Source organism: Xenopus laevis, chromosome 4L (assembly GCF_017654675.1).
Source record: "Xenopus laevis strain J_2021 chromosome 4L, Xenopus_laevis_v10.1, whole genome shotgun sequence".
NCBI lineage: Eukaryota > Metazoa > Chordata > Amphibia > Anura > Pipidae > Xenopus > Xenopus laevis.
Genome location: NC_054377.1, coordinates 16,732,340 through 16,786,918, shown reverse-complemented (window position 1 = coordinate 16,786,918; position 54,579 = coordinate 16,732,340). Strand labels below are relative to the sequence as shown.

The window sequence follows — 54,579 nt, the reverse complement described above, 5'->3', positions numbered from 1 at the left end:
TAATTGCACTGGTTTCTGTGCTGCCATGTAGTAATTATCTGTATTAATTACTAATCAGCCTTATATTGTGATATTTCTATTCTATGTGTACTGTATATTGTGAGTGGCTCCCTAAGCTCAGAAAGTGACAGCAGCACAGAGCATGTGCAGTGGATCAGCAGAAAAGAAGATGGGGAGCTACTGGGGCATCTTTGGAGACACAGATCTTTACTGCTAAAGGGCTGTGGTTGCCTTGGGCTGGTACAGAAGCACAAAACATAATGTACAACATTTATAGCCAATTTCTTTGGTTAAGCTTTAGTTCTCCTTGAAGGGTGGTGACACACACTAAGATTCGAGGAGACAACGGGATGGCACTCGGAGTGCTTCGTTTTCCGATGTCGTCTGAAGTTTCCTTGTGAGGCAACTTCTGGTGACTTCAGAAAACGAAGCACTCCGAGTGCCATCCCACCAGCGATTTAGATTCTAGCCGATAGGAAGGTTTTTTTGGGGAGATTTGTCACCTGAAGAAGAATCGATTTGTCGCTGGGAGACTAAATCTCCCTGATTACACACATGATGAAAGGAAAACTATACGTTCTGCAGGAAACATTTATATGCTAATTAGCGACCAATCAAATAGGCATAAACTGACTCATTATAGTTCCCCGCCCATAAGGAAAATATACTTTGTAACATTGGCCCTTGGGCAGGTGCTCCTCTTTGCTGAAAACACACCAACCTGGGGTACCTTCTATTTGAGCTCTCTTATCAACATCTTTACATTTCCCAGGGGTTCATTGTGAAGATCCCGGGGGGTGGGAATCATTCACATTCTAACCTTGACATTCACTTACCTCACATTTACATGCTTCAGTAATTATTTGGCTTCCTACCCAAGGTCCTAGTCCTGTTCTCAGGCAAAAAAGAACAACCTACCCTCAGTACCCCACTACATGAACTATCTCAGGCTATAGCATTGTATCTATCCCTGGCTCTTAAGCCAACGCTTCTCCCCTCGTATATGACCCTGTGTATTAGTTTAAACTTCCAGTAGGGATGTCCATGTCACACCACTATTCCAGCATTCTCTCCACTGGATGATAGATATTAATTTGTATTCACTGTGCCCATTCCTGAAAGGGGTTGTTTAAATTAGCTGTTAGTATGATGTAGAGAGTGATATTGAGAGATAATTTGCATTTGGTTTTCTTTTTATTCAGCCGCGTGCAATTTTAGCAATATGGTTGCTAGTGACCAAATTACCCTAGCAACCATGCCTTGATTTGAATAAGAGACTGGAATATGAATAGGAGAGGCCTGAATAAAAAGATGAGTAATAAAAGTAGCAATAAAAATACATTTGTAGCCTTACAGAGCATTTGATTTTTAGATTGGGTCAGTGACCCACTTTTGAAAGCTGGAAAGAGTCAGAAGAAGAAGGCAAACTATTTAAAAAACTATAAAAGAGGAAAAATGAAGGCCAATTGAAAAGTTGCTTAGAATTGGCCACTAACTTAAAGGTGAACCACACCAATTAAACTGTTCTATCGGGAAAGTATGGCACCAGTTCACAGACACTATTCTTTCCCCAATAACCCCTGGCTAAAACTAAAACATCACCATTAAAACTGGGCAGCCATTCAAGCACAGGATACACAGTAGATAACAGATACGTTCTGAAAAATCCCATTGTATAATACAGAGCTTATCTGTTATCTGCTGTGTATCCTGTGCTTGAATAGCTACCCCCATGGCTTCACAGCAGCTTGTTTATATAAACTATAGTAGTACTTATCTGTTATCTACTGTGTATCCTTTGCTTGAATAGCTGCCCCCATGGCTACACAGCAGCTTGTTTATATAAACTATAGTAGAGTTTCTGAAGCAAATACACCAGCTTTACCAGTGCAGGGCAACAGTACATGATATGGTCATTTATTTAAAGCACCCCCATATGTAATATAAGGCACTCAGTTTGCAAAGGAGCAGTAACCAATGACAACAAATAGAATGCTTGCATTTAAAGGAGAAGGAAACCCCCTGGGCGCAAAACCCCTCCCCCCTCCCCTGTGTTGCCCCCCTCCCTCCTCCCCCCTGGCCTACCTGTCCCCCTGGGCAAATGCCCCTAACTTGTTACTCACCCCTCTGCGCAGGTCCTGTCCACGGAGTTCACAGGCGCGATCTTCTCCCACGTGCGTCTTCTTCTTGCTTTGACCGGCGTCTTCTGGCGCATGCGCAGTAGGAACATTTACCGGTGCGGATCTACTGCGCATGCGCCGAATGTCACAAAGTTTTCCGATTTCACTTCGTGACATTCGGCGAATGCGCAGTAGATCCGTACCGGTAAATGTTCCTACTGCGCATGCGCCAGAAGACGCCGGTAGTTACACAGGCTTTAGCTCCAGGGTTCCCCAAAACTCCATGTATTAATCGCCAAAGCAGAGTAATGTCTGAAGAATAGGACACAAGCATCACTTTGACAGAAATGCCTCCATCCGGACATAGAACATGTTTTTTTGGTGCACTTGCATCTGATTCTGCATTGTGGGTAAAAAAAGATAACGACGGCACTTGAAATTGCACTTCACCCACTGCACTTGTGACCATAAATGACCCAAACAGAAAAATGGTGAGGATACCCACGCTATATACCTGTGCTTGTCTGACACGTTCATTTTAAGCCCCCTCGGAGGTCCTTTAGACTGGCCTTTCAGTGGGGCCGAACTTCACTGATTATCAGAGTCAGTGGTTTGCGTTGTATCCTAAAGATAACTTGGGTTGTTTACTATGTGCAATGCAAGGTGCAAAGCACAAAAAATGGGTGCAAACCAAAATAAACTGTGCACCTTCATCCTTCTCCAAAACAACACAAAGACCTGTGTTTGCACTCATGAATAAAGCACTGCCTGCATTCAGCTGCACTGTATCCATGAATAGCTTTCAGGGGGAAGCATATAGAAGCAAGTTAGGGAGCACTCGTGGGAACAGTCTGCAACCAAGCCCTGTACTAACCACCTCCCCTATGGCAGTTGTACACTAAATGAACCCCATTAGATTAAAACTCCTATTAGTGCTGCATGGGTTGACCCAGGTTGGTGTCTGCACAATTCTTTCCTAGAGAGTCGCAGGCCTATGACCCACCCTGGCCATGACTCCACACTGCAACATTTTAGCAACATACACTTGCATGTTCACCATGCCCCCTTTTGTCAACCAACTAATCTTTAGCTCCTGTATTTGGGTCCCATAATAAAACCCTTATAAGGCCTTTTTGGGGGACATTTTTCATACTTTTTTCAAACTCTCCAGCAGAGGCAAAGATTGCCGACCGTGAGCTCTTATTTCTGTAGACGGTTTCCTATTTTCCTTTTTTTTTTTTTCAATAGTTGAAAGAATTTTAAATGGTCCTTGGGTACCCCTTAGACAAAGAAAAATATATTTTTAAGCTTTTCAGTAGGAGCACATCACACGTGTTCTTATATTACCAAAAGGCCTGCTTTGCGCTTTTCAGCAACTAAAAATACGAATTCCAAATAAAACAGGAGAAGTACATAACCACTAAAGACTTCACAAGCAAAATAAACCCGGCATAACATATGTAAGATATATGTTAGACATTTAGATAACCCTGAAAGTGAAGTTCAAGTCATCAAATGTAAAGCAAATCTAAGTAAAAGGTTTACAAGTGAGAAATATGAGTGAATATGAAAGGGATGGGCTACTAGGATGCCAGAGAAACTCCAGTTGGGCACAAGCATCATTGGCCCATTAGTTCACTCAACCTTTTTTGCTTGTATAGGCAAGAATAGGTGAATGAATAAGATACATATTAATAGAAATGATTATACAGATAAAGGAAAGGTGGACAAGAGGCGAAAATACAGAAAGGGAGAACATATAGGAACCAAAATGGAAAGAGAGATGAAAATAACACAAAGTACATGATAATGTATTCACTGATAACGGAACAGTGAAAGAAAGACAACGGTGTTATTTATAAACACTGAGCAAATTTGCACCTGGGCAGTAACCCATGGCAACCAATTAGATGATTGCTTTCAGTGTTCAGCCTGTAGCTGGCTGAAAAAAAAGCTAATCACTGATTGGTTGCTGCCCAGATGCAAATTTGCCTACTGTTTAGAAATAGACCTCAGTAAGTTGAAAGAGGAGGGCCCCTTTTTGTATAGGAATGTCACAGTCGGCACCCAACACCAGAACAAACACCAGGCACCCTGGTCTCGGCTCGTGCTTCACCAGTAGTGTGACCGCCTTTGGGCCTCGGGAGGAGCCCTCGGCTTACTTGGATGCCACCTGGACTTAAACGAGAGGTGCAAGATGAGGGTTCTGGATAGGCAGAGGGGCACGACTGCAAAGTAAAGTCTTTGGACAGAAGATCGTAGAACAAGGCGTTAAGCAAAAGAGTAGTCAAATCAGGCCGGGTCGAGGCAGGCAGACAATAAACGTTATCAGGCAGGCAAGGGTCAAACCAGGAAGTCAATCAGAAGGGATTCAGCAGAAGGGGTAGTTGGTATACAGGCGAGGGTCAGGATCCAGAGGTCAGAATAGTCAAAAGCCAGGCAAGGGTCACAACAGGAATCAAACAAGTTCAGGATACAAGACAGCAAAAGCTCCAAAGCACCAGGTATAAACCTATCACGGGCAAGGTCCCACAGCCCTAATGGGCTTTAAATATCGTTTGAATTACGCGCCATTGCGCGCTGACGTCACTACACCAGCGCGCCTGCGCCTTTAATTTACACAAGAGCGCGCCGCGAGCGCCTTAAGACGCCGGCGCCTGCGGCCTAAAAGAAGCTGATCGTTGCGGCGGGCGTCCCCGCCGAGGGGGTGGCAGGCGTCTCTGCCGTCCCCCATCTAGACCACCAGGTACGTTCCTTACAAGGGGACCCTTTGTCTCTGGGGGCCTCAGATAAACCCTTGTGAGGCTAAACTGTAAACTCCACCTCCACTTTGCTGGGTGCCATTAGTGTTTGGCCCATAGGCATGTCTCCTTTGACTTTGCTTTCTCAATAACCCTTACTCTACAAAGTCTCAATTGGCAAAGAATATACCAGCCATACTATTGTTGCATTCATTCTTCCCTGATAATAGCACTGACAATTATCATTTTTTTCTGGCCAGATGGCAAACCTTCGCACACATACATGATATTGGTGTTTAGACCACTACATTTCCCACTTTTAAGGAAGTATCAAAATATCAGCAGGGATGATTTTCCTTTAATTTTCACGTGAAAATGCACATATATGTGTGATTTCATGGTGGTATAAATGTGCATTTATTGTGTTAGGAGGGAAGGCCACTAAGCTTTGAACCCATGGATGTTTTTGAAACTGAAGCATTTGCTGTGGTTTCATTCTGCTCCATGTCTGGAATTAAGACTATTTTTCTTTGGGTTCAACACTGGTGCCTGCTTCTGTGACTCCTTGTTGAAGAGTCTGCTACACGTGCCATCAGCCTTTAAACCAGAATTAGGACAGCCAGTCTCAGAATAGATATTCTGTGTTACGCAAATGGCAATGGGCCCTTTCGGAGGACTTTCCCTGTGGGCCTAACACGTGTCCAGCCAGTATCTGACATATTTTCAGCCGGAATGTTCAGATTTGGCTACATCCCAAACATTCCACTGATGTTGTCCCAAATATAAGCCCCTTTTGGCAGGCAGAATGGGGAGCGAGAAGAGGCTTTGCAGAATTTGCAAGAAAAGGGAATGTCCAAAAGGAAAAAGTAGAATCAAACCAAAAATGCTGCTTCTTGTTAGTGAGAGTGTGTCTTTGTGGTATGGACACCTTTAATAATCATAAACACAGCATTAAAGATCACCTTAAACTTAAAATGCTATCTGGTTGTCAGGGTCACTGAACCCTATAACCAAAACACACATTGGCTGCGTGTATTGGTTATCATTCTCTCTTATTCGTATTCTATTCTATTGCTTCCTTTTTGGGTAATTAAGCCATACCAACCAGAGAGCACTTACTATTTCAAGTCTGAGAACTCCAGAACAAAAATATCAAATAATTAGTTCAGTGTAAAAATAATAACTGGGTAAATAGACAGGCTGTGCAAAATAAAAAATGGTTTTAATATAGTTAGTTAGCCAAAAATGTAATGTATAAAGGCTGGAGTGACTGGATGTGTAATATAACAGAACACTACTTCCTGATTTTCAGCTCTCTAAGGGTCAAATTTACAAAAGGGTGAAGTGACCAATCCGCCAACGTGACGTCATTTCGGAACTTTGCAGATTTACTAACGGGGGCTGGTGTAAATTCGCTAGCGAAGGAGATAGACTCTAGCACTACTTCGCATCTAACACCAGCCGAATTTACCTTGCCTTCGCCACCTCAGACCAGGCGAAGTGCAATAGAGTAGATAGGAGTTCCTCAAGAAAAAGTTGAAAATGAAAATGGCATCCTTTCCTTTTAAAAAGTGATAGGCTGCAAAAGATCGTACATTTTTTTTTGGTTCGCTCCTTCCCCCCTACATTTCTAAACTATACAGTGGGCACATGTGTAGGGCAATATAACAACTCTACTTTATTTTATTAAGGTTCCCTGGGCTTGTGTAGTGGAATGTAGTTACTGCAACATACGTCCATTGTATTTTAACTTTACGCTATATGCAAATTAGGCATTGCTAACGTAACTTTATACCGCTTATCGTATTATCACTAGCGCAACTTCGCAAGTGTTTGAAAACCCTGGACGCAACTTCAGATTTTCGTGAATTAGTGTTGTCCTGGCGAATCTACGCCTGGCGAAGTGTTGTCAGCGAAGCCATCGCTGGCGCAATTTCGGAGGTAAGAAAATTTGCCCCTAACTCTGAGTTAGTCAGAGACTTTAAGGGTGGCCACATGGGACATAACTGCTCATTGGGTTTGTTTTTGATCCCTTGCATACAGGTCAGACCTCAGTGACTGATTGGTTAGTGCCTGGTAACCAATCCGGTAAAACCAAGAGAGCTGCAAAGTAGGAAGAAGTGTTCTAGCCCTTATGTTAGACATCCAGTCACTTCAGCCTTAATACATTACATTTTTGGCAAACTAGCTATATTGAAGTTTTGTTTTTTTTTTGCACAATTCTATTTATTTACCCAGTTTTTATTTTTATACTGAACAATTCCTTTAAAGACCAGTTGCATATTGCCTTTTATACTTACCATCTGAAGGTGTGCTTGTCAAACTTTTTCAGCCCCACTTGAAGGTTCAATCTTTGGCCATGGCCTTCCTTGCAGGTCCAGCCTTTGGTCTTGGCTATCCTTGCAGGTCCTGCCTTTGTCCATGGCTGTCCTGGCAGGTCCAAGATTTGGCCAAGACCACCTGTGATGGTTTAAGTACAGATATAAGAAAATGTTGTTGTAGTGTAATTCATTCATAGTTTCAAGAATATCTATGAAAACAACTGTCGTTATGGCATGCACATGCAAGAGACTTACCTAAGCTCAACTACTATGAATGTATAAAGAACTGAGAGTGAGAGAAGAGATAGCGGGTGTATAGTATGATAAGTTGGTAACAGCTGAGAACAGGGCAAGATGGACAGGGGTGCTTATGAATTTGGTGTCACCAGAGGCTATAGACCTGATGCTGTTCCACTCTACCACCTCACACTTAGCTTGAGTACTCAAGCTTGACTTAGAGGCTATAGAAGGGCTAGAATTGTAGTAAATTTAATATTTTTGCCCCTTGCTAAAGAAAATCTTCAGTGCAGAAATGGCACTGAAGATAGAGACAGTACACATCAGTAAGCCCAACCTGCAGCCTTTAAGTTGTTTTTTTAGTGGAACTTCAAGCTGATAGTCGAAGGTTGTCGGGCTGATGGAAGTTATAGTTAAAAGATAGGAAGGATAGGAAGATAGGAACTTCTAACTATATAGTGTTTATAAAACTGTCCAGTTACTGACCACACTGCTGTAGCCATATGGATTATTTTATAATCCACCAATTTTATAAGCTCTCTGACAAATGTCATAGTTTGAGGGATAATCTATCCTGCTTTGATGACGTCCTTTGGTAAAGACCAGTTGATACTAACCAGTAACATAAATACTGCTCTTTATCCTAGCACAAAACTGGAATTACACTCTACAATTCCATCTCAGAGTTAGTCATTAGGAATCACTTGTGTTTATTTGTACTGCCTGCACATGCTTCCTTGTTAACTCTTTCCCTATGGGTATAAAGGCTGAATATACAGGCTTCAATAATACCCAAAAGGTCAGCAAAGTAATGATGTAATAGTAGGCAATGGGGGGGTCTATATCCTAGACCTAGAGGGTTAGATGAGTGAAATCACAAGAGACAGAGTGCTTCTTGGTAGGTTTTGTAACTGCTTGAAAGGAAACTTTTCCATAACTGCCTCTTGGCTTCTCTAGTGACAAAGCTCTACTGTAATTTGAGAACAGATACCTCGTCTAAGACATATAATCAGCCAAAAAATAAAAAGGCTCTGCATTAGCAGTCCAGATGTTGAAAAGAATGTAGTAGCATGCAGCCCTGAAAGGAGACCAAGCTTTCCCAACACAGACTTTCTGCATCCCTCCTCCTGCTTTCTAAACTAGGAACAAGAAGCTGCTATATTTACATAAAATCATTTCTCTGTCTTCCCTGTGTCTCTCACACTGGCTGGGGGCAAGAGACTATTCTGTGTGCAGAACGGATAAAGACTACTTTCACTTCTACCAGTGCACAAGAATCTGGATACCCAAGATGGATTTCTTTTTTAAATTTATGATGAAAGTATCATCACTAGACAGAGGAACCAGAAAGGAATTTTGTGCTTGTTCTTGTTCAATATCTAGGAATTATCCTAGCAGACACCACTCACCCAACACTCTTGGTGGTGACACATCATTGCTCTCTACAATGAAAGGACTTCATTTCCTGTGGATTGGTGTTTTGGACAACCTGTACCATGGATATTACACTGGACCTCTCTATCCAGAAATGTCCAATGGAACCCTGCACCATTATTTTGTTCCGGATGAAGATTATGAAGAAAATGATGATCCTGAGGAATAAAAATTCTGTTCAAAGTAAGAGACAATCACCCATGCATTTATTAAGATTCCCTCTCCTTGAAGGATGAATTCAGATCGAGGATGCTGAAAGGGTCCTTCAAAGAATTAGGAAGAGTATATCCTATGACCTTGATGGAGAAGAAGCTATGGCAAGTACCTGTGGAAGGAATCTTCCCAGATTAGTGAATCTTTCTCCAGTTCGGACAAGTTCCTGACAGAACTGGAAGCTAAATTCAAGCAGTCAGGAGAATGAGAAGAACGAAACCAAGAGCATCAATGATGATTTTGTGGACATAATGATCCACACAAGGGGTGTTCTCAAGAAAACCTTGGATATTTCCATGGGACCAAGAGACAAGCATGAACTGCTTTCTTTAACCATTAGAAGTCATGGTGCTAGACTTAGCAGGCTAAAAAACATGCACCTAAAGTTTTGAAACATATCTGTTGTTCGTGATGCCAGTCTATTTATGCGTTTTTTCCTTACAGATGTCCAGGTACACCTGCAACTCCTATTTAACATGACTGTACATTTAAACCATGTATAAAAATGCAATTCATAAGGTAATTTCTCCTAAATAACTTAAAATGGGATGCTGCTCCTTGCTAACCTTATCCTTAAAATGAACTTTAAGGGGCAGATTTATCAAGGGTTGAAGTGAATTAGAGGGAATTTTCGAAGTAAAAAAAAAAATCGAAATTTGAAGTAATTTTTTGGGTACTTCGACCATCGAATAGGCTACTTCGACTTCGATTCGAAGTAAAATCGTTCGACTTTGACCATCAAGTACTGTCTCTTTAAAAAACTTCGACTTCAATACTTCGCCAACTTAAACCTGCCGAATTGCTATGTTAGCCTATGGGAACCTTCTTCAACCTATTGCCAACATTTTTCTAAGTCTTTAGAATTCGAAGTAAAATCATACGATCGTACGATAAAATCGTTCGAATCGTACGATTCGAAAGTACGATCGTACGATCTTACTACGATTAGAGTACGATCGTAGAATGTTAAAAATCCTATGAATTCGGCTACGAATATCTGCATATTCTATTCGACGGTTGAATTTCGAAGTTTTAAGGCCTTCGAAATTCGACTGCCCCTTAATGTTGTACATATTCTAAGAATTTGGGCAATTAATCTTTATTTTTATTCATCATTTGTATATTATGTTCTTCAGCTCTTTTGCATTAAAATTGCTCGTTGGTTGCTATGCTCACTAATGTTGGCAAGATGAACAGAAGAGGGCTTGAATGGAAAGATAAGATATAAAATTCTATCAACAATAAAACTCTCCCCTCATGACCAGTCATGGTCAGATTAGGGATTAGGGATTATTTTTAAATTTAGGGGTAGGAAGGGACAGTTGCAAGGCTGCTTAGAGTTGGTCAGTCAAGATAATACCAAAACATATTAAAGTAAATATTTTTTAGAAAACAATTAAAATAGTGCCATATTTTCAGCAGCACTGTTAACAGCAATATAAATTCTAAAACATATAAATTATAAAAACATTATGCAAATACTTTGGCACTCATTTATAAAGAGTTATCAGTTAACTTCTCATGTGCAGGACCATGCATGACGAGCTAATATTTTTGGGACTTTTATAGCCCCCCCCCCATCCAAAGAATTTGTTTCTTTGCATAAATCTATAAAAAGGGAGTAAATCATATTGTAAATAAGGCATTTTTTTAAAATATAATTTAAATAATTTCTATGTCAACAATTTGTTTGACACCTACAGTAGTGTAATTGCTTCCAGAGTCTGGTAATGAGAGACAGGCTCTGTAGGTACTTGGTCAATCAGAACCCCTTTTTAATGTTACAATCTATAGAGGTTCTGTGCTAATATGTTTGATTCTCTTTATTATTTATTGTATATTGTGTCTGTGTCAGTCTAAATGCATTGTCACATTGCTATCATTGTGCTATATCTACGCGGGTTCATTGGTGTAGAGTGCAGTATTAATTGCCAAAGTGTTCCTGCTGTCGCTCATAGGTGTCCCAACCTCTGTTTTTATAAAGTAAAACACAATTTGCAAGAATATTTATTCTCTAAATGTCAGCCTACTGCACTTTTTAAAAGCAAAACATAAAATAACCCACCCCCACACTCCATATCCATATAAAAATATTTAAATAGTGTTCAAAATTTGAAGTGTAAGTGCAATCTAATCCTAACAGTATTACAGGTGGCACACAGCTATATTCAGCATGGCTGATATACTAAGGTGCTAAAAGCAATATGTTGCCACTATTGTAATGTGCTCTATGCTATAGGGATGACATTGACATTCAAAGGAACTTCTTAAACTTGACTTTGGAAACTTGGTAGATAAACTATCCTGTGCTCCACTTCACACCTTATGTACACCAAAGTCTACCCAGGTAAATACACAGAACATTTACAAGGATCCCCACATTCTTAATGGGAGTATTTGTTGCTATGGGTTCCTTTAAAGGAGAAGGAAAGTCAAAACAGAAATAGCCTTCTAAACGAAGTCCTGTGGACATAGAAATCACTGACCGTTTTTAAAGATTCCTCTGTGGTCTCATGTAGAAGCAGCTAAGCTGTCTGAACACTGCAGCATGTGAGTTGGGTGACGTCACTTTTTTTTCAGGCTCTTGCTCCCTGCTGCCCGAGGCAGCCTTGAAGCGCATTGGGCATAATTCAGTTGTTATGCGCATGTACTGGGGAGCTGTCATTTGCATATGCATTTGTATGGGGTCTATTACTGGGATTTACGTCTTGGTTTCCTGGATTTTACTTTGCTAAATCAGCCCTCTCCCTTGCCAAGCGCCAAATTTTATTTGCAAAATTCCTTTTATTTTGAGCGTCCCTGCAAAGTTTCTAGTGTGCTGCCGCATATGTGTACTGGCACGCTCATGGGAGGGGCTGTGCTGGAGGAGCAGAAGGGACCGGGACAAAAGAATACTCTTAGGAACGGGAAGCAGCTGCTCGATTGAAGAAGGTGGGGGCCAGAGAGTTTCAAAAAGCTGCAAGAAGCCGTTCTGTGTGAGTAGACACAGAAACGGCTAGTATTCTGGAGAAGGAGGGGTTGGGGGGAAAGAGTTAAAAGCCGTCTGGAGAGCAGGCTGAAGGGGCCGGGAACAACTGGCTGCTGTGTAACAGAAGCAGTACGGGAAGGGAGTGAAATGTGTGCATGCGCAGTAAGGTGAAGAAGACTAGGAAGCCTACGCTACCTTACTAATATGGCGCCTGTGTGTCTGATTATGCAAGCAGAAGAAGCAGATGGATTATACACGATAGGATTAATATATGTGAGTTACAAACATAGCGATTTGGTAGGTCTTGGGGAGTAGATTACAGGGAAATAGGTATTCATTTTTGCCTTTCCTTCTCCTTTAAAGTATGATTAATTCTTTGCTATGGGTTACTTCCCAGGTGTGCAGTTGTTTGTTTTGTACTTCTACCATGTCCCCTCATGTAGAACCATACATACAGTGCCAAACTGACAAAGTAAGCATTAACAGATGATAGAAACCTCAGAAAAATTGGCATTTCGGATGATTGGAAAGTACAACTTAGAAGATAAAAAAAGAGAGGGCCTGGTCCTGAGAACTAGATGAGCCCATCATCCAGCACTATCAAACGTTGTTGTCATTATCAGTGAAAATTAGACTAAACTGGCCCCATATGACCTTGTGAATTATCATTTTATAAGTAGTCATGCGTCGGTAGTTTGCAGGTAATTAGAAGCATTCACAAGGCTATGCAAAGGAACATTCTATCATACCCTCCCACACACTGCTAACAATTTGCAAAATAAATAATTTGTAAAACAATAATGGTTTTAAATAATGGTTTTACAAGGAAGACCTGGAATTAGAGTTCTATGCCAACCATTGCTAAATCAGTCCTCCAGTCTTCCAGTGGTTCCTAGGTAAGTGCCACTAGGCCTGATCTTGGAGGGCTGGGGCATAAGAGAACCCTATTGACATGCAAGGTGCTCCAGTTAGAGCCCCACAATGTGCCAGGACCAGACATAAAAAGAGAAAAAGTGTTAAAGCCTCCATGTGTAAAATTTACCAGGTCCCCTACAGCAGTTTTGTTTGCCTTCCCCACGCAGTGGTTTGCCAAGCATCTGGACACTATGGACATCTGTACACCAAGCAAATGGTGAGAACCTTGCCTCAGGTGACAGCGAGCAGCAGTTACAAGGAGCGGCAAAAAGCCGCCTTTTATAACTTTAAGAGTCTCGTTTATATTAAGGACAAAAAGATCACTGTATGACTGTACAGTCACTACTTTATACATATTTAATGTTTACTAAATGATTTATATTGATAGACATACTGGGATAGTTCAGAGTAAAAACAGAGGGGCTCAGCCTGGGTTTTTCCCGAGTTCTCTTGGTACAACTCTGACAGGTATCCATGTCTCCTACCAGCTTACTGCACAATAATATTTACTCACACAAACACAAGTAGATTTCACCCTCCCCCCAAACTGAAGCAGAACCATTTTATAACAAAGTTTCTCTCACACACACACAGCACCATGTGACCAGGCTGAGGCTCAGAAAAGATACAATGTAAGTCGTGTGAGGCTGTTGCCGAGCATAAAAAGCTGCACTATTATCAGGAGAGGAGGAGAATCAGCATTTAATAATCTCTTAAACACCATTATGGGCACTTGGGGTAGAGTCAGGCCCGGATTTGAGGCAAGGCCGCATAGGCCCGGGCCTAGGGCGGCAAAAAAATAGGGGCGGCATGCCGCCCAGCCGCACTATGGGGACGCGTGCGTCCCCATTCAATTACAGCAGCTGCGTCGGCGAAAAAACGCCGGCGCGCTGGGAAGGGGAGGTGAGGTGGGCGCCAGGACCGCGCGGTCCGACCAGGCGCCGCACATTGAAATCCGGCGCTGGGTAGAGTCCTGCGAGAACCAATTTCTAAGACCCGAATCCGCAACCCACTTTGATCCGCTACCCGACCCACCCGAACTGCCTTATTCGCAGCCTTATAAACAAGTTTTGTAAAATGTTAAAAGGAGTAAAATATAGACAATATAACATAAGAAATTTAAATGAGACCCACAACTTGACCTGCAACCAGCAGACCCGCATCTATACCTGAACCTGAAAATCCCACCCTAATTCCGCAGGGTACCCACTTTTTTTGCAGGTAACTCGCGGGTACCTGTGAGTATCCGACCCGCTACAGGACTCTAACTTGGGGCACTTGTTCTTCCCACTGGCCACCAGCAGAGCCATTTTGTGACACAGTCTCTCACACACACAGCACCATGTGACCAGATTGAGGCTCAGAAAATATACAATGTAGGGGCAGAGACACACACTGCAATTCAGGGATATTAGTTGCCCAGCGACAAATCTCCTCTTCTTTGGGGCGACTAATGTGAATCGCTGGCGGTATGGCACTCAGAACGCTTCATTTTCCGTCGACCAAAGTTGCCTCATGAGGAAACTTTAAGCTACTTCGGAAAACGAAGCGCTCCGAGTGCCATCCCGCTGCCAATTTACATTCTAGCCGGCGGGGAGGCAGTTCAGGGAGATTAGTCACCTCGAAGAAGAGAAGATTTGTCGCCGGACGACTTATCTGCCTGAGTCGCAGCGTTTGTCTCTGCCCTAAGGACTACTAGGCAGGCCTGGCAGAGAGAGCTTCATCAGGAGAGGTGGAGAATCAGCACATACGGAGGTCTAAAGGTGGCCTAAATGAGATCCTCTTGTTTGTCGTGATATCTGGCTGATCTGATCATCTGCCATAGGCACTGAGATTAGCATATGAACACAGGCAAGGCTGGATAAATAACTTGAAAACACTGGAGCTGGAAACAATTTTTTTTACTTATACTTATAATGTATAGCTTGTTAAAGGGACAGAGTCATGACAAAAACATCTGCAGGGAAGCAAAATGGACCTATATTTATATACTAGTAGCTTTGGGGCTCAAGACTGGGACAGTCCCATTCTCACCAATGAGATTCAATGCAAAATGATCCTCAGCCTTATGACCTTATGGTCTATAGGCCTTATGACCTCATAGCTTATTTACCTTGTTTGTGCTTTACTAGTTCTACACATGCAATATAACAAGCTTCTCACATGAGCAGGAAAACTCAGCCCAAACTGCACATCACTAGGACAGGCCCATACAGCTGGGACCTGTTGTTCATGTTATGTGCTCAGGGGTGTTTCTGCCATGTAGTGGGGTGAGAACGTTACCTTAGATTGCTCTCCTGTAGATAAGACAAAAAGTACCCTGTGCTCCCGTGTGTTTTTTTTAAAGTGGGAAATCAAAGTAGTGCTCTCTACACTGCAATCCCCCTGGCACAGGTCTGCAGCAATAGGACATATAATGGGGGTAAGCAGGGGTAGCCCAGCTCCATCTTGTTTATGGTTCAATCTTCTGCAGTCCAGCAAAAAATAAAAATTCACTGCTGCACACCACTTACTTGCATGTAGGGTGTTTATTAATCTGAGTTGAGAAGAACTGAGCATGCTCATGAGCCAACAGCCAAAGGAAATTCCAGAGGGAGGGGGCTGAGTGGGTTAGAAGAGTAGAAGGAATCCTAGGTGATTAAGGAGATGCTGCAGCCTTATTGTTAACCTTAGAACAACCAGAGTGGCATGTATTAATAGATTTCAAAGAGGCTCTTCATTGATTACATTTTTGTGTGGGGGGTTTACATGTCCTTTATCAGGCGATATTAATAGGTGATATTATTTGGGAATAAAGTTTTCATCCTTATGCTACAGTCCTGTTATTCATGGGTGCCCAGATTCAATACCTGTATCGGGTACAGTATTTGGGAATTCTTCTAATTGTTCCTGTGTTCTCTGTGCCGCTGCCTACACATAATAATACAGAAGGGATGCTTGCTATTGGTGTTTTCAGGCAGCAGGGAAACAAATAATACAGAATTTAGAAGTAAGTATGTGGCTATCCAAGCCTGACTTTATATTAAGGCCATAAAAAACACCATATGGCTGTTCAGTCACTATCTTAAACATATTTGATATCTATTAAATTATATATATTCATAGATTCTTAAACAACATTAGGGGAACTTGTTCTTGTCCTTGGCTGGTCAATGAAATACAGGCCAGGCAGCAGCCTAGTGTGAAGTCAGAGTGGAAAAACCTTTCTACCTAGAGCAAGGGCCCACCTGATAGGAAGAGTCCTGTGTGTGTGTAATGCACCAGCTACTGGGAGTTTTGGGGGAGTTACTGCCAGGCCAGTTTGAGAAGGGGTCTCGTTTATATTAAGGACAAAAAGACCACTGTATGACTGTAGAGTCACTACTTTATACATATTTAATGTTTACTAAATGATTTATATTGATAGACATACTGGGATAGTTTAGAGTAAAAACAGAGGGGCTCAGCCTGGGTTTTTCCCGAGTTCTCTTGGTACAACACTGACAGGTATCCATGTCTCCTACCAGCTTACTGCACAATAATATTTACTCACACAAACACTAGGAGATTTCACCCTCCCCCCAAACTGAAGCAGAACCATTTTATAACAAAGTTTCTCTCTCACACACACAGCACCATGTGACCAGGCCGAGCTCAGAAAAGATACAATGTAAGGAGTGTGAGGCTGTTGCCGGGCATAGAAATCTGCACTATTATCAGGAGAGGAGGAAAATCAGCATTTAATAATCTCCTAAACACCATTAGGGGCACTTGGGGTAGAGTCCTGCGCAGAACCAATTTCTAAGACCCGAATCTGCAACCCACTTTGATCCACTATCCGACCCGGACCCAAACTGCCTTATTCGCAGCCTTGTTCTGTCCCCGCCCATCAAAAGTGGGCGGGGACAGAAACAAGTTTTGTAAAATTTTAAAAGGACTAAAATATAGACAATATAACATAAGAAATTTAGATGAGACCCGCAACCTGACCTGCAACCAGCAGACCCGCATCTATACCTGCACCTGAAAATCCCACCCTAATTCCGCAGGGTACCCACTTTTTTTGCAGGTAACTCGCGTGTACCTGTGCGTATCCGACCCGCTGCAGGACTCTAACTTGGGGCACTTTGGTCTACCCATTGGCCACCAGCAGAGCCATTTTGTGACACAGTCTCTCACACAAACAGCACCATGTGACCAGACTGAGGCTCAGAAAATATACGATGTAGGGGCAGAGACACACACTGCAATTCAGGGATATTAGTTGCCCAGAGACAAATCTCCTCTTCTTTGGGGCGACTAATCTCCCTGAACTGCCTTCCCGCAGGCTAAAATGTGAATGGCTGGCGGTATGGCACTCAGAACGCTTCGTTTTCGGAAGTCAACCAAAGTTGACTCATGAGGAAACTTCCAGGTACTTCGAAAAATTAAGCGCTCCGAGTGCCATCCCGCTGGCGATTTACATTCTAGCCGGTGGGGAGGCAGTTCAGGGAGATTAGTCGCCCCGAAGAAGAGAAGATTTGTCGCCGGACGACTTATCTGCCCGAGTCGCAGCGTTTTTTTCAGCTTTCCTGAAGAAAAAAGGGGGATTTACCAGTGGACATTGAGCTGTGATGGCGTGTCAGAAGTTTTTATTCAGATGTTATGTTAAGGTTACATAAGAAAGCCTATGATTAAGGGATCTTATCCCGAAACGCGTTAGGTGTACAGCTACCTGCAAAAATAAAACAAGCCCAGAAGTGCCGTTTATTTCTAGTTGTTTGAGTACATAAGAAATAGTTATTTGTTAACCCTTTAATTAATTAATATATTGTACTTATTGCACCAGCCTAAAGTTTCAGCTTGTCAATAGCAGCAATGATCCAGGACTTCAAACTTGTCACAGGGGGTCACCATCTTGGAAAGTGTCTGTGACACTCACATGCTCAGTGGGCTCTGAGCAGCTGTTGAGAAGTTAAGATTAGGGATCATTGCAAATTATCAAGCATAAGATGCGGTTGGACTGTAAAATACCCAGATGCTACAAGGGTGATTATTACATTTTGATGCTAGTTGCACTGGTTTCTGTGCTGCCATGTACTAGGTATTTGTATTAAACTCTAACATCTATAAAATTGTTCACCAATAAAAGCATCCATATATTTTTTTCATTCCCAACAACTGTTGGAAGGGGGAAGAATACACAGATTTGCTGTCTCTTACATTACACAAAATTACCAGTAGACTAAGCACTCTCTCACTTTAGGGGGAAACCTTTAGTTTACCTAGGAAAACTACCGTATATACTCGCGTATAAGCCGAGTTTTTCAGCACCCAAAATGTGCTGAAAAACTCTACCTCGGCTTATACGCGGGTCTTATACGCGGGTCATATACGCGGGTCATACCGGGTCATATAGCGCAGGACTGTCTGTGTGATCGCCGCCCGGAGCAGGTCCAGGAGCTCCGGGCGGCGCGTCCTTCCCTGCCGGCGTTCGCTCTCAAAATGGCGGCGCCCATGGCCGCCACGTGGGTAGCGGCCGGCGCCGCTACCCACGTGGCGGCCATGGGCGCCGCCATTTTGAGAGCGAACGCCGGCAGGGAAGGACGCGCCGCCCGGAGCTCCTGGACCTGCTCCGGGCGGCGATCACACAGACAGTCCTGCGCTATGGGAGAGGGAGGTGTGTTGGGGCCGCGGAAGGAGCGTATCTGCTCCGGGACCTGCACAGACAGTCCTGCGCTATGGGAGAGGCACAGACAGTCCTGCGCTATGGGAGAGGCACAGACAGTCCTGCGCTATGGGAGAGGGAGGTGTGTTGGGGCCGCGGAAGGAGCGTACGGTACCTTTTTTCTGCTTTCCTAGGTGCAGCACCTCATTGATCTTCTGAGCAGCCATGACAGGTAGGAGGTCACAGGGAAAACAAGTGGCAATTGTCCAGCTAATAGTTCTGACTCTTTTAAATCGTTTTAGATAGATTTCTATGCCATAAAACATGATTACACATTTACACTTTCACATTTTGAAATCTGACATGGGGCCCCTAGGCTTATACACGAGTCAATACATTTTTCCAGTTTTCTTAGGTAAATTAGGTACCTCGGCTTATACACGGGTCGGCTTATACACGAGTATATACGGGTATTTTTTTGGGAGAAATTGAGCTTTCTAAATCTGTATTATTCATGTATTTACACCTCTGCAAAAAGATTTAGCGCTAAATACAAATTGAAAAAAAAAAATCCTATTTTTCATAATATATGAATTTATACCAGAAACATATTTAATTTTACACATGAAAATCCAACTGATTTGGAAAGCCTCATGACTCTTGAACTTGCCAATACCAGATATGTATCATTTTTAGGGAGATTTAGGACTTCTGTATGTAGAATGCATGTAGCATCAAAACCCAAAAACATGTGCCTATAGAATCAGATGCAGACATCAACTGGACTGATTTTGTGCACATATTGGCTAATACAAACCAGGGTTGCAATGTGCCCACGTTTGGCCAATAGAGATGATAATTTTCACCAGCATAAGCATATTGTGTTCAGTTTGTGGCATCTGCTATTAAGTGGAGATTTCAGGAATAGAAATTCCGCATTGTGGGCATAAAACATGATAATTTGCACCTTGTTTTTGCTGCTGGCGTGTTTTGTGTTTGCAGAGCCTTAGTAAATAAGTAAATGATGGTCTTGTACAATTATAAGCAATATACCTTTCAATATTTTGTGGCAGTTCTTGAGGGTGGGGCATTGGGTGAGTGCTGTGCTCCTTGTGGTACTTTCATAAAATCAGTACAGAGAACAAATGCAGTTCATGAGACTGTCCAGCAGATGCCATTCTAATCCTGCCTAGTATTGCAGATCACATGCAATGAGGCAGATTTACTTACATTTCATGTTTTTGTAAAAAATTATTTTTATTCTCAGTTGAAATATTTTTCCTATTTATTAAATTATGAATGTTAGCATCGTTCAAAATATTACAAAATAGAGTACTTAGGTCATTCCCCAGGAATACCAAGTTACACCAACATGCACCCACCCTAAATTAAAGGGGAACTAGCACGAAAATGAAAATGTAATATAAGCTTCGGCATACTGGAATAAGAAACTTTCTAAATGCAATCAATTAAATATTCTGTGCCGTTTCTGAAATAACCAAGTTTTTTTTCGCTATTCCTCTCTTAGCATCTGTTTCTCCTCATTCTGTCTTCATTTAAGAGTTGAGTGTCAGATGAATGATCCAATATCTTATAGGGGGCTCCTTTTGCCTAGAAGATGTATTAGAGCTCACTCTAATTAAAAATCACCAGACATCATGTCTCTCTACATGCAGAAATTGTGCAAAAGCCAGTTATTTTGTTAGATTTTGTTTGTATCGGAATCAGTTCTTTGACTGAATCTAATTTATCTGCTAGGAAAGGAGCCCCTTTATAAGGGATAGGATCCTTCACCTGACACCCAAATGCTGCATGAAGACAGAATGAAGAGAAACAGATGCTGAGAGAGGAATAGTGAAGATCAACTTGATTATTTCAGAAACAATGCAGCATTTTTAATTGATTGTTTCTTACTTCAGTATCATTTTCAAGATAGCTTTCCATTAAAGGGGACCTGTCACCCTAAGAAACAGTTCCAAATCCTATTTTATGATGTTAGTCAAGCAAAATAAAATTCACCTAAACTGTATAAATGATTTCTGTCTTGTTTCTTTAAGTCTTGGAAATCCCAATCACATAAAGCAGGCAGCAGCCATTTGTGGACACAAAATGATCTTAAGGCAAGCTTAAGATCATGCCAACAACTTGTTTATGTGCCAGAATGGGGGACCTGATGCCCATACCCATGCACTGGCTACACAAGTAGGTGGTGGGGTAGCGTTGCCACCTGGCCGGTATTTTACTGGCCTAGCCAGCAAATTGCCAGCTACAGCCGGTGCCGGTTTGAAAAATTACCATTAATATATTTACTCACTTTACAGGGTGGCTACACTACCTATAAATCCCTCATTTCACTGCATCTTTCTATGGCTGTTTACTCACTGTACAGCACTGGGCTGCCTCCACCCCACCTATTTCCCTGTCCAACCTGTCCATTTCCACGCCTATTGCATCATCACCCCACCACTGAATGATGCCAATGCCCACCCCCCAACAAAAAGGTGGCAACCCTATGTGAAGAGAGCGGGTGAGGTTATTGTACTCCCTGATTTCCCTGATGCTGTCAGACATTGAGCAACCTTTGGGGAGTAATACATGGAAAAGGGTTGCAGACCTCATGAGGTAAAGCTTATTGCTTGGCCTGGGCCCTTCCTATTTTATAACAAGTCTATGGGTAAATGAAAATGTAGTCATGCCAGTCATCTGGCTACAGTTCCAGTATATCTATTAAATAGGCAATCAGTCCAGTTCTCAACCAACCTGGACATGGTATCCTGGCAAAAGTGAGAATAACCCTAGGATCAGACTTACCTAAAACCGTTTCATTACATCTCCAGACCCTAGTGGGCCCAAGCCTAGAATGGTTCCTATCAATTCATCCTTATTTCCACCGAAGGCCTATATGGAAACCTCTACCATTTGGCACTGTCGGTATTCATTTGATGTGAGAGTTGGCCCAAGGTATCAGGTTCCCGGTCAGCAGTCACTAGGTAGCAATGGAATTAAAGGTGTGTGTGTACCATATTAGCAAGCCTCCAGAGAAAAGGAGTGCCCTGGGCAACATACCAGGATAATCTCCTTCCTTCTCTGCCTCTTATTACTAGTGGAGCTAATTAGTCCTCCATCTTAGTAATGTTATATGGGAAATAAAGCCTTTTGGTAAGTTACTTACATAATGACTTCCATGCCATGGAGCTTCCTGCAGTACAGAACACATGATTCCCTGAAGCTTGTAGCAATGACAAGGGCACATTTTAGCTGTCAGTGGGTGATGGCTTAATTAATGTCTATGGAAACATTGCTAAGGGCCATATACCCAAGGAGCTGAAGTAGGTTTGTGTTGTTAGTCCTTATACTGCACTCAGTAGGCCTGTATACCTTCTGAAATGTTAATTTAGAAAAAAGGGGACAATGCACACCCTGATCTGCCTGATATTCTTCTATACCAGCACATGCCCCTTATCTGCCCCATATCATGCCACTTCCCATAAAAACATGACCCATTGGGAGGTATGAGCTTCAGCAAGCCCCAGAGTCTTGTCACCTAACCATCTAGTTCTTTTCATGTTTAGTAGCATATCACCACTAGGGGCTAACATATAGGTCATTTGCCAGTTTAGCTACCCCTGGTAACTGTAAGTAGAATTGTTATATTCTAAGTAGGACACTAAATTAGGGGATATGCCAGAAAGCTAGAGAAATTCCTCAAGGTGCTCTTGGATGCCATTTTGAGGTGATTATACCCAAGGGGAAATTAATCAGGAGGGACTGGATTTTTAACGTCTTAAGTGGTCACTAATGCACAGTATTTTAATTTCCAGAAATTCTTGTTCATCCTGGTTTGTGATAAAAATCAAGCACAGCAAATAAATCTCCCTGTTTCAGTGGATGTATTTTCCCAAGCTATAGTTGCCTGATGGGACAATAAGGATCTTGCGAATCTCAAGAAGTATATGTCACCTGATGCTACAGAACCAGCCCAACCACCCGAACATTCCCAACCCAACACTCAACTCTGCATGGCTTTGTGTAAGCAGGGCACGGCCAGCATTTAACATGAAAGTGGCAGCTCAATTTGCTTTTCAGAAGAGCTGAACTTTGATCTTGTGACAATATATAACTTTACCCGTGGGTGACTATTTGTTGCCTGTTTTTCTAACTTCATGCTGGAAACACCCCTGTATGGTACAAACCCTATGAACCTCTGTTCATCCATAAAACTATGCAAATAGGCTGTCACCAGTTACACCCAGCCAGGCACAGCAGGCTTCTTCTGACTAATGAAGAGGTCTAACGAACAACTGTTATTTGATCACTCTAGCTTGCCATAGACAACTGTAAGAAATTGGTAAAAAAATTGCCATCACTATGCAATGTTGGACTGGGCTTCCTAAATCTCACCAGAAATCCTGACATCCAGGGTCCACACTCACATGGATCATTCAACTTATAGTGGAAATAAAGAAGGGCTAATGAGAACTTTTCTCGAACCACTAGGTGCTGGGTCATTGGGAGATCCTCTTGTACTTTGGCAGGCCAGTCCAACCCTGTACCTCTGTGGTGAGCAACACTAGTTAATGCAATAAGAACCTGTTTATACGATGTCTCTCTGAGTAAGATATCGGTGGGAGAGATTAAGGTATGTGGGTAAATTCAGATCCTGTAGGAATGGGAGAATCCTATGAGACCCAAGTGGTGGTTCCCTTTGGTGTTTAATAGAAGGTAGGGTGATGCTGAGAAGAGTAGATTCTTGGTTCTTAAGTCATTTAAAGGACACAATAATTAAAATTCTATACGTCCCTGTGTCTCATGTTGGACATAGAAGGGCCAATTGACTAACATAGATGCTAAACTGCAACCGGTTGCCATGGGCACCCGCAGAAAATTTTCCAGTGGAGGGGGCAAGGAAGAAAACATATTACACAAATTACTTGGTCTTTTCTATTTCTTAGCACAATTACTAGCCAGTGGTTTGTAGAATGTTATTCCTTCTAGAGTTCTAATTACAGCTGGATACATACAGTGAAGCCTCCATTTTACATACCATAACTTTAATTTTTTTCTATATTTTATACAATATTTTGTGGTCCCACCAATATACAATGCATAATACATTTCCCTGACTTTGCACCATTTTTTCTGGTCCCCTGAAAAATGTAAAATGGGGGTTCTACTGTACATAAAGTAATGTAATAACAGCAGGAAGCGGTTGTGCTCAACTAAATGTCACTAGTATGGTATCTACAGTATGTTTATACATTCTATTTCAATCTAGGGGAAAGCTTATTTGTTACCAAAGTGGCAGAAGGGTTAAAAGATAATAGTCATCCAAAAAAGTGTAAGATTCATAAAGGGTAACTAAAGTCTAAAATAGTAGACACCTTAGATGCGGTGCTCCAGGTGACTATTATCAGGTCGCCAAAGGTGTGCATCATGGCCATAATTCAAGACTTGAAGCTGAACCATCACCAGTCATTTTTCCTTCTTGAGTCCTTACTACTAGCTAAGAGATTAATCACTCAAAATTGGAGAGCGGTGGCTCCTCCTACCTTCTCTTCCTGGAAAGCAATAATTCAGGATACCTGTAACACTGAATACTTAATGTACCTGAAAAGGGGAGTCCCCACCAAATTTCATAAAATTTGGGGGCCCTGGGCCGACCTTTACCCCCAACATTTAAGACGACTTCTAGCAGTTTAGACTGTCAGGGAAGGTGAAAGGTGTGATAATAAAGATGTGAACTGTTGTGCCTATGACGTAGTAATGGCTGCATTTTATTCTTTCTGCATTATGTTGTGTCTAAGACATGTAACATGTGATGCAATGTTCTTTTATTTTGTAAACTGCTTATTTTATCTACTCAATAAACTACCCGAATTTAAAAAAAAAAAAAAAAAAAAGTCTAAAATAGAATAAGGCTAGAAATGCTGTATTTTGTATACCAAACATAAACATGAAGTTACTGCACAAGAAGCCAAATCAAACAAATTATTTATGCTTTCAAAGTTGGCCACAGGGGGTCACCATCTTGTAACTTTGTTAAACATCTTTGCAAAAACAAGACTGTGCACATGCTCAGTGTGGTCTGGGCTTCTTAAGGATTGTCATACATTATCAAAACAGCAAGTCAAATAATTTCTGCCATAGAAACCGATTAATAATCAGAATATTCAGAGTCCTGTGGATACAAATTTCTACAGAGTCGCCCTTTAATGGTAATTTTAAGAAATGTGCTCATATAAAAAAGAACAAAACAATATATACACATATAGCAAAAGAATATCCTTTATTATGAAGGGGGGCAAGTGCACTAGTGGGATTTAGCAACTAGCAGCCCACTAACATCTTCATACATCTCCCGTGTATACCACCTAGCTCCTCATAGTAGGCATTCCAAGCATTAAGAGTTCATTTACAGCCACAGGTGTGATTCTTTGGATGCACTCAAAGCTGGGCCAGGCCAGCCAGCCAGACGCCCCTCCAGCTTTGCGCCCTAGGCACGTGCCTACTCTGCCTACCCCTAGTGCCCGCCCTGGGTGCCCTGTGGAAATCCTGGAATTACTGCAATATTTAAGTTGGTTGTAACAGAAAAACTGTTGGAAGGTGAACAGCCCCTTTAAATCTAAGGAAAAGTACAATTCTTCCCCCAAGAGTTTCCAAAGAAAGTTTCTCCTTAGTATTGTTTTGGTGCAACAATGTCAGGGCAGAGTCGGTGGTTGGGTGTTGGACTCTGTGTAACAGATTCTTGCTGCCATAGGCTGTGAGTAACTATGTGGGTGTGGTGGCCCTGTGCAAGTCACATAGTTGAATTTCCAGTTCTCTTTGTTGGCTAAACGGGGGCCACGACAGAGACACGGAGTGTGCAGGTGTCAGGGAAACTGAATACATAAGGTAAGTTCTGGGCTCAACGTTTGGGAATTGAGTTGGGTTAACATATTTATAATAAGAAATGTTTTTTTGTGTTTGGAGGGCTGGTTGCATGGCGGGGTACACAGAGACGAGAGGAATTTTATTATCTGTACTGTATCCAATAACAATGATCAACCTGTATATACAAGACTTGTTTGTTTCATGGAAAATACATTTTTGTCTCTCTATCATGAATTCGTTTTTTTTTCCATTTTTTTTATTACTTTGTACTCTCAGATGAAGAATTTAGTATGTGATCACCTGGGAATCCTGCACCTCTCTATAGGTAGGTGGTTACAAGCTTTTTACACTGAGGAATGTGTATTTATGTTGCTGTATTGAGTTGAGCTGTCTGTCAGGGTGCAATAGACCCCTAGGAAGTTGCTATTCCTTTTATACATGATTGCACCCTACACAGACTGTTATGCTTGGGGGTCCCACAACCACTAAGGACAGAGTTTGTAGATGGTAAAGGAAGGATAAAAAACTGTAATGGAACTGGATGGAATATGACAATGCAGTAAAGAAATGACCTGGCACAAAGTTGCCCATCTTCCATAGACCCTATTTTATCCAAATTTTTTTAAAATGATTTCTTTTTCTCTGTAGTTATAAAACAGTAGCTTATACTAAATCCCAACTAAGCTATAATTAATCCTTATTGGAAGCAAAACCAGCCTATTGGGGTTTATGGGCTTATTTTTCTTATTATTTATCAAAAATCGAATTTGTGATGTTTTAAAGATTTTTTCTACTTCGAATAAACTCACACTCATTTAAAAAAAATGTAATGTTTGCTTATTTACTAAAACATCTGAATATAAAAAAATCAATCAAATACAATAGTGGAAAAAAACCTCAAATACCTCGAATTTGTGAGTTTATCAGTTCAAAAAAACGAAAAAAAACCTGGAAAATCTCAAAAAAATTGCTTGACTTTTGCCTAGGACAACTTCCACTGACTTCTACGTGAACTCACAAGCTTTTAGATGCCAACATTTTACGTTTGAGTTGTTTGTGCTAAATAAATACCAAACATTCGAGATTTTTATCTGGAAAACCCCAGGTCCCGAGCATTCTGGATAGCAGTTCCCATACCTGAATTACGAAAACCCTTTACAAAGAAACTTGTAATACAGGATGGGTTGTTGGTGTATTAAGTGTATACTGTGAATATAACAAAGCCATTCCGATGAGGGGGAGTATAAATATCACATTGATACTAAGCACCATGTTGTCATGATGCAAAGTTCCCAGCATGCCTTGTTTTTGCATGGATTTGGATAAATTATTTCAGGCTGTTGGAGGTACAAAGTGGAGACAATGAGCATAGACATTAGTGGGGGTGTTCCTGGGCAGGATTAGCAGATGATTGTCAGATATACACAAATATCTATCATTTTTTTTTACCCAGAATAAACATTTTTTCCCATAATTATGGTTTCATTATGGCTGTACAAGGAGCAACCACATTTTTGCCTGAGGTGTAACATAAAAATATGCAATTGTATGTGCATGTGATAGCAAATCAGATGCAAGTTGGGATTATGTGATAATTTTGGCACAAGTTTGATGCTCCTGCTGATGCAAGTTGGTGTAGGTACCACCACATTCAGGGTCACTTTAGTGCCAGGGTTCCACAGCATCAATAGGTGCCAGGAGTCAGGAAGGTGCAAGGAAGCTGGTTCTTCGTACCCTAAGGTTACTAGAAAATCATGTAAACATTAGATAAACCCAATAGGCTAGTTTTGCCTCCAATAAGGATTAATTATGTCTTAGCTGGGATCAAGTACAAGGTACTATTTTATTATTACAGAGAAAAAGGAAATCATTTTTAAAAAATTGGATTATTTGGATAAAATGGAGTCTATGGGAGACTCTGGGTAACGGGTTTCCGGATAACGGATCCCATACCTGATAACATCAATAAGTAAAACATTTGCTTCCATTTTAGCACAACCTTATTTGCAGCTGCGTTCATAAATGACCCCTATAGGTTGTGCATTATTCAGCACAGTAAGCAGCTTGATCAAAGCAGTGCTTGGGGACCTGAGGATCGTTTATTCCCCCATAGCTAAAGGCTTGGTATGGTTTTTTTTAATACTTGATAGGTAGATGATCTGCTCGACAGAATCAGTAGATCATTACATACATGTCAGGGATATTCCCTTGAGAGCAGAAGGTCATTTGGGTGAGATTTTAAAAGATACTCCAGGGTAGTCCAGGGTCATGGTCAGTTAGGGCTTATTTGCTGTCCTAGGGATCCTTCAGATTATGGGGCAGATTTACTAAAGGGTGAAGTGGCTAATGCTAGCGACTTTTCACTAGAAATTCTATCCGCAGCAATATCGCCAATTCAATAACAGGCACAGATGACAATTCGCTAGCGAAATAAACCGTCGCTAGTGTTCGTTTATACTCTATCGCTCGTTCGTCTATAACTCTTTTCGCTCTGGCAAATGGTCGTTGCTGCACAAATTCACTAAATTGCTGATTTTACGGAACTTTACTTCTGTCACCAGATTTCCTTCGCCACCTCAGACCTGGCGAACTGCTGAAACGAAGGTAGATCTTCCTCAATCTGATGTCAGTGACATCATATTCTGTACCCCAGAGTCATAAAAAGTGTAAAACAATGCAGGCGACTTTTTTATTTTTAAAGCGGGATTGCCTTCAAAAGTCCGAACTATTAAAGATTTTTGTTTGAACATTTTTGATGGGCATGCCATATATATTTTAGGGTGGGCTCATGTCTAGGGCATTAGAGGAGCTTTTATTCAAGCATTTACATCAACATCTCTAAAAAAGACGTGTATATGACTTTTATGTGCCTCCCCTATTCAAATTAACCTAAGTGTAAGGTTACTAACGAATTTTCGCTAGGCACAAACAAACTCCAGCGAATCTTCTCTATGAAATGCTCGCACTGAAGAAAAAGTCACCAGCGAAAAGTCACCAGCGTTTGGCTCCCAGGACGCAACCTCACATTTTAGTGAATTCGTGTAATGAATTTGTGCCTGGCGAAGTGGTGCCAAGTGTGTGAAGCGGTCACTGGCGACAATTCGCCCTTTAGTGAATCTGCCCCTATGGCTAATGTCCCCTAAAGCCGATTCTCCACTGGTGCTTTTCTTCCAGCTGCCATCCATGCATTTGCCAGCTCTTAGAGCAATAGTTTCATATTCCTGTAAACTACACTCTTTTGGTCTTACCACTCCTTGTGTTTACAATGTCTAGTGTGACTCCAATTAAAAGGAAATCAGAAATCCTTGTGGTGTCTATCATACGCCACTTTCATGTAAATGCCATGATTTCTAAGGCAGGTGCAAAAATAATGCTGCTACTTCAGCAGAACTTTCATAGCTATGGGTATATAGTTTTTTTCCTTATACTTAGTGTGCTTCAGGGCTTGAAAGAGGGGAAGGCAGAATAGGCACCTGCCAACAATGAGGGGGCTCTGGAAGGTACCTTTTAAACAGTTGTCTGCCTACCTCTAGTCCAGGCTTTCCTGCTGCCTCTCTCCCATAGCGCACCCGATCTTATGCTCCAAGCACAGGGGGTGGCTAGGTGGCCAGCTGAGTTGCCTAGGGTGCATGGTCTGCTTGGCCCGCCTCTGGTGTGCTCACTCAGCTTAACGGGTTAAAAACATCTCAGTCATTATGTTGGGAAGTTTTCCAAACTTCTGATCAGAGCCTAAAACTAACTGTGGGATTGACATTTTAACACTTTAGCATAAGGTGCAGAAATAACTGACCTTCAGGCTGGTCTCATAACAAGGTTATAGATATGAAGAAACATTGGGGTAACAGTCACCCTGCTATAGTTCCAGGGGTACCCAGGGCACAAATAAGCACTTATCCCAAATCTCCCCTTAACTGGCCTTCAGGCTGGGCCTCCTTAGCTCATAACAAGGTTACAGATATATAGAAACATTGGGGTAACAGTCACCCTGCTATAGTTCCAGGGGTACCCAGGGCACAAATAAGCACTCACCCCAAATCTCCCCCTAACTGGCCTTCAGGCTGAGCCCCCTTAGCTCAAAACAAGGTTACAAGTATATAGAAACATTGGGGTAACAGTCACCCTGCTATAGTTCCAGGGGTACCAAGGACACACATAAGCACTCACCCCAAATCCCCCCCTAACTGACCTTCAGGCTGAGCCCCCTTAGCTCATAGCAAGGTTACAAGTATATAGAAACATTGGGGTAACAGTCACCCTGCTATAGTTCCAGGGGTACCCAGGGCACAAATAAGCACTCACCCCAAATCTCCCCAACTGACCTTCAGTCTGGGCCCCTTAGCTCATAACAAGGTTACAGATATATAGAAACATTGGGGTAACAGTCACCCTGCTATAGTTCCAGGGGTACCCAGGGCACAAATAAGCACTCACCCAAAATCTCCCCAACTGGCCTTCATGCTGGGCCCCCTAAGCTCATAACAAGGTTACAGATATATAGAAACATTGGGGTAACAGTCACCCTGCTATAGTCCCAGGGGTACCCAGGACACAAATAAGCACTCACCCCAAATCTCCCCAACTGGCCTTCAGAGTGGGCCCCCTTGGCTCATAACAAGGTTACAGATATATAGAAACATTGGGGTAACATCCATCCTGCTATAGTTCCAATACATTTATAGCCTTACAGAGCATTTTTTTTTAGATGGGGTCAGTGACCCCCATTTTAAAGCTGGAAAGAGTCAGAAGAAGAAGGCAATAATTCAAAAACTGTAAAAAAGAAAAAATGAAGGCCAATTAGAAAGCTATTAGAATTAGCCATTCTAAAACATACTAAACATTCACTTAAAGGTGAACTACCTGTTTAAATAAGTGACTGGCAGATACATGGGAGAGGAACAGAACGATCAGTAATAAAAAGCAACAATGACATTAAAAGTATAACCTTACAGAACAATGGGTTTTTCACTGCCAGGGTCTCTGACCCTCATTCAAATGATGGAACGAAGCAGAAGAGGAAGGCAAATAATTAAGAACTTTAAAAATAACGACCAATTGAAAACTAAGAATAAGAAAAGTCCATGCTATAGCATACTAAAAATGAACTAAAAGGTTAACAAGGCCTTTTGTGCTTACTGAGCTGCTTTTGGGAAACTTGAGAGAGGGGGACTATTAAAAAGAATTCAAGATTTTAAAACGTGTTAGGAATATTGGAAGCTGGTGTTGTACTGTTTGAAAATGTTTTTAAAGCTGTACTTCCTCTTATTAGTAGTCCAGTTCTTAGTGCCCTGGGTGCCTCAGGTATCCCTTCCCTTTGGTGCAGCTATTCCAAAGCATTAGTGATGGGCAAATCTGTCTCGTTTTGCTTTACCGAAAAATTCACGAAACAGCGAAAAAATTCACGGAAAGGCGAAAATTTCGTGAAACGCATTGAATCAGTGGGCATCCAAATTATTTTGACACGTGTCAATTTTTACACGAGTGAAAATTTTTCTACACGTGACTATTTTGTCCAAATGCATTAAAGTCAATGGGACTGTAGGAGCTGATAGGGAGGATGCAGAGATGAGTCACACTCAGACGGGCAAACAAGGGAGGCAAAGCCAAAAGTATGTGCTCCGTTCTTGTAAAAGCAGGTGTGCAAAAGGGCAGGCGTGAGAGTAGTGTACAGTGTAGGGTGTGTGATAAGAACACAACACTGGGCTGCAGGAGCAACATAATCCTGGGAGATATATTTAAGAGATAGCAGCACTAGAATAATAATCTGTACATACACAACACGTCAGCAGCACTCTCGGCATACGTGTGGGAGAGAATGGATTAAGCTGAGAGCAAGCAAAGGTGTGTGTGTGGCACCCAGAGAGTTTGATTGCAAAGCAGAGATATGTAGCAAGTTTAGTAAATTATTAATAGATCATTCCATCTACTGTACAGCACTGCTGAATATGCTAGTGCTTTATAAATATGTGATAATTATAGACACAAATACCCACCCTCCCTGCTGACCCTCCATCTCCACTAGTTGCTCACTTCTTAACTGCACCCTACACCTAGTTCCATCCCTGGTCTAACCCTTGCTCCTTCAGCGCCCCTGACCATCTTGTATTGCTGTATAGATAGTCTGTCAAAATATTGCCATAGGTTAGTTACTGTGTAGATACAGTAGGTGTTGTTGCATGTTGAAGCTGCCATACTACTTGTATACATAATACTTTTATTATACAGCTTTTTATGTCTGGGTGACAGGTCCACTTTAAGATGAATATACTTCATAATAAATTACAAAGTGATTTCAAAGTAATGCATAATTACCAACTGGCCCTAGTTAGGCACAACAGCCTGATAAGGGCTCTGGGGGATTGTGACTGTGGGATAGCAGGTATAGTAGGGAGAGATGGTGTCTATAGTAACAGTGGATAATAGTCTCTGGGAAGGGACTGTGGCTGTGGGATAACAGGTATAGTAGGGAGAGATGGTGCCTATAGTAACAGTGGATAATTATCTCTGGGAAGGGAGTGTGACTGTGGGATAGCAGGTATAGTAGGGAGATATGGTGCCTATAGTAACAGTGGGATAATAGTCTCTGGGAAGGGAGTGTGACTGTGGGATAACAGGTATAGTAGGGAGAGATGGTGTCTATAGTAACAGTGGATAATAGTCTCTGGGAAGGGTCTGTGGCTGTGGGATAACAGGTATAGTAGGGAGAGATGGTGCCTATAGTAACAGTGGATAATTATCTCTGGGAAGGGAGTGTGACTGTGGGATAGCAGGTATAGTAGGGAGATATGGTGCCTATAGTAACAGTGGGATAATAGTCTCTGGGAAGGGAGTGTGACTGTGGGATAACAGGTATAGTATGGAGAGATGGTGTCTATAGTAACAGTGGATAATTATCTCTGGGAAGGGAGTGTGACTGTGGGATAGCAGGTATAGTAGGGAGAAATGGTGCCTATAGTAACAGTGGATAATTATCTCTGGGAAGGGAGTATGTCTGTGGGATAGCAGGTATAGTAGGGAGATATGGTGCCTATAGTAACAGTGGATAATTATCTCTGGGAAGGGAGTGTGTCTGTGGGATAGCAGGTATAGTAGGGAGAGATGGTGTCTATAGTAACAGTGGATAATTATCTCTGGGAAGGGAGTGTGACTGTGGGATAGCAGGTATAGTAGGGAGAGATGGTGCCTATAGTAACAGTGGATAATTATCTCTGGGAAGGGAGTGTGTCTGTGGGATAGCAGGTATAGTAGGGAGAGATGGTGTCTATAGTAACAGTGGATAATAGTCTCTGGGAAGGGAGTGTGACTGTGGGATAGCAGGTATAGTAGGGAGAGATGGTGCCTATAGTAACAGTGGGATAATAGTCTCTGGGAAGGGAGTGTGACTGTGGGATAACAGGTATAGTAGGGAGAGATGGTGTCTATAGTAACAGTGGATAATAGTCTCTGGGAAGGGAGTGTGACTGTGGGATAGCAGGTATAGTAGGGAGAGATGGTGTCTATAGTAACAGTGGGATAATAGTCTCTGGGAAGGGAGTGTGACTGTGGGATAGCAGGTATAGTAGGGAGAGATGGTGTCTATAGTAACAGTGGGATAATAGTCTCTGGGAAGGAAGTGTGACTGTGGGATAGCAGGTATAGTAGGGAGAGATGGTGCCTATAGTAACAGTGGGATCACTTTTAAATACCCTCTTTTAATGTTAACTTTAAAAATGAAATCTTTCCAATATAAATTCCTTAAAAAGTTGTTTTAAAGAAGAACTAAAGCCTAAACGGGAATATGATTAAAAATGGCATATTTTATATAGTGAACTTATTGCACCAGCCTAAAGTTTCAGCTTGTCAATAGCAACAATGATCCAGGACTTCAAACTTGTCACAGGGGGTCACCATCTTGGAAAGTGTCTGTGACACTCACATGCTCAGTGGGCTCTGAGCAGCTGTTGAGAAGTTAAGCTTAGGGCTCGTCACTAATTATCCAGCAGAAAATGAGGTTGGTCTGTAATATAAGCTGATGCTACAGGGCTGATTATTAAATTCTGATGCTAATTGCACTGGTTTATGTGCTGCCTTGTAGTAATTAACTATATTAATTACTAATCAGCCTTATATTGTGACATTTCTATTCTATGTGTGCTGTATATTTTGAGTGGGTCCCTAAGGTCAGTAAGTGACAGCAGCACAGAGCATGTGCAGTGAATCAGCAGAAAAGAAGATGGGGAGCTACTGGGGCATCTTTGGAGACACAGATCTTTACTGCTAAAGGGCTGTGGTTGCCTCGGGCTGGTACAGGAGCCCAAAACATAATGTACAATATTTCAAGTATACTTTAGTTAGGCTTTACTTCTAGCAATTGAAAAACAAGATTTTTCTGTCCCATTCAGCACTACTGGGAGTGGGACAATATCACCACTATAATTAAGTAAATGAATTGTTTTCAGAATAATGCATTGGGATTGTTATCTATATGTATATTGAGATGTACCTGTGTTTGTTGTGTAAATGTAGCTTCTTCCCTGTTCTTATTGTTCTTTATTAATATAGCACCAGTTTATTAATTAATTTACCAGTTTATAGCCATGGGCCCATTATACCATTACTAAATTTTGCCCTGCGTAGGGATCATACAGTAGTCGTACGGAGAGACTGCGTGAGAGGTTTTAGTATAATGTTTAAGGTATTTATTGCTGTTCCTCTGTAAGGGACATTAACAAAGGAGCAAGAAAAACATGTCAGTCTGGTTTTAGAACAAAACTAAATAGCATTGCAGTATTTTCTGCACTCAAGCACAAGACTCATTTGCAAGGCAGGGTGTGAGAAACATTGCACCCTCAGTTAATAAGCCCTTAAGCCTCCCAGATATTACAATTTGAAAAGGGGGACAGATAAAAAAATATGGGGTATAACAAGCCAAGCCTATTTTTAAAGACCACATTCTTTTTTTCATCCGAGGATTCTTTTGCATTTCAATGAGGCTGCTAATTCTGGATCTGTGGGGGAAAGTTTTATAGAGTAATTTTGCTTTACGAGTACAATCCCGAGTTTGTTGATCTTCAGCTCCCAGAATGCAGGGGAGGAGAGTGACATTTGTGTTTGTGGAAGCTACCAGTAGTGGGCTTGCCATTGGAGATCATACATTTGGGAATGCCAGTGGGAAAACTTCTAAAAGTTTTAAGAGTCCTGAAGGGTTGTTTCATAATGCAGCAAAGGATCCTGGGGGGCATTTCCTATTGTTTATCCCGCTGGCAAGTTCCTTCCTTCCTTCGTTCCTGTTCTCTGCATTCTTTTCAGCCCTGCAGAGGGGCCATTCTCACAGGTCAGTGGCTTGTGGGATACAACCATCCTGTTAAATTACTCATGTGCCACATAAAAACGAAAGACTGTGTTAATGTAACATTTGTTACAGGGGGAAGGCACTAGAGGCTGATTCTCTGCAAACTGGGAGGGTAAATCCCTCATCTTTCCGGCGACAAACATGGTCGGGAAGGCGGCAAATACCACCGTGGCCACTACAATATACGCAGCAACCACCAAGGAGCCCGAATCCTGGATTGAAAGCATCTTGAATCGCATCCCATGTAAGTACTCGTGCATTATTTTCTCAAATATATATATATTAACAGTGAGTTATAAGGGCAGGGTGCAACGTGCAAACTTAGACGCAAAGTAGCATGGTCTATAATATGTTGCACGCTACAGTAGTTCCTACTGATGCAAAATTTTGTGCTCATTTCTTGTTTACACAGCACTAGTGATTAGTGATGTGTGGGTCTACAAAAACCCACACCCGACCCTAACCCACCCACTCCCAACCTGCAACCGTTCTGAACCTGGCCAGCACCTGCCCCTGAAGCATGTTGGGGTGCTGCTCTTATTTATATGCTGCTACCTATACACAGGCCTCTTTATTACTAATGAGATAAATTTCAGATAGATATCATATATATATTTTATTTATGGCTAACTACTGGTTTTCTTGTTGCAATGCCCATTTATTAATATTGTGTTTCCATTCTGTTCTTTCTCCCCCCCCCTAACTCTCTGTGCCAACCCTTCTTTTGCCAGTGCCACGATGGGCCATATATGCTCTGGCTGGTGTGGCTCTATTCATCATCCTTCTCTTTATTATCTGCATTTGTTGTTGCTGCTGCAAAAGTAAGAAAAAAAAGAAGGAGAAAGGAAGAAAAATCGACGTGGGTAAAGTGCCGGGTGACATGACCTCGCAGCTGGTGAGTGACAAGATCTCAGCTGCATTGGTAACGTGGTGAAATCAGAGGGAGTGTTTAGGAAAGTTTTATGTACCATTGTTGTCCCACCCAGCAATGCCCTGCAAATTATCAGTAGTTACCGATGCAGAGAGAAGTGCAAATCTGCTCAATAATGTTCCTAGTACATTCTTGGCAGATGTACTGTACAAGCAAATGACGCTGCTTACATTTGCCCATATACCACAATCTCTGCAAGGTAATTTGATATATTTGGGGTGATTTAACTTACACTCCCCAAAAATGTCCCTTAGGGCTCTTACTTATGGGCATTTTATGTGATTTGCAACTGCAAAAATGCATTTTGGGCATTTATATGCGTTTTTAAAAGCAACTAATGGCTCTTCCGCAAGCGCATTAATCCTGAGCTCCAGTGCATTCAGCCAGTGGAGCACAGATAGAAACACACACAACTCTTTTAAATGGCCCCCGTTGTGACACAGGCCCATGTAAGCGCCAAACACAGAATGTTGCATTCCACCTGCATTCAGAGCTTACATGTGTCTGTGTCAGTATGGGGAAAGAAAATGCAGCATGTGGCATCTTGATGAAACACTCAAACCTGCACATCAAATGCAGAAAATAATACCCCTGTGTATGAGCCCTAGGAGAGAATTTTCTCTAATGAGACAATCTGATAAGTCATACTTTTGGTTTGCTATATATTATAGTATAGCCCAAACACACAGAGATTTGTTGCCTGTGGTAAATCTATCCTGCCAAAAATGCTTCCACGTGCCTAAAATACATGATGCAGCAATCCAAATAAATCCCAGTAACTTTGCCTTCTTTTCCTGATATTAAGCTGGATCACTGCTATGATGTTTTGGCAAGGAGAAAGCATTTTCATGAGATTTCTTGCCCATAGTAAACATGAACTACATGTATGGGATGCATAATCCAGAATCCCATTATCCAGAAATCAAAAATAAAGCTTTGTCCAAATCCTCCAGCGGAAAGTGTTTCCATTGTGATGCCTTATAGTGAGAGTTGCGAGAGCCACGGGGGCAAAGTCAGAAAAACGCTAGCGCAAATTCAGTGTGACGTCATTTCGCTACTTCGTCGATTAACTAACGGGTGCTGGTGTAAATTCTAGCGATGCACCGAATCCACTTTTTTGGATTCGGCCGAACCCTTTGCGAAAGATTTGGCCGAATACCAAACCGAATCCTAACCCTAATTTGCATATGCAAATTAGGGGTGGGAAGGGGGGGAACATTTTTTACTTCCTTGTTTTGTGACAAAAAGTCACATGATTTCCCTCCCCACCCCTAATTTACATATGCAAATTAGGATTTGGTTCGGCCAGGCAGAAGGAATCAGCCAAATCTGAATCCTGCTGAAAAAGGCCCAATCCCGAACCGGATTCGGTGCATCCCAAGTAAATTCGCTAGCAAAGTGGACCTACTTTAGCGCTACTTCGCACCCTTACGCCAGGTGAAGTTGCGCTATGGCGAAGGGATATAACTATGCTAATTCACTAACTTGCACATTTTACTGAACGCCAGACTTGCCTTCACCACCTCAGACCAGGCGAAGTGCAACAGAGTAGATAGGACTTTCTTAAAAAAAAAATTAAAATTTTTTCTAAGTCCCAACTTCCCTTTGCTTGACGAAGTAACGGTAGCGCAACTTCACTATCTTTCGCCTCCCTGAGCGCAACTTCAGATTTTAGTGAATTAACTTCGCTAGGCGTCGCTATCTTATTTTCGCTGCTTTGTGAATTTGCCCCATGGAGTCAGTTTCAGTGAAAGTTTACTTCTCTTTTAAAGCAGAGTCTTGCATTTGTTCATGTGGCCACAGGATGCCCATAGTACATAGTTCAAGGAAGTTCTTCAACTCTTCTTCACTTTGGTGAACTGACCTTGAACTTCCACCAGACCATAGTGAGTGCCTAGCATTCCATACAAGTAAAGGTCACCAAAAACTCAGTCAGTTGGCATTTATGACAAACCTTTAGCCAACCAGGAATTGACAGGGGCTGTACTATAGGTTTAAAATGCAAACTGATTATTACCATTGGCAGAGGGAGCCAGTGATATAAACCATGTTGCTTTTGGTTACTTTGCAGATACAGCCTGGAGCAGGGAACTCGGAGAAAGGAGAGAAGGTGGAATATCGGGGCCGTGTGCAGTACTCACTGGAATACAATTTCCAGACGGAGGAGGTAACTGGAAGTTTGTCTTTTCCTTTCATGAGTCAGTTTCCAAGCCTTAAATGTAGCAACACCAAGGATACTGTATAGGGCAGAAGTGTCCACTTAAAATGCTTCTGGGGCAATAAAAGGAAGGAACGGTTATGTCAAATTTAGACAATGCAGGTGAGGCAATTAGTTATTTTTCCTGACTGACCCAACTCAATAAGAGCTAGCCAAAGGGCAATATCAGACAGGGCTTTTCCAGATGGGGGGAGTGCCAGATTCACTTGAGGGTGCCAATATGTTAGGAACCCTAAGTGAATGCAATTATTAGCCCCAGGCTGCTCTTTGGCAGGTGGTAAGGATAGAGCTGTGTTTTGATCTGTAATAGGCGCAAAATTTTGCCTGACCCGGAACACAAGTGGTTTTTGAAAGGACACTAAGAGGCAAACTCACCCCACAGACTTCTCTTTATGATGTCATCATTTTAATAGATCCCATCAAACAAAAGTGTGGAACATTGCATATAACCTATTCTGCTTCACTCAAGAAGTAGAATATAATCAAGTACGGCTCTACCTCTAAATCATATTATCTAAATCATAAGAGACATATGGGGCTAGGAAGGCTTTACTGTCAGATTCACTTCTGCTTGTCTGTTCTTACAGCTCACAGTCAGCATTAAGCAGGCGGCTTCTCTAAAGGCGATGGACCTTGGGGGGACCTCTGACCCCTATGCCATAGTATACGTGTCCAATGATACTCGGAAAAAATATGAGACCAAAGTGAATCGCAAGACGCTGAATCCTGTGTTTAATGAGTCTTTCGTCTTCAAGGTACAGTGGGGCACTGGCTGGGACCCACTAGATGGACGTGGCTAGGGAAACAAAGGCTACCCTCATCTATACCCGCTCTGTGTATAGATGAATTTGTGGGTGTATAGATAAATTTGTGGGTGTGTAAGTGTGGATATGTGTATAGGTATAATATTCCTCAAAGAGAAACTTTTGTCTCCTGCTAAATTCTATAATGTAGCACCATTACTCTACCTCCAGGGTTTCTTCAAGAACTTCCTTAACTTAACTTATGGCAGTGTTGGCAGCTGCCATCTTGGGCCACGTCACTTTTAGTTCCTCCTGGGATCTTTGTGATCAGTGAGCACGCCAAAGCTAAGCCATGATCCTGGGCCAGTGCATTTGCTTCTGGTTGCAGATCCATGCAGTGATGAAAGTGACCAAGGTGGCATTACAGGGATTCAGTTAATTGCCTTATCTTCATGTAATTGTGCCCTTACCTGCTAAGCTGCCATACATACAAGGTCTCAAACCAGAGAATTTCCATAGCTACAGTACATTTAAGATGCCATGTGCTTGTCACAGGTAACGCAAGAAGAGGTCTCAAGGACAACGGCTGTGGTGCAGATCTATGACTTCAACCGCTTTTTAAAGCATGATGTGATCGGGGAGATGACCATACCACTGGGAGAAGTGAATCTACAGCATGTCTTAGAGGACTGGAAAGAACTGGGCCCTCCTGGGAAGACTGAGGTAGAGTAGGCAATGTGGTCAACTAGATCAGTGTGACCTGGAGATAATAACTACTAGCTGATGGTAATGGTCTACTTCCATGCAGTGTTGGACTGGGGTGCCGGGGCCCACCACCAGATCTTTCACCACAGGTCCACTTTCTAAACTATTTTTCCTCCTCCCTTCACTCATTTTGCATGCACTCATCTATTCTTCTTCTTGCAAAAGGAATTTACTTTTTTTCCTTTAAATTACAATAATCCCATATTTTGCCTCTGCAGCATGAGCACTTGGGAGACATTTGCTTCTCTTTGAGATATGTCCCTAGTAATGGGAAACTCACAGTCATCATTCTAGAGGCAAAGAACCTTAAGAGAATGGATTCTGATGGATTTTCAGGTGAGTCTCTTGTGGCTTATGAGAATTGCAGAGCATGGTGATTTGTTCTCCTATACACATCCGAGCTTCAGCTTTAGGGTGATATGATGTCCTAGATATTCTTGGAATTGTGACTGAATGCCTGGTATGCAATATATCCCTATATCTATATATTTTCCTTTATCTCATTAACTAAGGAACACCCTGACCAGAGGTTGGACCTTTTAAGAGGTTCTGGCCAAACGTTGGACATTCAAGTGGGACTTGAACTGATAACGTTTGACAACTTACTTTTCTAATGTGTATTGTTGAAACCTCCTCCTTGGGGCAGTTCTCCTTATTTTGCTTTGCTGGAAGCCACAACGTCATACTCAATGTCACACTCGTTTTTTTTCAACTTCTCATAGATCCATTTGTGAAAGTTCACCTGGCCCTAAACAGGAAAAAATGGAAACGGAAAAAGACAGCAGTGAAGCCTAGTACTCTGAAGCCATACTTTAATGAATCGTTTACATTTGATGTGTCACTGGAACAAATGAAGGTATGACTGCAAGAAGCATGCATGGGCATATCACTAAAATGCAATGATGTTACCCTTGCTAGGCCAACGATCTATATTTGTCCAGTTCACAGAACAAGTGGATCTTTGGTTTCAGCCTCTTATTTGATGGGCTGAATAGTGGTTTTCTAGATGTCTGCACAATGGGTCAACCATTGAGTTCTGGGAACCAATGAATATCAATTTTAATTTTTTTTATTTGTGATTCTTTCAGAATGTAGACCTAATCATATCTGTGTGGGATCATGACAAAGTGGGAAAGAATGAACAAATTGGAAAATTGTTTTTGGGGTGCCGAGCCTCAGGAAACGCTTTGAACCATTGGTCCGACATGCTGGCTCATCCCAGACGACCTATGGCACAATGGCACAAGCTACAGGAGGCACGGGAGGTGGACAAAATTCTTGACCTCAAAAGGAGCCTAAAACCATCTCTTCTCAGAAGCTTACCTTAATAAATTAATGTTTTGAAAGGCATCTTTACCATACATGCTGGATGCTTACTATAAAGACTGTATATGACTGGGAATGATGACAACAAAGCTGGGGAACATACAGTGTGTGATTCCATCAGTGAGAGCAGCTCAGGGAGATACTGGAGGAAAAAGCCCCCAAATCTGGTCTTCTGTGAGCCTCCCTTAGGTCTCTGCCTTAGCAAACTGAAGCTGGCCATACACAGGTAGATTTAAGATGCCAATTTGACCCCTTCAGACAAAGTCAGCAGCTTATTTCCCCATGTATGGGCCCTCCCTGATATATATCTATTATGCAGGTCTGAAAATTCCATCAAGGAAAGGACCAAATCAATGTGTTGATGGGAACTTGCATTGACCTCAATTATACATGATACAATTGTTGGCCTGGGGTCCAAATGATTCTATCAACCCGATTGGGCCCAGCACAAAGGTGTCCATATTGGGCAAAGATGTGCTCATTTCTAAAACCTCATCAAACGTGGATCTTCAAGTGTATGGCCAGCTTAAGAGATGGACGAGGATGCTCCAGTAAATATCAAGTCTAACGAAGCTACATTTGTCATTTTGCTGTTATCAAAGGAGATTACTAGGCAGTCTTGGCTTGCCCTTATTACACATTAATGAAATATTAGAAGAGTAGACATTAGTAATGTGTGATTTGGCATATAGACAACCCAAGCCCAACCCTTACCTACTCACTGTCAACCCAGCCCCAGCATGACTAGATGTTCCCTCTTGATTTGTGAACTCACGTCAAAATGGCTCCATTCAGAGATGGGTGGAGTATTGCAGGCAAGTTGGTGGCAGAGTTGGGACAGGGACAGTGTCTCCAGAGCAGAGAGTTGGGTTTTAGCAGTTATGCCACTAAATTAGCAATTTGAAGTCATAATAATGGCCAACCCTTGGTAAAACTGCATTTATTGGGCTGACTTGGGCACCACTAGTAGCAACAGTGCTGTCTAATGCTTCAGTGCTTTGTTTCATGCAATTATTGCCAAGGGAATTGAACATCATTAAACATCATTATATCTACCCCATCTTTTAATTGCAATGCAATACATGCTACCTAAACAATATCTCCCATAACAACACATTAACTGATGTTCCACTTGTAGCAATGGTTTTGATTAAAGGATCCCCTATTGAGTTGGGGGAAGCAAAAAAGGGTTTACATCCCGTTTAGTTGTCTCTTTTACCCTTTATTCTCTTTTGTGAATCAAAAAGTAGCAGCTCACATCATGAACAGGAAAGAGCTGATGTGTTAATGTAGATGCCACAACCTCAGCAAACAAAGAGAGCAGCCTTGTGTTATTTAAATTATGATAAATCTGTGATTGTAAATGTTCTGTACGTTTGATTTTCCTTTCATTCTCCTGTATAATGTTAGATAAATAAATATACATTTGTGTGTTTATCTTTATATATTTATGTTTTGCTTTGTTTACATGCTTGGCCAGCCACCAAGCTTTACAAGTAGTTGCACAATCTTTAAAATTAAAGGGCATATTAACCTTGTGTTACTCGAATGTAACGACCAGCATTCCCCAACAAATTATCAAGGATTTGAGCATCATGGGAGCTGTAGTCTAGCAACGTTTGTGATGGATTCTGCTGCTATGCCTGGTATGCCCACAAGGGGGTGCAGAACAGTCATTTTTAGGGCTGGTTTAGGCCCACTCAAATGAGCACTTCCCTTGAATCAGGTTTTGCTGCGTTTGTTGTGTGTATATTCGTTTAAATCTAAATAGAAAAGCAGAAGCTTTGTACCTGTAGTCTCTCGCGCATACAAGATTAACAGGACATACGTCATATTTACAAAAACCTGTTAAACCACTTGGTTCTATCCAAATCAGTCATTAAACTTCAGCTTAAAGGGCAGAAAAATGTTTTGGAAATGTTTTGGGATTTTAGGCTGTACATTCAAGTGCATTATCATTATTTATATGATTAGACCTTTACTTTCTCCCCAGTTGCTGCCTATTTAGTATTAAAGGGGTGGTTCACCTTTAAAATAACGTTTAGTATGACGTAGAAAGTGAAATTCTGAGACAATTTGCGTGCTTTCTGAGTTATTTATCTTTTTATACAAAAACTCTTCCTTTGTAATTTCTGCAATTTGGTTGCTAGGGGCTAAATTACCATAGCAACCATACATTAATATGAATAAGAGACTGGAATATGAATAGGAGAGACCTGAATAGAAAGATGAGAAATGAAAAGTGGCAATAATGATAAAACAAAGCATTTGTTTTTTTAGATGCGTCAGTGACCCTCATTTAAAAGCTGAAAAGAGTCAGAAGAAGAAGGCAATTAATTCAAAAACTATAAAAAAGAAAAAATAAAGACCAAAGGAAAAATTGCTTTGAATTAGCGACTCTATAACATACTAAAAAGTCAACACAAAGGTGAACCACCCCATTAAAGAAAAGATTAAAGCTTCTGAGGGTTGAATCCACAGTGAAACATTGGGCATTTTTGAGATAATACCCCTAAAATTGTATTTGCTAGCATCGGCACTGTTTGGGTGCTTCTGTGACACCTGGAGATACCTGAACCCTAAATGACTCAGCGATGACTCTTACTTGGCCGCTTCAGAGTAATAAAAAGAAGCAATAAATTTGGAGCCTTACAGAGTATTTGTTTTTTAGATGGGGTCAGTGACTCCCATTTGAAAGCGAATTAAAAAGTAACAATAACAAAGGGGGCTGCTGCTATCTCGCCTCAGGCTTCTGTAGCCCATAAGTTACTAGGGGTGACAAAAAGCCACTCCTTGTAACGTCAAGAGCAGAAATTCAGTTTTTCAAATCGGAATTTTCAGCTTTGCTATTGCAGGGATATAGCAATTGCTCTGGCGCTTGGAAAGGTGCAAGGGGGAACAGCATTAGAAAGGACCCCTGGAGCACTGCTGGCAATAACAGAAAATGTGTAACTAGGGATGCACCGAATCCACTATTTTGGATTCTTCCGAACCCCCAAATCCGTTGTGAAAGATTCAGCCTAATACCGAATCGAATCGTAAGTATATGCAAATTAGGGGGGGAAAACAAAAAGTTACGCAATTTATCTCCCCGCCCCTAATGATTTGGTCTGGCATAAGGATTCGGCCGAATCCGAATCCTGCTGAAAAAGGCCGAATCCTGCCCGAATCCCGAACCGAATCCTGGATTCGGTGCATCCCTATGTGTAACCTTACAGAGCATTTGTTTTTTTTAGATGGGGTCATGGACCCTGATTTGAAAGCTTGAAAGAATCCGAAGAAGAAGACAAATAATCTAAAATGTTAAAATATTTAGCCATTCTATCACATAGGAGGATCCACCCCTGTAAGCATACCAACAATGTAGAATTTACATTTCTAGCTATGCTATAGAAAAAGCATCCCCAGAATCGCCCTGTACCCTGACATCGACAGGATAAAGCAATAGTTTTTCCATGTAGTGGAATAAATGTTTTGTAACCAGCATTAGACCCCCCTGTCCAGGGCCCACTGGGTCACAGCCTCAGGAGCCCCCCACACCGTCCCCCGGGCCCCCCAGCTGCAAAGTCAGACCCGCTGCAGAACACAACCCCCCTCCCGCTGTGCATTCGCACCCTTTTCCACTGCGTCCGAGGTTGGGAAGGTAAGGAGAGGCAGTGCAGGGAGTGGGTCTGGGCTGGGCCCAAAAGAGCCAGGGCCCACCAAGTTTTTTTCCCATGTTCCCACTGGTAGGCTTGCCACCTGGCCGGTATTTTACCAGACTGGCCAGTAAAAATGATGGTTAATCCCAATGTTATTAACAGGGAAAAAAGATAAATATATAGGTAGGTCAGTATTTTTCTGGAAAAGGTGGCAACCCTACCCACTGGCCCATTCCGACCCTGTTTATAACATTTTGTTGCTCTTTACAGTTTCTATTTCCTCTTATATCTGGTCCATTTCATGTGCATTGTCTTGTTTTGCCTTAGGGTTATGGCACACCCATAAGTGATCATCGGATTGTTGTGCCCTGACAGGGCTATTAATATGTAAATCTACATAGGGGCAACTGTGAGGAAAAACACAGCTATTGTGCCGAGTGCCATAGCACTGACTCATGAGTCTTTTTAGGCCTTGACGTTAATGTGCAAACATAAATTGCTTTCAGATTTCCTATGAGAATGACACAAGCAAATGGCACACACTGAAGTGAAGTTTATTTTGCTAGTGCAGGAATTAAAACACTTGGAGACTCGTGTGACTGACAGGGCCAGGAGTGTGTGTTCTGGAGGAGCCCGTGTGGTCCAAGAAGTCAGGCAAATGCTGATTTGCATCATATCCAGGAGAGGTCAGCACTCCACTGCTTCTTGTCTGTATCTGGCCAGTAATATAGGAATGCCCTGGGTGAGCAAATTCTTCAGCACCCTACAGGATTACCAGCCAGATGACTATCAATGTGTCTGCTAAACAAATAAACCCCAAACAAATAGAAGGGAGTGTTATCGAATAAGACAGCCTGCTGTTCTGTCAGGGGCTGGAGGAGCGGAGAGAGACAGGTGTGAGCGTGGATTGGGTGTGAAGTGAAAGCTGCTGGGGATAAATTGCATAGTTGAGATTAAGGGCAGAGACGTTGTAATTCGGGAAGATTAGACGCCCGGCAACAAATCTCCGCTTCTTTGGGGCGACTAATCTCCCCGAACTGCCTCCCCGCTGGCTAGAATGAAAATTGCCGGCGGGGTGGCACTCGGAGTGCTTCCTTTTCGGAAGTCCCCGAAGTTTCCTCTCAGGCAACTTTGGCAAACTAATCACTCCGAGTGCCATTCCGCTGGCGATTTACACTTTAGGGTCAGGGCACACAGGAAGATTCAGGTGGATTAGTCGCCCGGCAACAAATCTCCTCTTCTTCGGGGCGGCTAATCTCCCCGAACTGCCTCCCCTGCCTTCCCGCCGGCTAAAATGTAAATCGCCGGCGGGACGACACTCGGATCGATTCATTTTTCTAAAGTCACCCTAAGTTTTCTTGTGAGGCAATTGTGGGCGACTTCGGAAAACGAATCACCATCCCGCCGGCGGTTTACATTTTAGCCTGCAAGCAGGCAGGGGAGGCAGTTCGGGGAGATTATTCGCCCCAAAGAAGAGGAGATTTGTCACCGGGCGACGAATCTCCCCGAATCTTCCTGTGTGCCCTGACCCTTAGAAGGGTACTAGCTGTTTTGGTTGGGGGGATAAGAAAGAGGGAAGTATCAGCTTTGGCAAAGTAATTCGATCTACAGGGAACAGTTTATTAACCCTCTAGTGGCTGAGATGCCTCCTACATCGGTACCCTCCCAGGGGGTTAAGCACACTGCCCATAAGTGAAGATGCTACCGGTGCTCTTACACCAGGCATTTGGGGCGTATGTTATTTAAGGAATGCCCTGCAGTTCACAATGCTGCCCACCAGCAGATACGGGGTTAAGTCTTAAGATGAGGTGCAAGGGAGGGTCTAAGTATTTGTGTCACTTGCATTGTGATTGGGCCGAGGTTGTTTGCATGTCCTTACTAAGCCAGACACTTTTACCCCTGGGCACCTCCCCAGCACATTAATACCCCCCTCACTAACACAGCGCTGACAGTCCCACCCCTGCTTCATAGAGAGGGCTCAGTCTACGAGGGTCAGGTAAGGAACAGTCTGCCTGGGGGAATAGGCAGTGGCATGTGTACATACAATAAATGGATTTATATTTCTCACAACAATATGTGCATGAGATTAATTAGGGATCTCTGCCTGTATCCAAGCCCCCTATTCCCCTAGCTCAATCATTACAATATCTAGCCCACCATGGCTACGAATAACCGGCATCAGTCCTATTTATTTTAACCTCATTAACTCTCATAACCCTTAAAACAATAAGCTGTTAAAGCTCAGTTTTACTGAAAACAAAAATTTATATTTTTTATGTATTTATATTCCAACATCCAGTCATAATTTGGTTAACCCTAAAAGTTGCAGACTTTCATGTCGTGAGCAATTGTATATATTAATGACACCAGCCCTATACTGTATTGTGTAAGAGATTATATTCACATGCAATTACCTGGAATAATAGAGGGATACTGTACATTTAAGGTGTTACATTTGTATTGTTATTAACTGCTTCAAATTCCCAGTATCAAAGTCTTGTATGAATAGACGTTGTGAGACTGTTAATTAAAGGGTTAATGGATACGGATTCTCTATACATTTCCTATACATCTTTCACTCGTATCAGTATCTTTACACCATGTCATTATTATGCCTCATAGTCTCCGTAGAGAGCAAAAAGGCTATTCCACACTCAGTACCATTATAGAATGCTGCTTATTCATTGTATTTAACTGTTGTGTTGCATAGAAGACACTTACACTAACCAATCTCATGCATGGAACTAATAACCACACATTTGGATCTGATATATAATATATCATGACAGTACTAATACCCCTTTTCTAGCACTAAACATAAATAGCCTATATGTTTTAAGTATGGATAAGCAAGGGTCTGGTGGCTGCCGGTATGAAGATATATATATACAGATATGGGACCTGTTATCCAGAATGATCGGGACCTGGAGTTTTCAGGATAAGGGATTTTACTGTAATTTGGGTTAAGGCTACCAGGAAATCATTCAAACATTAAATAAACCCAATAGGTTGGTTTTGCTTCCAGTGAAGATTAATTAAATCTTAGTTTCGAACAAGTACAAGGTATTATTTTATTACTACAGAGATAAAGGAAATCATTTTTAAAAATGTGGATTATTTGGATAAAATGGAAGACAGTCATGCTGTAACTTGGCGCTTTCTAGATAATGGGTTCCTGGATAAAGGATCCCATACCTGTAATAATGCCCTATATCTTACTCTGTATCCCTATCAGCCTGCTGAACCCTATTGTTCTACCATGTATCCCTGTACCCCATATTCGCTCTGTAATGGCTATGTTAGCAAAAACAATCCTGCACAAAAAGTTACATTACTCTTTTCCCCCATAGCAAGTCCAATTATCATTGGTTCCCAGGTTTTGGTAGAAGCACCCAGGCTAGATCTGGGAGATTTTATTAAATCTGGAGAACTTCTGTCCACGTTGCCTGTGCTGAAGGCACAAAACAGGACCTGTGGCCTGATTCAGACCCTTGGTTTTTCTTTTAGAAGAATTCTGGGGAAATGTATGAATATACTCAGCATTATTATACTATACCGCATGCAAACTGTAAATAAACTCGGCATTATAGGGCACCCAGTGGTTTTTATTTAGGATGTGAAACCAGATCCCATGAGAGTCAGTGCATGAATGCAAGGAAAGGGAATGAACACATGGCTGAGGTTTCTTCACCTGTGACCTCATTAGAAGGGGTGAGACAGCTGCCATTCCTTAAAGGCTCCGTGGGATATTTTCGGAAAGTCTTGCAAAGTTTCTGATATATCCAACGAGGGATCAGATGACTTCAAAAAGGGTGGCGGGGTGTCCCATCTCTGCTCCCCCTGCCAAGGTTCTATTTAGAGGCTGGGGCAGCGGTGGCAGAGGAAGGCAGATCCAAGGAGGGGAGTTCATTCTGGAATTTCAGAGTAATCCTACCATCAGTGTTTGCCTTGGCTGGTATGTGATTGGGGCTCAGCGTATTCCTTACAGGGATTCTTTGCAGCTCTGCGGGGCTAAATCTGGGGCGCAGGACTTTGTGTGCTGAAATATTGTGCCTTTGTGTTTTGTGCTCAGGTATCACAGAAACCGCCAAGATGGGTGAAGAGTGAGTAGAAATCTGTTTGTCTCCATGTTATGTCTGTCTGCTATCTGTTTTTATTCTTTTCACCTATATGTATACATATCCATGTATCCATTGATTGGACTGTCAATAATCTATCTATTTAACCATCAATCTGTTACATCTATATATCTGTCTGTCTATCTTTCAATCTATCTATTGTCTATCTACCCTCTATCTATCTATCTATCTATCTATCTATCTATCTATCTATCTATCTATCTATCTATCTATCTATTGTCTATCTATCTATCAATCTATCTATTGTCTATCTATCTATCAATCTATCTATTGTCTATCTATCTATCTATCTATCTATCTATCTATCTATCTATCTATCTATCTATCAATCAATCTATCCATTGTCTATCTATCTATCTATCTATTGTCTATCTATCTATCTATCTATCTATCTATCTATCTATCTATCTATCTATCTATCTATCTATCTATCTATCTATCATCTATCTATCTATCTATCATAATCTATATGTCATCTATCTATCGATCAATCGATCTACCTATCATCTATCTCTATTAACCTGTAATCTATCCATCTGCTATTTCTATCCCTCCATCTATTTGTAATTTTTAATATTGTGCAGATATGACTATCACTTATCACTGATATTGTATATTCTTTATCCAGCTCTCTGCCTATAGTATTTATTAACAGCCTAGTCTCCTTGAAACAGAGTGTAAGATACCAGGGCAAAGCTTTCTAGCAGCTCAATACATAAAATACTAGGAGTAAATCTAGCAGCAAGTCTATTTTTGCTCCAGGTCCAGTAACCAATAGCAACCAATCAGCAGTTTGCATTTACTGGTTTACTGCAGTTTGGACAAATGAAAGCAAACATTGGATTTGTTGCTATAGATCACTAGACAGTTCTTACTACACCCAAGGACAGAACCCTCATTAGAATATTTAGATTTGAGTTCAATCAACAAAACAGAATCATGGGTGCTGCTTTCAGTTGCCCAGGGCTTTAATATGATATTAAAGGGTAGAATTCTGTTCTGCTGAATAAAGAATTTTGCTGAATCTGAATCTTGGTTTGAATTCAGCAGCAAATCCCATTTCGGTACATCCCTATACACCTCAATCAGCAACATAGGATAGCTTGCTGAAGGAAATCATAATAACAGCCTCCGATTATATTCATAAATATACATATACATTGAAGGCCTGCACTATGCACACAATAATAACTTTAATATAATTTTCTCTCTATTCAAGGAAAGATATGGTTCTTTTGTGCAGCATAGGTCAGAGAGTATTCTAATATTGGCTTAGTAAATTGTGCTGTGTTTGTCTTTAATTTCTAACCTCTTCTTTTTTATTTCCCTTTTTTCTCCTCTGATTAGTGACGTAAGTTCTTCTTTTTCCTTTTATCATAGTGCATGTTGTGACAGTAAAGGGGCTGTCTTTGCTGGGTAGAACACTCTTATTTATATGTTGTTGTTGTTGATCTACATATTCCAGTAGGTTGCAGGGACTTGTAATTCAACAACTGAACTGAAAAGCAGCAGGTCAGGTGACATTGAGAATGTTAAATTGGACCACATAAGACCTACCACAGAATATTCTCTCAAATACATTAGATGTAGTAATATGTATGTAATGTAGTAGTAGTTTCATACAAATAAGAAAGGGCTGACAAAAATTTTCTATCCTCACTGTTACTATAGGCACCATCTCTCCCTACTATACCTGCTATCCCACAGTCACACTCCCTTCCCAGAGACTATTATCCACTGTTACTATAGGCACCATCTCTCCCTACTATACCTGTTATCCCACAGTCACACTCCCTTCCCAGAGACTATTATACCACTGTTACTATAGACACCATCTCTCCCTACTATACCTGCTATCCCACAGTCAAACTCCCTTCCCAGAGAATATTATCCCACTGTTACTATAGGCACCATCTCTCCCTACTATACCTGCTATACCACAGTCCCTTCCCAGAGACTATTATACCACATTTACTATAGGCACCATCTCTCCCTACTATACCTGCTATCCTACAGCCACAGTACCTTCCCAGAGACTATAATCCCACTGTTACTATAGGCACCATCTCTCCCTACTATACCTGCTATCCCACATTCACACTCCCTTCCCAGAGACTATTATCCCACTGTTACTATAGGCACCATCTCTCCCTACTATACCTGCTATCCCACATTCACACTCCCTTCCCAGAGACTATTATCCCACTGTTATTATAGGCACCATCTCTCCCTACTATACCTGCTATCCCACAGTCACACTCCCTTCCCAGAGACTATTATCCACTGTTACTATAGACACCATCTCTCCCTACTATACCTGCTATCCCACAGTCACACTCCCTTCCCAGAGACTATTATTCACTGTTACTATAGGCACCATCTCTCCCTACTATACCTGCTATCCCACATTCACACTCCCTTCCCAGAGACTATTATCCCACTGTTACTATAGGCACCATCTCTCCCTACTATACCTGCTATCCCACATTCACACTCCCTTCCCAGAGACTATTATCCCACTGTTACTATAGGCACCATCTCCCCCCTACTATACCTGCTATCCCACAGTCACACTCCCTTCCCAGAGACTATTATCCCACTGTTACTATAGGCACCATCTCTCCCTACTATACCTGCTATCCTACAGCCACAGTCCCTTCCCAGAGACTATTATCCTTTCCATCTTACCCTACCATCAAAGTAATTTCACATAGTTTTTTTTGCCTGTGTGCCAGTAATATAACTGAGTAGCCATAATACATAAAGAGACGTATAAATTACACATGGAAATATTCGTAAGAAAAAAGTGAGATTTCATAGTAAAGCAACATTTTTGAACACTGGGGGCAGATTTATCTAGGGTCGAATTTTGAAGTGCTAAAAACTTCGAAATTCAACCGTCTAATAGGTTAATTCAACATTCAAAGGTAAATTCGTAGGATTTTTAGCATCCTACGTTCGTACTTCGAAATGTACGATTCGAACGATTTTATCGTACGATTTTCCTTCGAATTCAAAAAACTTAGAAAAATGCTCTAGAAGGTCCCCATAGGCTAACATAGCACTTTGGCAGGTTTAATTTGGCAAAGTATTGAAGTCAAAGTTTTTTTTAAAGGGACAGTACTTCGATCATCGAATGGTCGAATAGTCGAACGATTTTACTTCGAGTCGAAGTCGTAGTAGCCTATTCGATGGTCGAAGTATCCAAAAAATTACTTTGAATTTTGAATTTTTTAACTTAGAAAATTCCCTCTAATTCACTTCGACCCTTGATAAATCTGCCCCTGGGTAAAGAGACTGTACAAATGAGATGGATTTACTGGGTGTTGAAGGGTTTTAAATATTTTTTTAAAAGATTTAGGATTACAATCTTCTATCATAAAAATGCTAATAACCTTTTCGTTTCTGTTTCTGCAGAAGAAATCCAAGCTCTCCAATACTCGCAAAACCCACCTGAAGGTAAGTTATACATGAATATAGAACAATTAGACCCTCTAAAGAAAGTTCTATATGGGCCTCCATAAATAATTTTTATATTTGTTTGTGACCCAAATAAAGTATATAATATCCTTACCATAGGCAGAGAGTGCCGAAAAACACTTTCTATCCAAATTGCTACTCTCGGTGCATATCAGCTTAATATACCCCCTCCTCTCATTCATTGACCATTTAGCAGCACATCTTCTCTTGAATTGTCCTACCTATATCCCAATAGAGTGCTCTTACACTAACTACTACTCCTGAAGTTTTTTTTACCATTCCCCAATCACATGGCTACTTTAACGTTAAGTCCCTGCCATCCCTTACTCAATTCTCTTTCAATAAGGCATCTTAAAGCAATTGTTCCACCACAAACATAAATGCACACTATTCTCCCCAGAGCAATTTTTTGGTCCTTCCTTCATCGCATTGTTCTTACGCCTCATCTCTTGTTTGTGCAGAGCTTGATGCTCCAGGTGGCCAAAACTGCACTTGAGAAAGAAGAAGCTGATATTGCCGCAGAGAAGGAAGCCTACCTGAGTGAGCACTGCCCACCCCTGAGCCTGCCAAGCAATTTGGCAGATCTCCAGGTAAAACCAACTTTGTAGGACTTGATTATATACATTTATTACATGTTTTAATGGTTTTTGAATTTTGTGTAAATGTAATTACTATTGACATATTGTTTCATTATGCAAAAACATGTTGAGTGGAGTTGCTGTCACATGATATGATATTTTATGTGCATCATTTACTGGTGAAATTTATTCTTTCTCACATTGTCTGCCTAGGAGTTCTGCAAGAAGATGCATGCCAAAATTGATGTGGTTGATGAGGAGAGATATGACACAGAAGTCAAAGTCCAGAAGAGCACAAAGGAGGTTAGTAGCTTCCATATATTATGAAGAACAGATTTACAAATATTTACTTCAAGTAGCTCTGTAGTTCCCCCATAAGACTCAGCAAATGGTTATTTATATCAATGGACAGGGTCAGAGGGGCCTACTAGAGTATCTCCCGGTGGGCCTAGGCAATAGTGGACTCATAGTCTAAAAGAATACCCATTTACCTAACCTTATTTTCACCATGGGCCTATAGAATAACCTATGCCATTTAGGACTATCTATGTCTAATTTCTCCAATCCCTTTTCATAGGCTCTTGTCCAGTTGTCAATTTATGATGATCATAGAGGATCACTTTCTCCTTTATGCTCTGTGTGACTGTTTTTGTTGCCCATGTAGCTGGAAGACTTGAACCAGAAGATGTTTGATCTGCGTGGCAAGTTCAAGAGGCCCGCCCTTAAACGTGTCCGCATGTCAGCTGATGCTATGCTGCGTGCTCTGCTTGGCTCCAAGCACAAGGTCAACATGGAACTCCGTGCCAACCTCAAACAGGTCAAGAAGGAAGACACTGACAAGGTGAGTCTTCAACTAGTTATCTAGCTATCGATCCTTACAGCCATTTATCCTATGAGCTCATCAAGACTCAATAGCCTATTTGAAAAATGAAACCATTAAGCAAACAAACTGTTATTTAACATTTCTTTTCTTTCCATCTCCAGGAGAAGGATCTCCGTGATGTTGGTGACTGGCGTAAGAACATTGAGGAGAAATCTGGCATGGAAGGCAGGAAGAAGATGTTTGAATCTGAGGCTTAAGCTCTTCTCCAAGACCACTGCCATCTTAAACCCCTTATCTTACAGAGACTACCAACATAACTTAACTTTTCTGTTAACTAGGGGGTAAATTCCTCTGCTGCTCACTCTCCTGCAGCAAAGGGGATACTGAAGTCTTACCTCCTCCCCACTCCTGGATATTTCACCACTCCACTTTATACCCTTGTAGAAGGTCTTAAAGAATGTTATGGACTCAAGGAGGGGCTCAAATTTCTGGGTCCCCTCTATATTGGCTTTGCAGCAGTTGTGTTATGCGGACGTGAAAACATAAACTTGTAAATAAAGCTTGTGACATCCCTTAAAGTTGGTGATACCTGATCTGGAGGTGACGTCACGTTCCTTTCTTCTATAGCACTGGTGGCTTCTTCTTTTTTTGGTTAATATTTATTCTGTCTAGCTCGCTAAGGAATGGGCCACATACCCACATTACAAAAAGCCTTTAATTCACAGAATACCAATGGGGTAAACATTATTTTGTGGATAATACTGACACTCAACTACAAACCTAAAAGAAGGTTATTTGAAGTAGACCGTTATTTATGTGCATATGGCAGGGTTTCACACATAAAAGGCAAGCAGTTTGTATGACACTAGTGCTCCCACCCGCTAGTAGTTTTAAAGGGTAAGCCAGTGGGTTATTAGCGTTTTTGGGCCCCATACTTCTCCTGTTTCCCTTTGGCAGACACTTTTTTTTCATCAGTGCCATTTCCACAGCATATCCATTGACTACATTAAGGTTAAGTTAATGGTTTGAATAATAACAACATAACATACACTTTTAGTTTAAATATTCCAACCAGAATAAGGAAAAACAATGAATATTAGGGAAAGGAATCCAATGGGAGCATATGTTCATGAGAAGGCGGCATTCTCAGAAGAAAGGAAGA

At 41.6% G+C, this 54,579-nt stretch overlaps 2 protein-coding genes and 1 pseudogene across 4 annotated transcripts; all 3 read left to right on the top strand.

Annotated features, from left to right (window-relative positions):
* The first annotated feature begins 8,866 nt into the window (after nucleotides 1-8,866).
* LOC108713606 lies at nucleotides 8,867-9,684 on the top strand (annotated as a pseudogene).
* Nucleotides 9,685-25,316: 15,632 nt separating this feature from the next.
* syt1.L (synaptotagmin 1 L homeolog) lies at nucleotides 25,317-42,199 on the top strand. 3 transcript variants are annotated; one of them, NM_001094138.1, is given in 10 exon segments: nucleotides 25,434-25,466; nucleotides 25,722-25,770; nucleotides 34,846-35,017; nucleotides 35,505-35,668; nucleotides 37,776-37,871; nucleotides 38,510-38,677; nucleotides 39,221-39,388; nucleotides 39,649-39,766; nucleotides 40,153-40,286; nucleotides 40,519-42,199. In NM_001094138.1, coding segments are annotated over 8 exon segments (1,191 nt in total). In that variant the 5' UTR covers nucleotides 25,434-25,466; nucleotides 25,722-25,770; nucleotides 34,846-34,914; the 3' UTR covers nucleotides 40,759-42,199.
* Nucleotides 42,200-46,282: 4,083 nt separating this feature from the next.
* tnni2.L (troponin I2, fast skeletal type L homeolog) lies at nucleotides 46,283-54,041 on the top strand. Its single transcript, XM_018257478.2, has 8 exons — nucleotides 46,283-46,393; nucleotides 48,470-48,500; nucleotides 49,884-49,887; nucleotides 51,954-51,995; nucleotides 52,478-52,606; nucleotides 52,808-52,897; nucleotides 53,259-53,435; nucleotides 53,579-54,041. Exons 2-8 carry the CDS (start codon nucleotides 48,490-48,492, stop codon nucleotides 53,672-53,674), a joined length of 549 nt encoding a protein of 182 aa, XP_018112967.1. The 5' UTR covers nucleotides 46,283-46,393; nucleotides 48,470-48,489; the 3' UTR covers nucleotides 53,675-54,041.
* The last annotated feature ends 538 nt before the right edge of the window (nucleotides 54,042-54,579 follow it).

Coding starts and splice junctions, on each gene's coding strand:
- syt1.L (XM_018256828.2), top strand. CDS start 34,915: ATGGTCGGGAAGGCGGCAAATACCACCGTGGCCACTACAATATACGCA. Junction 35,018..35,504: donor CATCTTGAATCGCATCCCAT/GTAAGTACTCGT, acceptor TTCTTTTGCCAG/TGCCACGATGGGCCATATAT. Junction 40,287..40,518: donor TGTCACTGGAACAAATGAAG/GTATGACTGCAA, acceptor TGATTCTTTCAG/AATGTAGACCTAATCATATC.
- tnni2.L (XM_018257478.2), top strand. Junction 51,996..52,477: donor CTCGCAAAACCCACCTGAAG/GTAAGTTATACA, acceptor TTGTTTGTGCAG/AGCTTGATGCTCCAGGTGGC. Junction 52,898..53,258: donor TCCAGAAGAGCACAAAGGAG/GTTAGTAGCTTC, acceptor TTGCCCATGTAG/CTGGAAGACTTGAACCAGAA.